This window comes from Centropristis striata, chromosome 22 (genome assembly GCF_030273125.1).
Source record: "Centropristis striata isolate RG_2023a ecotype Rhode Island chromosome 22, C.striata_1.0, whole genome shotgun sequence".
Lineage (NCBI taxonomy): Eukaryota > Metazoa > Chordata > Actinopteri > Perciformes > Serranidae > Centropristis > Centropristis striata.
The window spans coordinates 31,396,830-31,467,524 of record NC_081538.1 but is presented as its reverse complement, the minus strand read 5'-3'; the positions used below and the strand labels follow the sequence as shown (position 1 = coordinate 31,467,524).

Here is a 70,695-nt window from a genome sequence, read left to right as displayed (position 1 = left end):
AGAGAGAGAGAGAGAAGAGAGAGAGGAGACAGAAGAGAGAGATGAGAGAGAGAGAGACAGAGAGAGAGAGAGAGAGAGAGAGAGAGACAGAGAGAGAAGGGAGAGAGAAGAGAGAGAGAGAGAGAGAGAGAGAGAGAGACGTCCCACAGGAAACCAGTCGAGCAGAGAGGAAAAGTTTTAAAGACAAGTCTGAACAAACTGACAGACTGTAACTGATGTAACTGATATGAAAGCGTTCACTCGGCTGTGGCTCAGTCGGGTAGAGTTGGTTGCCCCCCAACCGAAGGGTTGGTGGTTTGATCCCTGACCGTCGCAGCCTACATGTCCAAGTATCCTTGAGCAAGATACTGAACCCCAAAATTGCTCCCGATGCTGCGTTTCATCGGTGTGTGAATGAATTCCCGATGGTGGCAGGTGGTAACCTCTGCCACCAGGATGAATGTGTGTGAGAAAGGGTGAATGAGTCAGTCTGTAGTGTAAAGCGCTTTCAGTGGTCGCAAAGCGACTAGAAAAGCGCTATATAAGTGCAGGTCCATTTACCATTTACTCAGGAATGATCAGCCTCACATGGGACTGAAAGAAAATATGACAATAAACAATGTAAAAGTGTTTCTTGCTGACAGACAGACTCTTTAATAGTATCCATAATAAATATTAACGGGGGAAAATAACAGATCATGAAAGTAAAAAATACTTTCCAGAGAATTTATTTCTCCATTTATTATAGGCCCCTAAATGAAGAAAGTTGTTTGTGGTCTCTTCAAAGCCACCAGACTCCATTAACAAAAACAGTCAGGGGGCGGGGCCACCGCTAAAAGACTTCCGCATAGGATTCTCTCGTGTATCCTCGCTTGTGCCTCCTCCGATATGCCTCCTCTATCCTCTATCCTCTATCCTCCGATCACAAATAAGAGCTTTGGGACGGTCTTAAAGATGGCGCCCGCGAAAGAACTTCCGGTTCAAGCGAGGATAGAGGATAGAGGAGGCGAACATTAAGGGCTTTGGCATGTACCCCATGCCGATTGGCCCGTCCAGGTTCAGCCCTGGAGCCGGTACATTCCTTTTCCGGTTGAAAATTGATTTGTAAAAGTGTTTCGGGACTTGTAAATTTGTTTTTTGAAATGTAAATTTGTTTTTTGAAATGTAAATTTGTTTTTTGAAATGTAAAATTTGTTTTGTCATTTGTAAAAGTGTTTTGCCACTTGTAAATTTGTTTTCAGTGTTTGTAAAAGTGTTTTGTCATTTGTAAAAGCGTTTTCTCAAATGTAAATTTGTCTCAAGCTTTGTAAAAGTGTTTTGCACTTCCAGGCCGCTGTACCTCAGAGCCTGGATTACTCTTTACAAACCAGTTATTATCACTATTTCTCCATAATAAAATCAGAGATAGTGGAATTAAAATGGATCATTTCATTCTCTATAGAGCTGACAGGCCTTAAAGAGGAGGTGGTGTGGCTACACATGCTGCTAATCTTGTTTCTGAGCGTGTGATTCCCAATAACAATGTAAAAAGGAAAGGAAAAGGTGAAGTGAAGAACACTAACGATGGCTCAGCTCAGCTCCAGTGCAGCCATCGTTAATGTGATTAAACACACCGGAGCTTTTCACAGCAGCTCAACATGTCTGAAGCTAACACAACCACAAATACACTGAAAATACCTCCAGAAATTCATTATTATCACATTAAATGTTCCATAGAACACTGAAATAATGACAAAATGTGACAAATTCATATTTAAATACATATTTCTATGTTCTTTGTTTGCATATTTATTAATTCACCTATTTATCTACTGTCCCATTTTACATTTATTTATATTAAAGTATTTATTCTTGCACTTATGTACTTAATTGTAATTTAAATTAATGTATTTTCAATGTATTTTTTTTATTAAAAATGTATGAAGAAAATAATAAATAATAAGAATATGAAGTACAAGATTAGAAGAAATAAATATTTATTTTTTCATTTATGTTTATTTGTAATTAAAACATTTAGTTATGTTTCTGAAGTGGAGCCTGATCGTTCACATATAATAATGAATAAATATGATGAATAAAATATATTTATATTCCTGCTGCTGTGAATGTTGCAGATCAAGTCAAAGAAAAAGCAGAAGATGAATGTTGTTGTTCCACAGTTTGTCCAGCAGGGAGCGCTGTGGGATCAACTCTTCACAGCTGACACACTGTCCAGCTGCATGATGGGAAATGTAGGATCCAGTGTTTCTGGAGTCAAATAATCCGACTTTTCTCCATGTTTTCTCTAATAAAATGTGTATAAATCAGACGATGAATGATTGATGAACAAAGCTCAGCTCAGAATGGAGAAAGTTTGGTCAAAGTGCTGCTCAAGTGGAGATTTCTGCCTCACAGATTGAGGGAAAACCAACAACAACAACAACAACAACAACAACGAACAATATTTTTAAGATTTTTTTTTTTTTAACTGAACACAAAAATCTAAAATTACAGATATTTTCTCTAAATTAAAAACCCAACTGTTACTTTAAGTTTTACACCAATAATAACAAATTACCCCAAAAATAATAATATTTCTACAATAATTCTTCTACTTTCTAAAATCACATACAAATAAACGTAAAATAAAAATAATTATGCGTAATTAAATATAAACAGCTCATTAAATCATTTTTATATTTATGTGTGCTTTTAAATTTAAATCTAATTTGACAGAAAATAACTTCATTTTATTAGTAACTTTTTTTAACTAAAGACAAAATTAAAACTAAATTAAAACCCAACTGTTACTTTAAGTTTTACACCAATAATAACAAATTACCCCCCCAAAATAACAATATTTCTACAATATTTCTTCTACTTTCTAAAATCACATACAATAAGTGTAAAATAACACTAAATATCATTAATTGAATATAAACAGCTCATTATTAACAACACAACTATTATTTCAAGTTAAATGTCAAAAAGAAAAAAAAATACATTTATTTCAGATTTTTGAACAATAAAGTTTCTGTATTATTTACACAGTTAACTTCTACTTTAAAATTACAATAATTATCTGTAATTAAATATGTAGCTCATGATAATAGGGTTTATATCCACAATGACGATTTAATGTTTTTTATTTGTAATTTTAATGTAAATCTTATTAGTTTTATATTTATGTTTACTTTAACATTCAAACACTGTAACACCTGATTTTACAGAAAATAACATTCTTACATTAGTTTTTAATTGATATTTATAAAAATTGTTTTGTAAATTAACATTCAAATTTTATTTGAAGTATTACGCCAATAATAATTAATATTTATTTCTCTTTTTTCAACAGTAAAGTTATTGTATTATTTTAGTTTTTTAGTTTACATCTGTTTTATGGAAAAAAGTAAAGTTATAATAATTATCTGTGATTAAATATGTATTACAAACTGATATTTTAATGTTTTTTCTAATTTAAGTATTTTAAAATTAAAACTTTAAATCTTATAGTTTTGCATGTATAGTAACTTTTAATTTTAAATGTCATTTTACAGAGTATGAAAAATTTTTTGCACTTTCAAATATATAAGTTTTTATGTATATATTTTTACAGATATTATCTAAACATTGAAAACCCAACTGTTATTTAAAGTTTTATACAAGAATAAGAACTCAGTGAAAAGTTATTGTATTATTTACATAAAGTATTTCTGTTTATTAACTAAATTAGTTATACAATTTTAAAAACTAAATTACAATAATTACCCTTAATTAAATGTGTTCCTCATTGAGGGTTGATGGTTATGAAAAACAAATTCATGTTTTCTTTGTAATTTTGTGTTAAATCAGTTTTATATTTATGTGTACTTTAAAATTTGAATCTAATTTTACAGAAAATAACTTCATTTTATAAGTAACTTGCCCGGTTGATTACTGACATGAAGACAATTATTGTTTGTGTTAAAAGTTTTCTGTTTAAATATGTAAATGAGGCCTTATCTAACGTTAACTTTTGGTGAATTTAGGAGAAATCTACAGACGCAAATAAACAAAGTGAAGTTAAAGAAACATGTTGTCTTTCCACCCGTCTGAAAGAAGAACAACATTTAAATTTAACCTGAAATCTGAAGAGTTTAACCTGCTGCTCTTTACATCACTTCTGATTATTTGAGTTTACAGAACTCAGCAGAGACTCCATAACCATAAAGCCAAACTCCAGCGTGGAGCGGCTGAGTGAACGTGGTCTGGACTCTGTGGAGGAGGGTCATGGTTTCAGAGACGCTGTAGAAGGACAGAATACCTGCACTGTGATCCAGGTACACTCCCACTCTGGAGGACCAAGGACCTGAGACGGGAGTTTGGACTTTGTTGTGCCGAAAGTTATAAATGTTATTCTTATAATGTAACGTCCAAGATTTGTCATTATATCCAAACTGACTGTCATCTGACCTCCCTGCTCTGCTGATGTTCTTGTATGAGACTGCTACAATATCTCCTCCTGTCCCGCTCCACTCCACCTCCCAGTAACAACGTCCAGTCAGACTCTCTCTACTCAGGACCTGCTCATAATGAGTGAATCTGTCTGGATTATCAGAATAAAGCTGTTGACTCGTTACTGTAACTTCCCTGTTTCCTTCAGATAATACCAGCTGTCTGTTTGCTGTGTTTGGATCCAGAGTGATTTCTCGTGAATACTGTAAGAACTCAGCTCTGGTCTTTGGCTCTGCTGCCGGCAGTAAAACATCCACTTCAGTCAGTGAGACGTCTGTCCATTTGTCTCTCAGGACGTCCTGCAGTTCGTCTCTGACTCGTGACACGGCCGCTGTCACGTGGTCAAAGAGGCGGTGAGGACGGATCTGGATGCTGGATGTAGACGGGCTGAGTGCTGACAGTGAGGGGTAGCTGTGGAGAAACTGGTTGTGGTCCTCTGTGTTTGAGAGCTTCTTCAGTCCAGTGTCTTTCCTCTTCAGCTCTCTGATCTCCTGCTGCAGCTTCTCCTCCACCTCTTTGACTCCACTCACTGCAATTTCCTGCTGGGATCTGACCTGCCGCTTCACCTCAGAGCTTCTTTTCTGCATGAGACGGATCAGCTCAGTGAACATCTTCTCACTGTCCTCCACTGCTTTATCAGCAGAGCGATTGATGGCCTCCAGCTCCTGTTGAAGCAGCTTCACATCTTTCTCTCTGTCCTGGATTCTCTGCTGGATGTTGAGTCGACTCACCTCCAGCTCTTTCTGCCTCTCGCTCCTTTCTGCTGCAGCTGAGACCGTGTCATGGTCTTTATGTTGGTCCACAGAGCAGAGATAACAGATAGACTGCCGATCGGTCCGGCAGAACATCTTCATCACCTCATCATGCTGAGAGCAGATGTTCTCCTGCAGCTTCTTGGAGGGCTCCACCAGCTTGTGCTTCTTAAATGAAGCCACATCATAATGAGGCTGGAGGTGTTGCTCACAGTACGAGGCCAGACACTGCAGACAGGACTTGAAGGCTTTCAGTTTTCTCCCGCTGCAGAAATCACAGGCCACATCTCCAGGTCCAGCATAGCAGTGGTCAGCAGGAGCAGCTTGGAGTCCAGTCTTCTTCATCTGCTCCACTAAATCTGCTAACATGGTGTTTTTCTCCAGTTTGGGCCTCGTTGGGAAGTTCTTCCTGCACTGAGGGCAGCTGTAGACCAGTTTCTGATCCTCTCCATCCCAGTGGCTGTTAATACACTTCATGCAGTAGTTGTGTCCACAGATAAGAGTCACCGGATCCTTCAGTAGATCCAGACAGATCGAACAAGAGATGCTCTCCCGGTCCAGCTGAACTCCTTTCTGCGCCATGTCACATCTGAGAGACTGATAAATGAAACTGGTCTGAGCTCTGATCTGAACAACATGTGCAGGAAGTGGAGCCTGTCAGCTCTGCAGGCTACACCCATCCTTATGACTTTAGATCTGAAGGGGAGGGAACAGGGAGTGTCTGCAGAGAGAGAGAGAGAGAGAGAGAGACAGAGAGAGAGAGAGAGGGAGAGAGAGAGAGAGAGGGAGAGGAGGGGGAGGAGCTGCTCTCTAACTTTGACTCTAGTTTCCGTGTTCAAACTAATTCTCAGTTAAAACATGCTGCTCTGTTTCTATGTTCACATTCATACATGATTCATTATGTTTCCAGGTTTCATGTTTTATTGGAGGGAAATAAATAACCTGTAGTTATTCTACTCCTGAAAACGTATTTGTCGTTACACAACACAGGGAGGAGTTATCAGTTTTTTCTACATTCCAGAACGAGGAGCGTAATCCTCAGTTAACCCTCAGAGAGCCACAGAGAACCATGTTTGTAAAAAAGACTTCTGACATTTAGTAGATTTGTGTATTTAGTGTGATTGTGTGTCAGCTCTTGTGTTGCTGCTTATTGTGAGTCTAGTGAGTCAGCATCCATCCTCCAGGTCTCTAGTCTGGATGCTCCAGGTCTCTAGTCTGAATGCTCCAGGTCTCTAGTCTGGATGCTCCAGGTCTCTAGTCTGAATGCTCCAGGTCTCTAGTCTCTGGATGCTCCAGGTCTCTAGTCTCTGGATGCTCCAGGTCTCTAGTCTCTGAATGCTCCAGGTCTCTAGTCTGGATGCTCCAGGTCTCTAGTCTGAATGCTCCAGGTCTCTAGTCTGGATGCTCCAGGTCTCTAGTCTCTGGATGCTCCAGGTTGTAGCGGTTAGACAGTGCCGGGGTGCCAGTCAGAGCTAATCTGACAATTTTCTTTGTATTTTTTTTAGTTGTCAACCTTACACAGGACCCATGCCTAACCATGCATGGACCCTACTAACAACCAGACTTAAGTCACCTTTGTCAAAGTCGACCCCTTAATCACAAAACACACCACACAAGATATAGCAATTCAACACAGTGTATTATACAATTCAGTGCCCAAAATACAACCCATACTTGACACAGCCCAAAATACCAAAATAAGTCTCTTCCTTCCAAACAAAAAATAGTCCTTTTCAGGTACCCAATAAACAAAAGAGTCAGTTTTTGAAAATAAAAGTTGGTCACACAAAACTCAACCTAAGTGGCGCCTCCGGCGGCTAATACACCAGCTTTGACCGGGGCTTTACCTCCCGGTTGCCGGCGGACTTCGGAGGAAGACCGTCGGGTAGAGGCCAGGAGTTTGGGAGCCAGGGGTAAATCCACAAGAAACGAGCACTACAAAATATATACGGACTGCAAACTCGCTGCCAGGGATTGGCAAGTTACGGAGCAGAAACACTGAACCACTAGATCTCTTCCTCCTCAGTAGCTGCGGGCCGCCATTTTGAATTATCCTACCGGCATTTCTGTGATTGGCTGCACAGAGGGCGTGCTGGAGTCCGGGGCGTTCCCGGAATTATGACAGCATCGCTACACTCTCCCCCCCTTGAAAAACTGCGCACCTGCAGGCTTAATTCTCTTGTCGTCGGCTCCATGAAGGGAACTTTCGGGCAGATGGTCACTATCCGTTATGCAGTTACTGGGGTAGATGGTGAGTAGGTTGAAAATCCAAGAAATTCCTCATCCTCACTTTCCTCCATAAAAATTTCCATGAGGTGTTTCTTTTCTGTCTCATCCATATCCCGTGCTGTAGGATAACAGGGCTTCAGCCGTGAAACATGCACAACCTTCCTGTCTTTTCCACTGTCCTCTAACACCACATCATAGTTGACGGGACCCACCTGGTCAATTATTCGGAAGGGACCCAGCCACTTTGGAGCCAGTTTTGCAGTAAATGATTTTTCTGCTTTTGAATATGGGTGTGAACGGAGCCAGACTCTGTCCTTTTCCTGGAACTGTTGGTCTCTGTGATTTTTGTCATAATTCCGTTTTTGTCTTTCTCGACTTTTTAGTAGATTGTTCTGCACAAGGTCGGTAAGATCCTGCATTTTTCCCAAGGTTTTGTAGCACAAGGAATCAGGAGTGGCAGGCCTTGGCTGGAGCAGGGTATCCGCAGGTCCTCGGAGGAGTCGGCCAAGGTTGAGTTCGGCAGGGGTGACCCCGGTGGATTCCTGGATGGCTGAATTGAGGGCAAAACGGAATTCTGGCAGGTGTTTATCCCAGAGTTTATGGTTTTCTCCTACATAGGAGGCGATCATGGTTTTTAATGTCCGGTTGATTCTCTCCGTCAGGTTGGTTTGTGGGTGGTAAGCCGAAGTCATTTTCTGTCTAAGGCTCCATTTTTCACAGGTAGCTTTGAAGATAGAAGAGACAAACTGGGGTCCCTGATCAGATAGGAGGTAATCAGGAACACCCCATCTGGTGAGGATTTCCTGTGTGAGTATCTTTGATACAGTCTCTGCAGTAGCCTTTCTCAGAGAGTAGAACTCCACCCAACGAGTGTAGTAATCCACAAAGACTAACAAGTAGATGTTTCCGTTGGAGCTCCTTGGAAAGGGGCCCATCAAGTCCACTCCCAGCATCTCCCAGGGTGCACTCACCACAGTCTGCTGCAGCTTCCCCGCTGTTTTACGGCTCTCTGGTTTGTACCGCTGACACACTTGACATTCTTGAACATACTTTTTCACGTCTAAGCCCATTCTTGGCCAATATACTAGTGCCTGCAACCTTTTGTAGGTTTTGTACCTGCCAAGATGACCGGCCAAAGGGTCCTCATGGAACATTTGTAGTAGCTGGGGACGGAGACTTCCAGGTATGAATATTTGGTAGACTGTTTTATGTGGCAGATGTAGTACTCGATAGACCTTGTCTTCCAAAATGGTGTATCTAGTGGAATCGGTTAATGTGACTTCTCCCTCCTCCATCACAGCTTGGTACAGGCGTTGACAGTCTGGGTCGTGCTGCTGAGCCTTCCATATCTGGTCATCCGAGATGGGCAGAACCTTTCCCCCGTCCCCCTTGACCGACAACAGGATGGCACAGTCAGATGGTAAGCCGTTGGTGCTGGTGAGGTCATGAGGAGCCCTGGATAAAGCATCGGGCACTGTGTTATATTTCCCTTTTCTGTACTCCACAGTGAAGGTGAATTCCTGGAGCCGCAGGGCCCAACGAGTGAGGCGTGCACTGGGTCTCTGAGTTTTAAAAACCCATAACAAGGCAGAATGGTCAGTGACTACCATGAAGGATCTCCCTTCCAGGTAATATCTCCACCTTTCCAATGCCCACACCACAGCCAAACACTCCTTTTCCGTTGCTGAGTAGTTACGCTCTGCCTCATTCAGGCTTCTGCTGCCATAGGCCAGGACTTCCTCCATCCCCAGACCTGTTTGTTGGGCAAGCACAGCTCCAAGACCAACATCACTGGCATCGGTGTAGACAACAAATGGGAGGTTGAAGTTTGGATGCCCCAGGATGGGTGGAGAGATCAGACACGTCTTCAGGGAATCAAAGGCAGACTGGCACTCGGGTGTCCACTTGAATTTGGCTCCCTTACGCTTGAGTGCGTTCAGTGGCTCTGCCAGCTGAGAAAAATTAGGGACAAACCGATGATACCAACCGGACATGCCCAGGAACCGCTGGACGGCCTTCATGTTAGTAGGTACTGGGAATTGCTCTACTGCCTTGGTCTTTTCCGGATCCACCTGAATTCCTGCTGCCGACACAATATGACCCAGGAACTTGAGGGAGGTTTGGAAAAAGTTACACTTTTTCATATTAGCAGTCAGCTGTGCCTCTCTGAGCTTCTGGAAAACAGCCTGGAGGTCATGAAAATGCTGTTCCCAAGATGGTGAATATATGATGATGTCATCCAGGTACACAAAACAGATGTTGCCCTTCAACTCTCCCAAGGTGATTTCCATCAACCTTTGAAAGGTAGCTGGTGCATTTTTTAGGCCAAAGGGCATGACCTTAAACTGATACAGGCCAAAAGGACAGGTAAAGGCGGTTTTGTCCTTGCTGTCTTCATCCATCAAGCACTGCCAGTAGCCGCTGTTGACTGGATGGATGGATGACTTTTTCCTCTGAGATATCATTTTTCCATCGGCGGCAGAGGGCTCGGTACATGTAAGCAAAGTCCCGTATGCTTTCCTCACTTCCTTGCACCCGTGACTTTATCCGCTCCTCCAGCTCATCCATGTAGTCCTCAGAGAGAAATGCTGACAGGAAATTATTTTCAAATTCCCTCCAGGTAGATGTGTTCAGCCTCCCCACATCCCACCAATCACGAGCTGTTCCAAACAGGACGTTGCGCATGGTGGCTAGGAGTTCCTCATCTGTGAGAGGGTTTAAGGCCAGATAGTCCCGACACTGTTCCAGGTAAGTGAGAGGGTCAGTACAATCTCCAACTCGGCCAAAACAAGGAAACTGTAATTTAATTGGGCTCCTCCCCATTAATCTTCCCCTCAGATCTCCCTGGATAGGAGAGTCAGCTGGCGATAGAACAGGTTCTGGACAATAACCTGGATTTATGGTGGAGTGCAATCGCAGCCGAGCTTCCCTCTCAGGTTGTACTGTGGGTTGGAAGCCCGGGACATGTGGAGGAAGAACAGCGGCAGTCTGTACTGTAGCAGATTGCAATGAAGGTTGTGGGGCTCTGAGGGTTTGTTCTTTGAGGGTACTAACTTCCTCAACTATGCTGTGTAATTGTTCATTACAGGTTGTTATTTCCTCCCTTAGGTGTGTGACCGTGGCCACCATTGGGGTCATGATGTCCCTGATGTCCTTAAGCATCTCTGTATGGTGATGATGGAGTCTCCATTTGAGTGTGTCTGCGAACTGCACCCTGAGATACTCTGTATGCTGATTTAAACACTCCCTCATTTGCTGCTGTCCTTCTTCTTGTACTTCTGAAAACGAATTTTTAAGGGCAGACAGGGTGTCCAGCATTTTCAAATCATGCAATTGTTGCTCTGTCCTCCATTGCTGAATTAGGCAATTCCTCTCTTTACTGATTTTTTCCACATCCGCCAAGGTTTGCTCGATTCTTGGTTCTGGAGGTTTTAACAGAGGAGGAGTGAGAGTTGTATTTCCTGTGAATTCCATGTCCAGTAATGATACATTTGTGTTGTTATTTTTACTCTCCTGTCCAGACATTGAATTATTTTGACCAGGAGGGGGCAGAGTTCCAAGGTCAGCAGATGGGAGGAGTTGCATGTGTTCCTCCGTGCCAGCAGAGGGCATTTTATCCTGGCCAGGGCATTCCTGAGTGGTGGAGAGGAGAGGAAGTTGCAATTGGTCCTCCTGGCCACCAGAGGGCCCTGCTTCCCAGCAGAGATCCACCAAATCCAACAGCTCAGCCATGCAAGCTTGTTGGAAAATAAAAATCTTGGTGCAAAAGTGTGTTTTTTCTGTTTTAAGGTCCTTTGTTTTGTGTAGAAGCCAGGGTGTGGTTTCGGTCCAAACTGGTTTGTTAGTAAGTGGCCTTTAGACTGGGGTGCCACTTTTTATGTAGCGGTTAGACAGTGCCGGGGTGCCAGTCAGAGCTAATCTGACAATTTTCTTTGTATTTTTTTTAGTTGTCAACCTTACACAGGACCCATGCCTAACCATGCATGGACCCTACTAACAACCAGACTTAAGTCACCTTTGTCAAAGTCGACCCCTTAATCACAAAACACACCACACAAGATATAGCAATTCAACACAGTGTATTATACAATTCAGTGCCCAAAATACAACCCATACTTGACACAGCCCAAAATACCAAAATAAGTCTCTTCCTTCCAAACAAAAAATAGTCCTTTTCAGGTACCCAATAAACAAAAGAGTCAGTTTTTGAAAATAAAAGTTGGTCACACAAAACTCAACCTAAGTGGCGCCTCCGGCGGCTAATACACCAGCTTTGACCGGGGCTTTACCTCCCGGTTGCCGGCGGACTTCGGAGGAAGACCGTCGGGTAGAGGCCAGGAGTTTGGGAGCCAGGGGTAAATCCACAAGAAACGAGCACTACAAAATATATACGGACTGCAAACTCGCTGCCAGGGATTGGCAAGTTACGGAGCAGAAACACTGAACCACTAGATCTCTTCCTCCTCAGTAGCTGCGGGCCGCCATTTTGAATTATCCTACCGGCATTTCTGTGATTGGCTGCACAGAGGGCGTGCTGGAGTCCGGGGCGTTCCCGGAATTATGACAGCATCGCTACAAGGTCTCTAGTCTGGATGCTCCAGGTCTCTAGTCTGAATGTTCCAGGTCTCTAGTCTGAATGCTCCAGGTCTCTAGCCTGGATGCTCCAGGTCTCTAGTCTGAATGCTCCAGGTCTCTAGTCTGAATGCTCCAGGTCTCTAGTCTGAATGCTCCAGGTCTCTAGCCTGGATGCTCCAGGTCTCTAGTCTGAATGCTCCAGGTCTCTAGTCTGAATGCTCCAGGTCTCTAGTCTGAAAGCTCCAGGTCTCTCGTCTGGATGCTCCAGGTCTCTAGTCTGAATGCATTTATGCAGCTCACAGACTGTTTAGGGTCCCCAGGATGCACAAAGACCCACACACAAGAGGACCCAACAACACATTTACATTTATCTCCAGATATCTGGAGGTCTTTCTAACAGACAGCGAACATACTACTCTTAATAATAATAATATAATAATAATAATAATATAATAATAATAATAATAACTAGGACTGCGCGCAGTACTGAACGGGCCCTCGCAGAGTGGAGCCGTCGGAGGAGGGCACGTCCGGGTAGGGCACGTCCGGGTAGGGCACGTCCGGGTAGCGCACGTCGGGGGAGGCCATATCGGGTACAGCACTGTGGGCTCAGTCCCTATGCGTCCCAAATGGCGTGTCTCCTACCACTGTGCTCGGGGTAGGTGTAAAACAAAATACTTGCTGTAGCCAGCAGGGGGCGCTATGACTGTGTGTCAATATTGGGTGTGGGTGTGGGTGTGTCCAGGGCTGGCCTCTCATCATGTGTGAGAAATTTGGGACAGATTGGACAATGTATGGTCAAGTTATACAGTCTCGTGTTTCATGGCGAGACGCCATATTTTGCCGCCATGCCACGCCCACATAGTGTGACCGTCGGTAAAGATTTATACAACTTTTGATCCCAAAGGCTTTGTGATGGTGCTGACCAAGTTTGAAGAGAATTGGATGAAATCTGTAGGAGGAGTTCGTTAAAGTATGTTACCTGGAAATGGCCAAAATCGATGACAAGTGCAATATTCAAACCAAGATGGCGGACTTCCTGTTGGGTTTGAGGTATGGGTCCAAGAGGCTTTTTGGTGCGTCTCCACATGAAACACGTGTGTACCAAATTTCGTGTCTCTACGTGAAACCTACTGCTGGGGCTAGGCGTAAAAGATGTTACTTGCTGTTGCCAGCAGGGGGCGCTATGACTGTGTGTCAATATTGACACGTGGGTGTGTTCCGGGCTGGACCCTAATCACGTGTGTGAAATTTGGGACAGATTGGACAATGTATGGTCAAGTTACCCAGTCTCGTGTGTTATGGCGAGATGCCATATTTTGCCGCCATGCCACGCCCACATAGTGTGACAAGTGATAAAGATTTATACAACTTTTGATCCCAAAGGCCTTGTGATGGTACTGACCACGTTTGAAGTCCATGGGGTGAAATCTGTCCGAGGAGTTATGTAAAGTATGCAACGTGGTCATTTTATGAAAGGGGGCGTGGATAAAGCATAAGGGGCGGGGCTTTATGAAATATTCTGATTTAGAAGTGTTAAGGGCTGGACTCTGATGAAGCATGAGAAGTTTGGACCAGATTGGACAAAGAATGGAAAAGTTATAACAATCTCGTGTTTTATGGCGAGACGCCATATTTTGCCGCCATGCCACGCCCACATAGTATGACCGTCGGGTAAGATTTATACAACTTTTGATCCCAAAGGCCTTGTGATGGTACTGAGCAAGTTTGAAGTAGATCGGGTAAAATCTGTAGGAGGAGTTCGTTAAAGTATGCGGCATGGAAATGGGCAAAAACAGCAGGAGACGCCATTTTCGATCCAAGATGGCCGACTTCCTGTACATTTTAGGGTATGGGTTCTTGAGACTTTTTGGTGCGTCTTGCCATGATACATGTATGTACCAAATTTCATGCCGATACGACATTCCTGTGCGAGGGGCTGAATTTTCTTGACTTTCAAGGGGGCGCTGTTGAGTCATTTTGCCACGCCCATTCCCGCGAATACCAGAATACGTAAATTTCTCGTGAGATTTATGTATATTCCAAATTTGGCGAGTTTTTGAATATGATAAAGCCCCCAAAAAGGCAATTCATTTGGGAGAAGGAGAAAAATAATAATAGACGGACCAATTACAATAGGGTCCTCGCACCGTTAGTGCTCGGTCCCTAATAATATAATAATCATCACCAGTTCTCCTCTAGCATGATTCAGCAGATTTCCCTTTAGTCAAACTTCCTCTGACACATTTCAGCCAGCATGGCAGCACAGCGTCAGTTTTTCAGCATTCCCCCCTTATTTTCTACAGAAAATTACATTTTCTGGATGTAATTAAAGTCTGACAGAGGAGCTGAAGTGGAGCCTGATCATTCACTTATAATAATGAATAAATATGATGAATAAAATATATTTATATTCCTGCTGCTGTGAATGTTGCAGATCAAGTCAAAGAAAAAGCAGCAGATGAATGTTGTTGTTCCACAGTTTGTCCAGCAGGGAGCGCTGTGGGATCAACTCTTCACAGCTGACACACTGTCCAGCTGCATGATGGGAAATGTAGGATCCAGTGTTTCTGGAGTCTGGCCCACAGAGAATAATGCTGATTATGTAAACATTTACACTTGAGATATATTTACAGCAGCAGCTTCTCATTCAATGGTTTCTCTTTATGTGGATCATTTCTAACATTGTAGATTAATATCAAGCTGATCAGAAGATTTAATCTGTGGAATTTATTTTTCTTAATGTTCGAGAACCTCAAAGCAAACGAAAGAATATAAACTTAAGACATATTCTGTTTTTTATTTATTTGAAATTTGATTTTGCATGTCTGCACTATTTAGTTATATATTGTATGTTTATAAGCGTTGCTGGTTCCATATTTAATGTTAAAGCAAAACATGTTTGGTATATATTAAAAGGTTTATTTGTTCAATGTTGGCCCGCGATTTTATTCAAGTTTTACATTTTGGCCCATTGTGTATTTGAGTTTGACACCCCTGGTCTAAAGCATGGGTCTCAAACTCGCGGCCCGCGGGCCAATTGTGGCCCTCATGATGATATTTTGTGGCCCCCACCTTGATATGAAAGTTTAATCTGAGTTTTATATGAATGGCACTTTACCGTGTTGTGTGTGGAAGGTCCCTTTAACTACTGTTTTGGTAATTTTGTGTCTTTTTAAATAATTTGTGTCTTTTTTGGTAATTCCGTATATTTCTTGGTCATTTTGTCTTTTTTGTCATTTTATGTCTTTTTTTAGTAATTTTGTGTCTTTTTAAAATAATTTTGTGTCTTTTTTGGTAATTCTGTGTATTTTTGGTCATTTTGTGTCTTTTTTGTCATTTTATGTCTTTTTTAGTAGTTTTGTTTCTTTTTTAAATATTTTTGTGTCTTTTTAAAAAAAAATTGTGTCTTTTTTTAAATGATTGTGTCTTTTTTGGTCATTTTGTTTCTTTTTTAAGTAATTTAGTTTTTTTCTGTCATTTTGTGTCTTTTTTGTCATTTTGTGTCTGTTTTGGTAATTCTGTGTCTTTTGTTGGTCATTTTGTTTTTGTGTTTTAAGTAATTTAGCGTTTTTTCAGTCATTTTGTGTCTTTTTGTCATTGTGATACTGAGTTTGAGACCCCTGGTCTAGACTGTAGGTCTGTTATTGTAACAGACATTTCTAAGTGACCCCAAACCTTTGAGCGGTGGCGTCAATAAGAAAGTTTGGTTCCACAACAAAGACACAAAGATGAGCCGGTAAAAACAAACCCAGACGCTCTGTTTGTCCACTTTATACACTTTTAATCATCAAATCCATTCTGCAAACACCAGTAGTGCAAGATTATTTTACCTGTGAACAACGCGAGTCTCACAGAGCGACAGGAAGCGAGTCAGCTGCTCCGTCACCGGACACCGCCGAGTTCATCTTCATCATCATCATCATCATCAGCTTCTCCTCCACGAACGACTCGTTCAGAGACTCGAGAGTCCGTCAGTGAAATGTGTCCGTCGTCCTTTTATTTGTCTCAGAGTTTTAACGTGTGAACAGGCGAGCTTCCATCCCACAGCAACAAACTCCAACCAGGATTTAAAGGCACTCATTTTCTCCTAGATTGTGTAGATTTCTGTGTGCCGGGAGATTATTCAGCGAGATATGATCAGTTTATTTCAGTTATCATAAAAAATATTCTATTCATTCTAAAGCTGTCAAAATCAAATTAAATAAGAAAAGGAAAGAAATATTTAAATCGAACAGTTTTGTCTGATGACAGAAGCCTGTACTCATGTTTGTTTGTCTGTAAAGACTCGAGTGTTGAGAAAACTTTTAAAATGTGCCGGTCAGATTTTTAGAGAACTTTAAAGTGTTATTTCACCTCCTTCCCAACAACAGTCACTCTTCCCCTCGTTTCCCCTTTTCAACCAAAGCAGTTCCCGGCTGGTTCGGACCATTAGCACGCTAATGTTAGCACGCTAGCAAACGCCCGGAAACGTTCGCCCGCTAACGATCGCCAGCTACTGTTCGGCCGCTAACGTTGTACGCTAACTTTCGCCCGCTAATGTTAGCACGCTGGCGATCGCCCGCTAACGTTCCCCTGCTAACTTTCGCCCCCTAATGTTAGCACGCTAGCGATCGCCCGCTAACGTTCCCCCGCCAACTTTCGCATGCTAGTGTTAGCAAGCTAATGTTTGGCCAATAACATTCACACGCTAGCAATCGCCCGCTAACTTTCGCCCGCTAAATTTCGCCCACTAACTTTAGCCCACTAATGTAATCACGCTAGTGATTGCCCGCTAACATTAGTAAGCTAGTGATTGCCCGCTAACTTTCGCCTGCTAACGTTATCACGCTAGTGATTGCCCACTAACATACGTCCGTAATGTTACCAAAAACTGGTTTTGCAACTGGGCACCGACGGGGAACTTCCACTGGTCGAAAAGGGGGTTTTGAGATTTTTAAAAACTTTTAAAGACTTGAAAATTTTGTGTTTCAAGTAACACTGAAAAATAAATAAACACTTCAGTTTTGCTGGCGTTCATTCTGACAGAATTGAATGAGTGAACATATTTAAAAAGACAAATGTTTTGAGTGTCAGATTCGTCTTTCCGGATTCAACTGGACGTGGGTCACGAAGACTTTTGTGTTTTAATAAAAAACCTCTACCGTGTTATCAGTATGATGCTACTGCTTTGTTCTTGGTGCCTTTATCTGAGAGGACAGAGAGAGAGAGTCTGATCAGAAAGGTTCTCGTGAGGAAAACACCAACATTCAATAAAACTAAAGAAAACTGACATTAACATTTTTTACCCTCACTCGAGGTGTTTTTGTTGTTTCTGAAAAATAATTAAACAGGAAACTTCTTCTGATGTAACGAACATTTAAGTCACAGACTGATCAGCTGTTTCCTCTGACATGAAACAACGACTGATCCGATCAGACGGATTCATTAGATTTTTGGGGTTGGTGTTCTCCGTCCTGGTGCTCAGACCACCCAGGTTTAGTTCCTGCAGGTTTTTCACTCCGTCTCTCTGCTGCTATCAGACCAAACTTGAAAAAAAAAAAGGATAAACATTTTTTAACTGTTACTTTTGAAGCAGGCAGTGAACGCAACAGCTCGGTGCTGTGGAGTTTTAGATCAGGACGCCGGATTTATAAGACAGAACAAGAGCGTCACTGTGAAGCAGAACTCTGGTTTCTATCTGGTGATCTGGTTGTCGGAGCAACAAGAAGCAGCTCGGACTGAAACTCTGAAGTTCACTCAAAGAGTTTTTATCTGAGAGACACCGAAGAATCGAAGCTGCTTCAGTCAGACTCGTCCTGACTGAGACCTCAGGACCAGGACTAGGACCAGGACCAGGACCAGGACCGGGACTAGGACCAGGACTAGGGTCAGGACCAGGACCAGGATCAGGACACCTCGATGATCTCCATGCTGCCGGAGAAGCTGGACTGGCTCCCGACCTTCCCGATCTCCTCCCTGGACCGGCTGTCCGTCATCCCGTCTCCGAACTCCATCTGGCAGCTTCGTCTCTTCAGCTGCTTCTCGAAGCTGCTCTCCTCGTGCCAGCTCCTCCTCGAGTCACCGCGGTCGCCCGTCCTCTGCCGGCTGCGCCTCCGCACCGCCTCCAGGCCGTGGCTGCAGCTGTACGCCGCGAAGCCGGCGGTGCCGCCCCCGCCGGCGCTCAGGATGGCGGAGGTGGAGTAGAAGCGCGTGGAGTCGGAGGAGAGGTACCAGCCGCCGGCCAGAGAGGAGGTGGAGACGGTGACGGGGCCCAGCAGGATGTCCGAGTGCCAGCCTTTCAGGGCGCCGCCGGGTCCCGGTTTGGCCAGGTGCTGCTGGCTGCGGGAGAGGCCGAACAGGAAGCTGGTGGCGTTCTCCTCCATGCTGCCGCTCCGGTGCAGCGGGTGGGAACAGCTGGGAGCGGCGGCGGCGGCGGGCGCAGGCTTGGCGAGGCTCGGCGTGCCGGCCTCCTCCTTGTCGGGGCTCTGCTCCGGGGTCGACTGCTCCGACACCTCCTCCACCGGGGAGAACTGGCACGGCTTGCTGGTCGCCTCCTTGAAGCCAGGCGGTTTGAAGAACTCGGCGGCGTCTCCCGCCCCGCCGTGAGGAACGAACACGCGGTGAGGAGCGCCGCCGCCCGGCTCGCCGTACGACTTGATGTCCAGAGAGAAGGAGCGCTTCAGCCGGGCGCTGTCCTCGGGCCCGTCGGCCAGCTGCAGGCCGCTCAGAGCCTGAGCCAGCAGCCGCTCCTCGGGGGCGTCGGCCAGCACGCAGGGCAGCGTGAGGGGCTCCAGCAGGGCCGGGCCGGGGCCCCCGGGGGCCTCCGGGCAGCCCGCGGGCTCCGGGTCGTCGGGTTGAGCGACGAACTCGCCGCCGAACGACTTGAGTTTAGTTTCGGTACCAAGAGGACATTTGATCTTCTTCTCAAAGTCCAGCAGCTGCCCCAGGAAGTTAAAGTTGGGAGAGATGGTCGGCCTCTTCTCCTTCACAAACCTGCAACACAAAGAGCGCCGTCATTAGTGGCGGCCCCCAGGGCGCCGTCATTAGCGGCGGCCCTCAGGGCGCCTTCATTAGTGGCGGCCCTCAGGGCGCCGTCATTAGTGGCGGCACCCAGGGAGCCGTGGCCCCGTGGGACACGCAGCGCCGGGCGCTAACGAGGATGCAGCTCATTAGGACAGACCGCCGCTTTGTTTCAGGAATGTGACACAGAGACAGAAAAGCTGCTGAAGCTGCACAAAGTCTGACAATAAATCAAACAAACAGAACTGCATCATGGGAAATGTAGGATTCAGTCAGAAAACTGAACTACACTTTAATTATTGGGGCTGAAAAAACATCTTCATTCACCTGATATTTCAGTTTTAAGTAGCTTTTAAAATATTTTTAATAAGCATCATATAAAAATCAAATACAGTGTTTTTAGTGAGAGAATGAATCCAAAATAATAAATAATAATTTAAATAATTGCTGTAGGGGCCAGTGCTCGGTGCGATTGCCCCGTGGCCCTAATAAACAAATAAAATAATAATAATAATGATAGGTGGGAAAAATATAAAAATGCATTAAAATAATTACAATAAAGAAAAATAAATAATAATGTCATGAAATAAGTCCTAAGAACTTAAACCTAAATAGAGGACAGGTGTCTCAGTGATGTTGTTATTGTTTCTGTGATGTTGTTGTTGTCTCTGTAATGTTGATATTGTCTCAGTGATGTTGTTATTGTTTCTGTGATGTTGTTGTTGTCTCTGTGATGTTGTTATTGTCTCAGTGATGTTGTTATTGTCTCAGTGATGTTGTTATTGTTTCTGTGATGTTGTTGTTGTCTCTGTAATGTTGATATTGTCTCAGTGATGTTGTTATTGTTTCTGTGATGTTGTTGTCTCTGCAATGTTGATATTGTCTCAGTGATGTTGTTATTGTCTCTGTGATGTTGTTGTCTCTGTAATGTTGTTGTCTCTGTGATGTTGTTATTGTCTGTGATGTTGTTGTTGTCTCTGTGATGTTGTTATTGCCTCTGTGATGTTGTTATTGTTTTTGTGATGTTGTTATTGTCTCTGTGATGTTGTTATTGTCTCTGTGATGTTATTGTCTCTGTGATGTTGTCTCTGTGATGTTGTTATTGTCTCTGTGATGTTGTTGTCTCTGTGATGTTGTTATTGTCTCTGTGATGTTGTGATTGTCTCTGTGATGTTGTTGTTGTCTCAGTGATGTTGTTATTGTTTCTGTGATGTTGTTGTTGTCTCTGTAATGTTGATATTGTCTCAGTGATGTTGTTATTGTTTCTGTGATGTTGTTGTCTCTGCAATGTTGATATTGTCTCTGTGATGTTGTTATTGTCTCTGTGATGTTGTTGTCTCTGTAATGTTGTTGTCTCTGTGATGTTGTTATTGTCTCTGTGATGTTGTTGTTGTCTCTGTGATGTTGTTATTGCCTCTGTGATGTTGTTATTGTTTTTGTGATGTTGTTATTGTCTCTGTGATGTTGTTAATGTCTCTGTGATGTTGTCTCTGTGATGTTGTTATTGTCTCTGTGATGTTGTTGTCTCTGTGATGTTGTTATTGTCTCTGTGATGTTGTGATTGTCTCTGTGATGTTGTTGTTGTCTCTGTGATGTTGTTGTTGTCTCTGTGATGTTGTTGTCTCTGTGATGTTGTTGTCTTTGTGATGTTGTTGTTGTCTCTGTGATGTTGCTGTTGTCTCTGTGATGTTGTTGTTGTCTCTGTGATGTTGTTGTTGTCTCTGTGATGTTGTTGTCTCTGTGATGTTGTTGTCTCTGTGATGTTGCTGTTGTCTCTGTGATGTTGTTGTTGTCTCTGTGATGTTGTTGTTGTCTCTGTGATGTTATTATCTCTGTGATGTTGTTGTCTCTGTGATGTTGTTGTCTCTGTGATGTTGTCTCTGTGATGTTGTTATTGTCTCTGTGATGTTGTGATTGTCTCTGTGATGTTGTTGTCTCTGTGATGTTGTTGTCGTCTCTGTGATGTTGTTGTCTCTGTGATGTTGTTGTCTCTGTGATGTTGTTATTGTCTCTGTGATGTTGTTGTTGTCTCTGTGATGTTGTTGTCTCTGTGATGTTGTTATTGTCTCTGTGATGTTGTTGTTGTCTCTGAAATGTTGATATTGTCTCTGTGATGTTGTTGTCTCTGTGATGTTGTTATTGTCTCTGTGATGTTGTTGTCTCTGTGATGTTGTTATTGTCTCTGTGATGTTGTTGTCTCTGTGATGTTGTTGTTAACTCTGTGATGCTGTTGTTGTTAACTCTGTGATGTTGTTATTGTCTCTGTGATGTTGTTATTGTCTCTGTGATGTTGTTGTTGTCTCTGTGATGTTGTTGTTGTTGTTGTCCCACCTGTACGCCTCGTCCAGAGACATGTCCATCCTCTTCATGATGTAGGCGATGGCGATGGTGGCGGAGCGAGAGATTCCAGCCAGACAGTGAACGAGGACGCGAGCGTTGGACGCCTTCGCCTTCTCTGAAACACACAGCAGCTCTCAGCACACACACTCCCATCAGAAATGCTCCTGCAACATCTACTCAATCTACTACAACACGTTCACAGACATAAAGGTATCAAAAGCAATCAACAGGGCCAGGTAGCGGGAGAGAAAAAGAGATAAAAGTTTCCCTCTAACAGAAAGCTTTTCTGTCCAATCCGTAGCTCCCATCAGTGATCCGACTTCACTTTGAGCATCCTCAGTTCTTCCTGAACGTCTACATACGTGTTTAGTGAAGAAAAACGAAGAAATAGTTTTTTCAGAGCGATCAGAAGAAACTGGTTTCTCTGCTTTCCTCCAGAAATGTTCCCTCCTTTTTACCATGGAGGTCTATGAGGCTGTGGGTGATGTTGAAATCACAATAATGAGGAAAAAAAAGTCAAAATAACGAGAAAAAAGTCAAAATAAAGTCAAAAATGAGAAGAAGAAAAAAGTCGAAGTCACAAAAAAAAGTCAGTCACGAAAAAAAAGTCTAAGTGAGAAAAAAAAGTAAAAATGAGGAAAAAAAGTCAAAGTCATGAGAAAAAAATTTAGAAAAAAAAGTAAAAATGAGAGAAAAAGTAAACAATATTTTTTTTAAAGTCAAAGTCACGAAAAAAATCAAAATGACAAAAAAAGTCAAATTGAGAAAAAAAGTCGAAGTCACAACAAAAGGTCAAAATAACATGAAAAAAAGCCTTTTTCCCATGGAGGTCTATGGGGCTGTGGGTGGTGTTGGTGGATCAAACTAGAACTCTGACAGCTTTACCACACCAATGAGAGGGACAAGACACATTTTATTACCTTTATATCTATAAATTATTTCTGTAGAGTGGAATCTGCGGCCTCAAGCGCAGTTTACAAATTTATTTTTGGACAATTTTTTCTCTCCCTCTGCACTCTAGTGATGATGTCGTCCACTCTAGCCTCTCGATATGGTAACATTGGGGGGATTTGACATGTTTTTGCCAAATAAATTTGAAAACCGTTTGTCGGAACCCTTAGAAAAGTCATAACACACTTGTCATGGCCGAGCCGGTCCATTTAATACCTTTTAGTGTGTAAAAAGGAAAAAGAGGAGTAGTCGACCCAAAAAAAACAAGGTAGAAACGGAAGAATAAAATGAGGAAATACAATAATGAAATGAAGTTAAAATTATAATGTTGATGGTAAAACATAGGAGTTTCCGACAGGACGAGCTTCTGACCTATGAACTCCACGGAGCGGTCGAGCCACGGCAGGATCTTCTCACAGAACGAGTCGTTGACGGGAACTCGGAGGAAGTGGGACTCCGGGATGAAGTCGGGTTTGGGGCACGTGTTGCTGGCGTTCAGGACGTACACGATGTCGTTCTGCTGCATCAGATCCTGAGAGAGAAACAGGTTTAACCCTCTGATGAACAACATAATGACCCCTTCTAATGCACAACATGGTCAAAACATGACCCTCATTCACCCCCATGTCATTTAATACTGCTGTGTGTTTTTGTGCTTCATCTTTTGATATCAACTTATTTTATGATTAAGTATTTTTTAAATATCTTGTTTTTGACAACAACAGATCATTCCATTTTGCTTCTCATACTTTATGAAGAAAAAAAGTTTTTGTTTTTCCCATAGCTAACTACTTGGCTAAGTAGCTTGCTAAGCTAACTACTTAGCCAAGAAGTTAGCTAAGTAGTTAGCTTAGCAAGCTACCTAGCTAAATACTTAGCCAAGAAGTTAGCTAAGTAGTTAGCTTAGCAAGCTACTTAGCTAACTACTTAGCCAAGAAGTTAGCTAAGTAGTTAGCTTAGCAAGGTACTTAGCTAAAAAAAGGATATGGGTCATTTTTGACCCATGTTGTGCATTCGAAGAGTAGTGACACAAAAAGGGATTTTATTAAAAAATGAATAAAGGAAAACATAAAATTAGGATGTATGATGATCAAAAACAAACTAATTGAGGAAAACCTGGAATACTGAATGATGAAAATAATTTATTGCAAAGATATAGAACATAAAAACTCTGGCGGTTCACTTTAGACCATGTTGTGCATCAAAGGGTTAAACAGAGACCAGAGGGACCAGGACCAAGACCAGGACCAGGACCAGGACCGGGACAAGGACCGGGACCAAGACCAGGACCGGGACCAGGATCAAGACCGGGACCAAGACCAGGACCGGGACCAGGGCCAGGGCCAGGGCCTGGACCGGGACCAGGACCAGGACCAGGACCAGGACCGGGACCGGGACCGGGACCAGGACCGGAACCAGGACCGGGACCGGGACCGGGACCAGGACCAGGACCAGGACCTGGAACGGGTACGGGACCTGGACCGGGACCAGGACCGGGGCCAGGACCTGGACCGGGACCGGGACCAGGACCAGGACGGTGCTGCGGTACCTTGTTGAGGACGTCTCTCTGGCAGCCCAGGTACAGGTGAGGCAGGATGCGGGTCGGGCCGACGTTGGTGACGGGCAGGCAGGGCTGAGACATGCAGGAGGGAACCAGAGAGGACTTCCCCTCACACAGACCAGGGAACAGGTGGGAGAACTCAGAGAACCCACCTGGGGAGGAGCAGGAACAGAATCTATATAGAAACACTATTCTGTCTCAGAAATGTTACAAAAAACAACAAAGAATCACCAAAAAATGATGTTAAATTACCAAAAGACACAAAATTACCAAAACGGATTTTCTCCACATATTCTCAGTATTCTCATCTTTCAAGCCTCTCCTGTCCTCTCCTCTCTGCTCTGTGTAAACAGCCTCTCCTGTCCTCTCCTCTCTGCTCTGTGTAAACAGCCTCTCCTGTCCTCTCCTCTCAGCTCTGTGTAAACAGCCTCTCCTGTCCTCCCCTCTCTGCTCTGTGTAAACAGCCTCTCCTGTCCTCTCCTCTCTGCTCTGTGTAAACAGCCTCTCCTGTCCTCTCCTCTCTGCTCTGTGTAAACAGCCTCTCCTGTCCTCTCCTCTCTGCTCTGTGTAAACAGCCTCTCCTGTCCTCTCCTCTCTGCTCTGTGTAAACAGCCTCTCCTGTCCTCTCCTCTCAGCTCTGTGTAAACAGCCTCTCCTGTCCTCTCCTCTCAGCTCTGTGTAAACAGCCTCTCCTGTCCTCTCCTCTCTGCTCTGTGTAAACAGCCTCTCCTGTCCTCTCCTCTCTGCTCTGTGTAAACAGATTTTCAGTGAATATTTCTGACAGAAATATCAACATTTTAACTTTTGCTCACTTTCCTTCACCTTTTCTAAACTAACTGACGATAACGTCTGTTTTTACAGTTTCTTTCTACGGTAAACACTAGATTTGTGGTGATTCTTTAAGGAAAACAAACTTTTCAAATAGCTTCAGAGGGATAAAAAAGGCTTTAATCACAGAAACTTTCATCGCAGACAGAAACTGTAAAAACAGAATTATTGTCAAATTTTACATTTCTGATGAATCGAGAAGGAATCACGTGAAAAAAACAGAAAATGATTTCAAACTGAAGTCGTGTTGTTTATAAATTCATATTAGTTTAATTGGAGTTGTTCCTACTTCGAGCCATGATTGTGCTGATTCAATCGAGCTGCAGGACTTAAAGATTTATAGAGATTTGATAGAGATTTATAGAGATTTGATAGAGATTTATAGAGATTTGATAGAGATTGTGTGATCTCTCAGCAGCAACACAAGTGCTGACAGACAATCTCACAAAATACACAAATCTACTAAATGTCAAACGTTTCTGAGAACAGGTAATACTAAACTTCTTAAACATGTAAAATAATCTACAATATATCCATAAACCATCTATATTTTCATGTTTATCAGAGTATGAGCAGACTTCCTGTCTGTGGCTCAGCTGGCTGAAGCTGCAAATATAAAACTTTAATGTGTTTTAAAAAGTCTCAGTAGTTTTTATTCTTCTGATTTAATGATTAAAGACTCGGCTCTGTTGTCCCTTTAAATCCTGTTAAAGGGTTTATTGTGCTCATTTGTCCATGTTGTTGTGTAACTGTTAAACCTTTGACCGAGTCATTTTGGGAGGCACACAAGTCTTTTTTTTTTTTTTTTACAAGTGAGGGTGGAGTCGTCTGAGCAGCATGACATCATGGTTACATAACGAAACCCTCAAGAGTCTGACGCTCAAACCACTGCTCCACCACGACCTGTGGCTCTGACTCGGACCTGGTGGTGTCTGACTCGGACCTGTTGGTGTCTGACTGGGACCTGTTGGTGTCTGACTGGGACCTGTTGGTGTCTGACTCGGACCTGGTGGTGTCTGACTCGGACCTGTCGGTGTTTGACTCGGACCTGTTGGTGTCTGACTCGGACCTGTCGGTGTTTGACTCGGACCTGTCGGTGTCTGACTGGGACCTGGTGGTGTCTGACTCGGACCTGTCGGTGTCTGACTCGGACCTGTCGGTGTCTGACTGGGACCTGGCGGTGTCTGACTGGGACCTGGTGGTGTCTGACTGGGACCTGGCGGTGTCTGACTGGGACCTGGCGGTGTCTGACTGGGACCTGGTGGTGTCTGACTGGGACCTGGTGGTGTCTGACTCGGACCTGTCGGTGTTTGACTCGGACCTGTCGGTGTCTGACTGGGACCTGGTGGTGTCTGACTCGGACCTGTCGGTGTCTGACTCGGACCTGTCGGTGTCTGACTGGGACCTGGCGGTGTCTGACTCGGACCTGTTGATGTCTGACTGGGACCTGTCGGTGTCTGACTGGGACCTGGTGGTGTCTGACTCGGACCTGTCGGTGTCTGACTCGGACCTGTCGGTGTCTGACTCGGACCTGTCGGTGTCTGACTCGGACCTGTTGGTGTCTGACTCGGACCTGTTGGTGTCTGACTCGGACTTCGTGGTGTCTGACTTGGACCTGTCGGTGTTTGACTCGGACCTGTCGGTGTCTGACTGGGACCTGGTGGTGTCTGACTCGGACCTGTCGGTGTCTGACTCGGACCTGTCGGTGTCTGACTCGGACCTGTCGGTGTCTGACTCGGACCTGTTGGTGTCTGACTCGGACCTGTTGGTGTCTGACTCGGACTTCGTGGTGTCTGACTTGGACCTGTCGGTGTTTGACTCGGACCTGTGGATGTGTCTGACTGGGACCTGTGGATGTGTCTGACTCGGACCTGTCTGTGACCTGTCTGTGACCTGTCTGTGACCTGTCTGTGACCTGTGGGTGACCTGTCTGTGACCTGTCTGTGACCTGTCTGTGACCTGTGGGTGACCTGTGGGTGACCTGTCTGTGACCTGTGGGTGACCTGTCTGTGACCTGGTTGTGACCTGTCTGTGACCTGGTTGTGACCTGTTGGTGACCTGTCTGTGACCTGGTTGTGACCTGTCTGTGACCTGGTTGTGACCTGTTGGTGACCTGTCTGTGACCTGGTTGTGACCTGTCTGTGACCTGGTTGTGACCTGTTGGTGACCTGGTTGTGACCTGTCTGTGACCTGTCTGTGACCTGTCTGTGACCTGTGGGTGACCTGTCTGTGACCTGTCTGTGACCTGTGGGTGACCTGTCTGTGACCTGTCTGTGACCTGTCGGCACTGACCTGAGAGCAGGTGTACGGAGGGGAAGCTCCTCTCCAGTTTTCCCAGCAGGACGCTGAGGAAAGACTCGGAGCTGAGAGAAGACGGATCTGAAGAACTCTGATCGTAAACCACCACGTCCTGATCGCCCTGCAGCTCCAACTACAGGAGACAGAGACAAAGAGACAGAGACACAAAGAGGCAGAGAGACAAAGAGACAAAGAGACAAAGAGACAAAGACACAAAGACACAAAGACACAAAGAGACAGAGAGACAAAGAGACAAAGAGACAAAGACACAAAGAGACAAAGACACAAAGACACAAAGAGCCAGAGAGACAAAGAGACAGAGAGACAAAGAGACAAAGAGTGACTTTAACTTTCAGACTCTGTGCAGGTGAGTTTCTGAGTCTCTGAGTTGTTCTAGTGACTCTGAGTTGTTCTAGTGACTCTGAGTTGTTCTAGTGACTCTCTGAGTTGTTCTAGTGACTCTGAGAGTTGTTCTAGTGACTCTGAGTTGTTCTAGTGACTCTGAGTTGTTCTAGTGACTCTGAGTTGTTCTAGTGACTCTGAGAGTTGTTCTACTGACTGAGTTGTTCTAGTGACTCTGAGAGTTGTTCTAGTGACTCTGAGAGTTGTTCTAGTGACTCTGAGTTGTTCTACTGACTCTGAGTTGTTCTAGTGACTCTCTGAGTTGTTCTAGTGACTCGGAGAGTTGTTCTAGTGACTCTGAGAGTTGTTCTAGTGACTCTCTGAGTTGTTCTAGTGACTCTGAGAGTTGTTCTAGTGACTCTGAGTTGTTCTAGTGACTCTGAGTTGTTCTAGTGACTCTCTGAGTTGTTCTAGTGACTCTGAGAGTTGTTCTAGTGACTCTGAGTTGTTCTAGTGACTCTGAGTTGTTCTAGTGACTCTGAGAGTTGTTCTAGTGACTCTGAGAGTTGTTCTAGTGACTCTGAGTTGTTCTAGTGACTCTCTGAGTTGTTCTAGTGACTCTGAGTTGTTCTAGTGACTCTGAGTTGTTCTAGTGACTCTGAGAGTTGTTCTAGTGACTCTCTGAGTTGTTCTAGTGACTCTGAGTTGTTCTAGTGACTCTGAGTTGTTCTAGTGACTCTGAGAGTTGTTCTAGTGACTCTGAGTTGTTCTAGTGACTCTGAGTTGTTCTAGTGACTCTGAGTTGTTCTAGTGACTCTGAGAGTTGTTCTACTGACTCTGAGTTGTTCTAGTGACTCTGAGAGTTGTTCTAGTGACTCTCTGAGTTGTTCTAGTGACTCTGAGTTGTTCTAGTGACTCTGAGAGTTGTTCTAGTGACTCTCTGAGTTGTTCTAGTGACTCTGAGAGTTGTTCTAGTGACTCTGAGTTGTTCTAGTGACTCTGAGTTGTTCTAGTGACTCTCTGAGTTGTTCTAGTGACTCTGAGAGTTGTTCTAGTGACTCTGAGTTGTTCTAGTGACTCTGAGTTGTTCTAGTGACTCTGAGTTGTTCTAGTGACTCTCTGAGTTGTTCTAGTGACTCTGAGTTGTTCTAGTGACTCTGAGAGTTGTTCTAGTGACTCTCTGAGTTGTTCTAGTGACTCTCTGAGTTGTTCTAGTGACTCTGAGTTGTTCTAGTGACTCTGAGAGTTGTTCTAGTGACTCTGAGTTGTTCTAGTGACTCTCTGAGTTGTTCTAGTGACTCTGAGTTGTTCTAGTGACTCTGAGTTGTTCTAGTGACTCTGAGAGTTGTTCTAGTGACTCTGAGTTGTTCTAGTGACTCTGAGTTGTTCTAGTGACTCTGAGAGTTGTTCTAGTGACTCTGAGTTGTTCTAGTGACTCTGAGTTGTTCTAGTGACTCTCTGAGTTGTTCTAGTGACTCTCTGAGTTGTTCTAGTGACTCTCTGAGTTGTTCTAGTGACTCTGAGTTGTTCTAGTGACTCTGAGTTGTTCTAGTCCCTGAACGTGTCTGTGCAGCGGTACCTTCTTCTTGGCCGAGTGCTGCAGCAGCTCAGCGATCTGGACCTTGTCCTGCTGCAGCCTCCTCTTCATCAGCTTGGAGCAGTTCACGTTCACCGCCTCCAGGATGTGTGACGAGTTGTAGTCGACGAAGGGCCGGCTGTCGATCAGCACCACGCGGTCCAGCCCGCCCTCCAGCAGGGACACCAGGGCCTCCGCCCCGATGGGCTGCACCGCCGCCATGGGCCCCGCCGCCGCACTGGGCCCCGCCCCCCTGACGGGCCCCGCCCCCCTGGTGGGCCCCGCCGGTCCTGCAGGATGTTCCGACATGTCAGTCTACTTCCCCCTCGCCGTCCTTGCCCCCTCCCACCCCCCCCACCCCCCTCCCCCTCCCTCCCTGGTCGTAGCCCCGCCCCCTCCCCCCCCTCCTCCTCCGGGGCGTCCCGGGCCGGCGGTCCAGCGCAGTGACGCAGCCTGGCGAGGAACCTCAGAGGATGAAGAGCTCCATTGTGTCGGTCGGGTATGATGTCATCCTGATGGTGCTTGGCAGCCCGAAATCCCGGGACGAGAGACAGAGAGCGAGAGAGAGAGAGAGAGAGAGAGAGAGAGCGAGAGAGAGAGAGAGAGAGAGAGAGAGAGAGAGAGACCTCAATCTGAACTGACAAGCTGGAAGTGAACTTTGGTGGCGGTGGCAGGGTGCAGGCCGGTGGCGGTGGTGTGCAGGCCGGTGGTGGCGGGGTGCAGGCCGGTGGCGGTGGCGTGCAGGCCGGTGGCGGTGGCGTGTAGGCTGGTGGCGGTGGCGTGCAGGCCGGTGGCGGTGGCGTGTAGGCTGGTGGCGGTGGCGTTCAGGCCGGTGGTGGCGTTCAGGCCGGTGGCGGTGGCGTGGACCTGGGCGGCGTAGTGTGTGGAGCGCCTCATTCACAGCCCAGCAGGCGTGGAAGGAGCGGCGGCGTGCCTCCTGGACTGAGCGCTGCTGACATCACTCTGCACCTTGATCCTGGTCTTCATGCTGAGTCAGACTTCAGGAGGAAAAAATGGAAACGCATGAGGAGTCATTTCTCATTAATTTATCACTTTAATGACAGAGAATAACAATTTTTCATTCCTTTTTCCTGCAAATGTACCACAATTCCATGATCATTTTTTTGGTAAATTTGTACTTTTATTTTTCATCAATTTTGCACTTTAATTCTGTGAGAATATATCTATTTATTCTTGTTAATTTATAATTTCGAGCTCAGTTTTTTGTGTGTAAATTTGTCTCACACAATTACACAAACAACAACAAATTAGTGTTTTTGTCAGTGGAGTCTGGTGTCTCTGAACAGAGTGCAGTGATTCCAATAGGTTTTCACCTTTTGGGGGGAACCACATATTTCCCAACGTGCATGCCCCCCTGGGAGAACATTTTGTAAATCTTTAAGTAAAATGCATCGATCTTGTGCACTTTGAGAGCTAAATGAAAGCAAACACCTCACATTACATTTTCAGTCAGGAGATACCGTGACATAGAATCTTTGTTATCCTACTTTTTACGGTGCTGTGTTAGCTCGCTAAGGGCCCCTCCCTCGGAGAATTTTTGTTTCCATAAAAAACCCAAATTTAGTGTCCTCCCACACATTCTAATGCCACTATTCCACCATATACACCGATCTTATCATTGCATATTTTAATTAATTATTGTAAAGGAAAATAAAGGTTCTTGTATGTTTTATTCAAGGCATCTTATTTTGACAGTCTTCTTGTAAATTCTGTGGTGGATTCTGTTAACACACTGTGCTCTTATTCTCTTATTCACAGTTTCGTTTTCTGTGATTAAAGCAGCATTAATTGTAAGTCAATGTTAGCTCACGGCTACCAAACGGCAAATTATCTCAGTAATAGGTCCCAGTGCATTAAATATGATGGTCGGAGTTCTGAATTTGTTACTGTCCACAAGGGGGTGCCACAGGGTTCTGTATTGGGGCCCCTCTTATTTATCATTTATATCAATGACTTGGGTCTAAATGTGTCCGATGCAAATGTGCATCTCTATGCTGACGACACAGTTATTTACTGCTGAGGATCAACTCTTGTTCAGGCGGTTGAATCTTTGCAGAAAGCTTTTGTAGCTGTGAATGCTGATAAAACAAAGCTTATGTTGTTTTCCAACAGCAAAAAAATGGCCTCAAATGGTTCCCTCAGTGTCCACTCATAGAGGAGGTTGATATGTATAAATACTGAGGAGTCTTAACTGATGACTCACTCAGATTCAAGCCACATATAGAAGACCTTGTGAAGAAGCTGAGGCTAAAATTGGGTTTTTATTTTCTAAATAAGTTGTGTTTTTATTTTAATGTAAACAAGCGTCTTGTCACTGCAACATTGTTATCTGTGTTGGATTACGGAGATCTTTTGTTCATGAATGCTGCTGAATGATTGATCCTGTTTATCAGCTTCTCTGAGCTTCATCACTAACTGTCAGATTGTGAATGATCCTCTGGGGGAGGATGGCCTGCTCTGGACACTCCAAGGGTCAAAGGTCATTGGTTTACTTTCATTTATAAGGCAATATTGGGACTGCTGCCTTCATATATTTGCAGCTTAATGACTGTGAGAAATGCTGGATCTTCTTCTCTTGGTTCACCAGATCAGTTGTTGCTTTCTGTCCCTTCGTTTGTTTCCTCTGAACCTTCTGCTGGAATCTGCTCCAGAAAGATGGAAACTAACTGACTTAGTTTCTTTGAGCACTTTTAAATCCAAACTGAGAGTTATTGAGGCCAATTCCACAACATGCACTTGTTTCCCATAACGCGTTTAAGGTCTGTCTGATGTAAATATGTAACAGTGTTTAGTGTTTGCTGCTTGCAGGTTCTTAATCTCAATGGGATATTTCCTGGTTAAATAAAGGTTAAATAAATAAATAGATAAAATGGTGTATGCAGTGTGTGTTTGGACCTCTGTAAACCAGCTCGGTATATTCAGTGTGTTATTGTGTGAATGTGCCTCAGAGATCGACAGGACGGAGATATGGCGCTCCATAGAAAATCACATTTTTTGTGTGTAAATTTGTATCAGAAACACTCATTTTAGGAGTTGTTTGTCTGATTGTCTGTCAGTGAGTCTGGTGTCTCTGAACAGAGTGATGTGTGCTGCTGTAGACGGAGTCACAGAGAAACTGATTTAAAAATAAAAAAATCACCATCAGATTAAGTGTTTGTTATATTTATAATATGTTCCTGTTTTCCTTCCTGTCAGTCTCTTTCTGATGAGAAACCACCAGACTGATTCACAAAAACACTGATTTAACCTCAGGAGTTCTTTGTTCATGTTAATGTGACACTTTCAGATCAGAACTAATGTAATCAAAACTAGAATTGAAAAAACATTTTTGTTAACTGAAATAAAAATAAAAACAAGAGTTTAAAAAAATAAAACAATAACTAACTGAAACTGTATTTTGTGGTTCCAAAACTAACTAAAACTAACTAAAATTATAGTGAAAATGTTTTCGTCTTTGTCGACTTTTTTCATCCGTAAACCTTTTTGGTTGATATGAAATCTATTTCATCTATCTGGTTTTATGACTTAATAAACTTATTGGGGCTGAGATGGATCAGACAAAGGAAATAAAGGAAACATTTATTGTGACCTTATTGAATCTGGACCCAACAAATACCCCATTACAAAACAACTACAACTAATAAAAACTAAACTAAAACTGATAAAAACTAAACTAAAACTAATAAAAACTTAACTAAAACTAATAAAAACTAAACTACAACTAATAAAAACTAAACTAAAACTAATAAAAACTTAACTAAAACTAATTTTAAAAAATCTCAAATTTAAAAGAAAAAAGTGACGAATTTATGAGAAAAAAGTGACAAATTTCAAGAAAAAAAATTGTCAAATTTACGAGAAAAGAAGTAACAAATTTACAAGAAAAAGTGACAAACAGAACTAATAAAAACTAAACTAAAACTAAGCATTTCCCCAAAAAATAAAAACGAATTAAAACTAGCAAACTCACTCTAACAACTCATTAAAACTAACTGGATTTGAAAACAAAAAATCACAACGAAATTAAAACTAAAACTAATGAAAAATCCAAAACTATTCTAACCTTGGTGTGTGTGTGTGTGTGTGTGTGTGTGTGTGAGTGTGTGTGTGAGTGTGTGTGTGTGTGTGTCAGAAACACTGAAACAGTCTGAGGACACGTGTCCGATTCAGCAGGAATTAAACCTTTTATTATGTTTGGAGCCGGTTGTGAATTTCTGGGCTGACTGAGTGTGTGTGTGTGTGTGTGTGTGTGTGTGTGTGTGTGTGTGTGTGTGTGTGTGTGTGGGCTGCTGGAGGAGGAACATGTTTGGGAATTTTCTTTTTGTGCCGAGTCGACTCTGTAACTGCTGGTTTTACAACACGAGGGAATTTCCTGCTGCAGCTCTGAGTCAGAGACCAGGAGGTTATTATTAATAACCTGAAACTACACCAGGAGGTTATTATTATAATAATCTGAAACTACATGAATATTTCAACAGTATTAACCCTTTCAGCTGAGCTCAGTGACGACACATTCATATTTTTGTCTCCACATCAATAAAAATCAGCTCAGCTCAGAGTTTATAGAAGTCAGTAAACTGTTAAAATGTATTAAAAATACTAAAATTGTGCCATGAATTAGAAAACGTACCAAAATTTGACACGCTTTTTTCAATATAAAATATGACAAAATTAACCCAAAAAGCATGTGTATAGAGGAGATTTATACAGAAAACATTTCTTCACACATTTCATTGGTGGAATTATTTGAATTATTTACATTTTGTTTATTTTTATGAGCGTTAATACTGCGTTGGTGTTTCTCAAATTTAAAATATTTTTACTGGATCCATTTGGAGAATCACCAGAATTAAAGTTTGTTTTTGTTTATCATTTTTTATCGTTAAATTAAAAATAAACCTATTCAACCCTCTGAGCCCCAACAAGCAGTTGGAGAATAATGCAGAGCACAATAACACACTATCAATAACATAAAAAAAGTTTAATTTCTCTGATCATTTTAAAAGAAATTGTAATAAAAAAAAAAATGTAAATATAAAAACTTTTCCAAGTGTCCTGAATGTTGTAAAACCACTTTTCTCCTAATATTGTACATGTAAACTCTCCTGTCCTATCCCCTCTGCTCTGTGTAAACAGCCTCTCCTGTCCTCTCCCCTCTGCTCTGTGTAAACAGCCTCTCCTGTCCTCTCCTCTCAGCTCTGTGTAAACAGCCTCTCCTGTCCTCTCCTCTCTGCTCTGTGTAAACAGCCTCTCCTGTCCTCTCCTCTCTGCTCTGTGTAAACAGCCTCTCCTGTCCTCTCCTCTCTGCTCTGTGTAAACAGCCTCTCCTGTCCTCTCCTCTCTGCTCTGTGTAAACAGCCTCTCCTGTCCTCTCCCCTCTGCTCTGTGTAAACAGCCTCTCCTGTCCTCTCCTCTCTGCTCTGTGTAAACAGCCTCTCCTGTCCTCTCCTCTCTGCTCTGTGTAAACAGCCTCTCCTGTCCTCTCCTCTCTGCTCTGTGTAAACAGCCTCTCCTGTCCTCTCCCCTCTGCTCTGTGTAAACAGCCTCTCCTGTCCTCTCCTCTCTGCTCTGTGTAAACAGCCTCTCCTGTCCTCTCCTCTCTGCTCTGTGTAAACAGCCTCTCCTGTCCTCTCCCCTCTGCTCTGTGTAAACAGCCTCTCCTGTCCTCTCCTCTCTACTCTGTGTAAAGAGCCTCTCCTGTCCTCTCCTCTCAGCTCTGTGTAAACAGCCTCTCCTGTCCTCTCCTCTCTGCTCTGTGTAAACAGCCTCTCCTGTCCTCTCCTCTTAGCTCTGTGTAAACAGCCTCTCCTGTCCTCTCCTCTCTGCTCTGTGTAAACAGCCTCTCCTGTCCTCTCCTCTCAGCTCTGTGTAAACAGCCTCTCCTGTCCTCTCCTCTCTGCTCTGTGTAAACAGCCTCTCCTGTCCTCTCCCCTCTGCTCTGTGTAAACAGCCTCTCCTGTCCTCTCCTCTCTACTCTGTGTAAAGAGCCTCTCCTGTCCTCTCCTCTCAGCTCTGTGTAAACAGCCTCTCCTGTCCTCTCCTCTCTGCTCTGTGTAAACAGCCTCTCCTGTCCTCTCCCCTCTGCTCTGTGTAAACAGCCTCTCCTGTCCTCTCCTCTCTACTCTGTGTAAAGAGCCTCTCCTGTCCTCTCCTCTCAGCTCTGTGTAAACAGCCTCTCCTGTCCTCTCCTCTCAGCTCTGTGTAAACAGCCTCTCCTGTCCTCTCCTCTCTGCTCTGTGTAAACAGCCTCTCCTGTCCTCTCCCCTCTGCTCTGTGTAAACAGCCTCTCCTGTCCTCTCCTCTCTACTCTGTGTAAAGAGCCTCTCCTGTCCTCTCCTCTCAGCTCTGTGTAAACAGCCTCTCCTGTCCTCTCCTCTCTGCTCTGTGTAAACAGCCTCTCCTGTCCTCTCCTCTCAGCTCTGTGTTAACAGCCAGTTTTGGTCACTTTTTATAACCGATGATGCGTTCGAGGACCGTCGGAAAGTTTAACCTCTGACGATAAATTCTGTTTTTTACAGTTTCTTCCTATAATAAAATGATTTATGGTGATTTTTGCCTGTTTGGGGTTCAGAGGGTCCATTTAAACCAGTTCTAATCTACTCCAGGTGTAAACTAGATGAGTTATTCTCCTCCAGTGACTCTGTAGCTTCTATAAAACCAGGTGAAGTAAACCTGATCTCTGAGTTTCTCCTCATGAAGTGACTGAGCTATTACAACAGCAGGATTAATCTCCACCCCTCACTTCCTGCTCCACCTGCACCAGGTGACTTCAGCCTGTCTGACCACTCCGACCAAAGGTTAATGACTCGGCTGATATCGGCCAATCAGAGGGCTCCAGCCCCGCTGACATCACAGACAGACAGACAGGTGAGGGTTGATATCAGAGCTGTTAACTGACACGTTCTCTCAGATCAGGAACAATAATCACATCGGAGCTTCAAACTGACGATTCTCGTCTAAAAAAGAAGCTGAAACCATTAAACTCTGAGCCCCGACCAGCAGGTTCAGCAGGTTTTCACCCTCCACTGCAACAAATACAATATAAAACAGCCTCAGAGCAGAATAACACAACAGAAACCAGGAGAGAAGAAAAAGTTGGATTCATCCATCCACTAAAAACTGACGTTATGTTGGAGGGAGATTAGTGGACGGATTGTGTCAGATACATTATTGTTTTTTAATTGTAATAAAACAGAATTTATATATACATATATATAGATTTATATTGAAGTATAGTCACGTTTCCAGCCTCTCCTCTCTGTCGAATCAAAACGTATGAAGTTTAAATGTGCGTTTTCTTTAAAATAATATAAATATCATAGAAAGAAACTGTAAAAACAGACATTATGGTTCCGTTTACACAGAGCAGAGAGGAGAGGACAGGAGAGGCTGTTTACACAGAGCAGAGAGGAGAGGACAGGAGAGGCTGTTTACACAGAGCAGAGAGGAGAGGACAGGAGAGGCTGTTTACACAGAGCAGAGAGGAGAGGACAGGAGAGGCTGTTTACACAGAGCAGAGGGGAGAGGACAGGAGAGGCTGTTTACACAGAGCAGAGAGGAGAGGACAGGAGAGGCTGTTTACACAGAGCAGAGAGGAGAGGACAGGAGAGGCTGTTTACACAGAGCAGAGAGGAGAGGACAGGAGAGGCTGTTTACACAGAGCAGAGGGGAGAGGACAGGAGAGGCTGTTTACACAGAGCAGAGAGGAGAGGACAGGAGAGGCTGTTTACACAGAGCAGAGAGGAGAGGACAGGAGAGGCTGTTTACACAGAGCAGAGGAGAGGACAGGAGAGGCTGTTTACACAGAGCAGAGGGGAGAGGACAGGAGAGGCTGTTTACACAGAGCAGAGGGGAGAGGACAGGAGAGGCTGTTTACACAGAGCAGAGGAGAGGACAGGAGAGGCTGTTTACACAGAGCAGAGAGGAGAGGACAGGAGAGGCTGTTTACACAGAGCAGAGGGGAGAGGACAGGAGAGGCTGTTTACACAGAGCAGAGAGGAGAGGACAGGAGAGGCTGTTTACACAGAGCAGAGGGGAGAGGACAGGAGAGGCTGTTTACACAGAGCAGAGAGGAGAGGACAGGAGAGGCTGTTTACACAGAGCAGAGAGGAGAGGACAGGAGAGGCTGTTTACACAGAGCAGAGGAGAGGACAGGAGAGGCTGTTTACACAGAGCAGAGAGGAGAGGACAGGAGAGGCTGTTTACACAGAGCAGAGAGGAGAGGACAGGAGAGGCTGTTTACACAGAGCAGAGAGGAGAGGACAGGAGAGGCTGTTTACACAGAGCAGAGAGGAGAGGACAGGAGAGGCTGTTTACACAGAGCAGAGGGGAGAGGACAGGAGAGGCTGTTTACACAGAGCAGAGAGGAGAGGACAGGAGAGGCTGTTTACACAGAGCAGAGAGGAGAGGACAGGAGAGGCTGTTTACACAGAGCAGAGAGGAGAGGACAGGAGAGGCTGTTTACACAGAGCAGAGGGGAGAGGACAGGAGAGGCTGTTTACACAGAGCAGAGAGGAGAGGACAGGAGAGGCTGTTTACACAGAGCAGAGAGGAGAGGACAGGAGAGGCTGTTTACACAGAGCAGAGGAGAGGACAGGAGAGGCTGTTTACACAGAGCAGAGGGGAGAGGACAGGAGAGGCTGTTTACACAGAGCAGAGGGGAGAGGACAGGAGAGGCTGTTTACACAGAGCAGAGGAGAGGACAGGAGAGGCTGTTTACACAGAGCAGAGAGGAGAGGACAGGAGAGGCTGTTTACACAGAGCAGAGGGGAGAGGACAGGAGAGGCTGTTTACACAGAGCAGAGAGGACAGGAGAGGCTGTTTACACAGAGCAGAGGGGAGAGGACAGGAGAGGCTGTTTACACAGAGCAGAGAGGAGAGGACAGGAGAGGCTGTTTACACAGAGCAGAGAGGAGAGGACAGGAGAGGCTGTTTACACAGAGCAGAGGAGAGGACAGGAGAGGCTGTTTACACAGAGCAGAGAGGAGAGGACAGGAGAGGCTGTTTACACAGAGCAGAGAGGAGAGGACAGGAGAGGCTGTTTACACAGAGCAGAGGGGAGAGGACAGGAGAGGCTGTTTACACAGAGCAGAGAGGAGAGGACAGGAGAGGCTGTTTACACAGAGCAGAGGGGAGAGGACAGGAGAGGCTGTTTACACAGAGCAGAGAGGAGAGGACAGGAGAGGCTGTTTACACAGAGCAGAGAGGAGAGGACAGGAGAGGCTGTTTACACAGAGCAGAGGAGAGGACAGGAGAGGCTGTTTACACAGAGCAGAGGGGAGAGGACAGGAGAGGCTGTTTACACAGAGCAGAGGGGAGAGGACAGGAGAGGCTGTTTACACAGAGCAGAGGAGAGGACAGGAGAGGCTGTTTACACAGAGCAGAGGGGAGAGGACAGGAGAGGCTGTTTACACAGAGCAGAGGGGAGAGGACAGGAGAGGCTGTTTACACAGAGCAGAGGGGAGAGGACAGGAGAGGCTGTTTACACAGAGCAGAGGGGAGAGGACAGGAGAGGCTGTTCACACAGAGCAGAGAGGAGAGGACAGGAGAGGCTGTTTACACAGAGCAGAGGGGAGAGGACAGGAGAGGCTGTTTACACAGAGCAGAGAGGAGAGGACAGGAGAGGCTGGAAACATGACGATACTTCAATATGTTGAGAAAACTGATTTTGGTAATTTTGTGTGGGTTTTAATAATATTTTGCCTTTTTGGGTAATTTTGTGTCTTTTTTGGGAGATTTTACGTCTTTTGGGTTAATTTTGTGTTTTTTTTATAATATTCAGGACACTTGGAAAAGTGATAATTTCAGTTTTATTCATATTTTTTCATCTTGTGCTTTTTCTTGTTTCTGGTTTCTGTCATTCTAACTATTTTATTCTGCACAAAGACTGTTTGAGTTGTTCTGGTTGAGCTGCAGGACTTTAATATAGATGATATAGTTTATATATATTAATATGTTGCAGTGTGACTGACGGCTGCTGAAGCCTGAAGCAGAAACGTGTTCGACTTCAGCTTCTTGTTTTGAGTCCGAACAGACGATCAGACTCCATGTTCTCACCAGAGCTGTGACATCACCCGCCTGGACCTCAACTGGACCTCAGCTGGACCTCAACTGGACCTCAACTGGACCTCAACTGGACCTCAACTGGAACTAGACTGGAACTAGACTGGAACTAGACTGGACCTTAACTGGACCTAGACTGGACCTCGACTGAACCTCGACTGAACCTTAACTGGACCTCAACTGAACCTCAACTGGAACTAGACTGGAACTAGACTGGAACTAGACTGGACCTTAACTGGACCTAGACTGGACCTCGACTGAACCTCGACTGAACCTTAACTGGACCTCAACTGAACCTCAACTGGACCTCGACTGGAACTAGACTGGACCTTAACTGGACCTAGACTAGACCTAGACTGGACCTCAACTGGACCTTTACTGAACCTTAACTGGACCTCAACTGGACCTCAACTGAACCTTAACTGAACATTAACTGGACCTTAACTGGACCTAGACTAGACCTAGACTGGACCTCAACTGGACCTAGACTGGACCTCAACTGGACCTCAGCTGGACCTCAACTGAACCTTAACTGAACATTAACTGGACCTCAACTGGACCTTAACTGAACCTCAACTGGACCTTAACTGGACCTCGACTGGACCTGGACTGGACCTCAACTGGACCTCAACTGGACCTCAACTGGACTTGGACTGGACCTGGACTGGACCTCTAGTCGCGGCCGTGTCGGGTTCCCTCATAGAACAGGACGGATATTTAACCTCTGAACCCCAACGAGCAGCTCAGGAGGTTTCCACTCCGTGTCCACTGGAACACATAAACTCACTGCAGCTCTGTGGAACCAGAACGACTCCAACAAGTCTTTGTAGAGAATAACAGAATGACAGAAATCAGAAAAACTACGTTGAATATCTCCATCTAGTAAAAACGGCTGTTATTGAAAGGAGGTTTGCTATTGGTGGTGATTAGTGGAATGATTTCACTTTAATGTCAGCTAATATAAAGTTGTGCATGCAGTATTTAATATGTAAATATGATGTGTAATAAAAAAAATGATTGGGGTCAACTTTTCTTCAAACGTATTATTTATCACAGTGTTAATAATTAAGGGGCATCACAAAGTAACAAACATATCCTGCATCTAGTAAAATCTGCTGTTATTTAAAGGAGGTTTGGTAAAGGAGGGAGTCAGTGGAGATGTAGGATTTAACTTTAATATCAGCTCATATAAAGTTGTTTACACACTATTTAATAGGTAAATATCAGTAGAATAACAATCAAAAAGAATGAAGAAACATGAAGATAATAAATCATAAATATAAGCTGATTTAAAGTGGACTTATAGACTAATTACCGTATACTACATCTAGTAAAATCTGCTGTTATTTAAAGGAGGTTTGGCTTTAGAGGGAGTCAGTGGAGATGTAGGATTTAAATTAACAACTCATATAAAGTTGTTTAAGCAGTATTTAATGAGTAAATATCAGTATAATAAGAAAAATTATGATAATAAATTATTAAAGGGTTGATTTTAAGTGGTATTATAGCTTAACATAAAGTAACTTAAGACTACATCTAGTAAAACCTGCTGTTATTTAAAGGAGGTTTGGTATTAGAGGGAGATGTAGGATTTAACTTTAATATCAACTAATAAAAACTAGTTTACACAGTATTTAATAGGTAAATATCAGTATAATAAGAAAAATATGATAATAAATAATTAGGGGGTTGATTTTAAGTGGTATTATAGCTTAACGTAAAGTAACTGTATACTATATCTTCTAAAATCTGCTGTTTTATAAAGGAGGTTTGGTATTAACTTTAATATCAGCTAATATAAAGTTGTTTACACAGTATTTAACAGTATAATAACAAACAAAAAGAATGAAGAACAAGTATGATAATAAATAATTAATATAAGCTGATTTAAAGTGGACTCAGACTAATGTAAAAGTAACTAAATACTACATCTAGTAAAACCTGCTGTTATTTAAAGGAGGTTTGGTTTTAGAGGGAGACGTAGGATTTAACTTTAATATCAACTAATAAAAACTAGTTTAATCAGTATTTAATGACTAAATGTGTGTGTGGGAGAGTTTAATGTAATGTTTAGGGAACTTCTGGAAGTATTTATTTATATTATTTATATTTAGTGACATCTCTTATTATTCTTTTTATTATTATTATTATTATTATTATTCTATATCGATGTTTGATTTTGACATTTTGTCGATGTTAGCGACCAACCGAGCACCTTAAAAACAAGCTAACAACAAACAACAACAACAACAACAACACACACACATTCTTGTACTTCTATCTTTGTGAGGACCCTCATTATAATAGTGAATTCCCTATCAAGGTTATAATAGTTCTGGATTTTTCATTAGTTTCAGTTTTAATTTTGTTGTGAATTTTTGTTAGTTTTAATGAGTTTTTAGAGTTTTAGTCTATGTTTTATTAGTTGTAGTGTTTTGTAATGGGGTATTTGTTGGGTGGGAGATTAAAAGAGGTCACAGTAAATTCTGCCTCTTCATTACGTATGAAAAAAGTTGACAAAGAGGAAAACGAAGGACATTTTCACTATAGTTCTAGTTAGTTTTGTAACCACACAATACAGTTTCAGTTAATTATCATTATCATGTAACCTTTAACCATTAAAACACAGTCTGGAATCTAAAAAAAGCCTTTAGAGAAGTGAGTGAAATGTCCTCACTATGCAAAAATGTCCTCACTCTGTTGGTTAAAAACTTGTTCCGGTCCTCACTATGTAGGAAGTACAAGAACACACACACACACACACACACACACACACACACACACACACACACACACACACACACACACTGGTTAACTTCAGGCCCCGTTAACGGAACTTTACCGGATTCAGAGAGCAGAAACCAGGAATGTCGGTTAACTCACCGTCTGAAACACTCGACGTCAGAGTCCGAGCGGCGGGAAGAGACGGCGGGAGATTATCGAGGAGAAGTTAGAGGAGTTAGAGGAGTTAAAGGAGTTAGAGGAGTTAGAGGAGTCAGAGAGCGGAGCAGAGGAGAAGAGGAGACTCCGCCATGAGAGATGAGGTCACCGCGATAAAAATAAAACCATGGCGTCATCCGCAACCAGCCGCTTAAAGGGGCAGGCACCGCCGCGCTGGGCCGACAGAAACCCACTGTCTTAAAGGGACAGGACAGAAAACCACTGTCTTAAAGGGACAGGACACTAAACCACTGTCTTAAAGGGACAGGACAGAAAACCACTGTCTTAAAGGGACAGGACTGTCTTAAAGGGACAGGACAGAAAACCACTGTCTTAAAGGGACAGGACACTGTCTTAAAGGGACAGGACAGAAAACCACTGTCTTAAAGGGACAGGACACTAAACCACTGTCTTAAAGGGACAGGACAGAAAACCACTGTCTTAAAGGGACAGGACTGTCTTAAAGGGACAGGACAGAAAACCACTGTCTTAAAGGGACAGGACTGTCTTAAAGGGACAGGACAGAAAACCACTGTCTTAAAGGGACAGGACAGAAAACCACTGTCTTAAAGGGACAGGGCTGTCTTAAAGGGACAGGACACTAAACCACTGTCTTAAAGGGACAGGACAGAAAACCACTGTCTTAAAGGGACAGGACAGCAAACCACTGTCTTAAAGGGACAGGACAGAAAACCACTGTCTTAAAGGGACAGGACAGCAAACCACTGTCTTAAAGGGACAGGACAGAAAACCACTGTCTTAAAGGGACAGGACAGCAAACCACTGTCTTAAAGGGACAGGACTGTCTTAAAGAGACAGTACAGCAAACCACTGTCTTAAAGGGACAGGACAGCAAACCACTGTCTTAAAGGGACAGGACTGTCTTAAAGAGACAGTACAGCAAACCACTGTCTTAAAGGGACAGGACAGAAAACCACTGTCTTAAAGGGACAGGACACTAAACCACTGTCTTAAAGGGGCAGGACACTAAACCACTGTCTTAAAGGGACAGGACAGAAAACCACTGTCTTAAAGGGACAGGACTGTCTTAAAGGGACAGGACAGAAAACCACTGTCTTAAAGGGACAGGACAGAAAACCACTGTCTTAAAGAGATAGGACAGAAAACCACTGTCTTAAAGGGACAGGACAGCAAACCACTGTCTTAAAGGGACAGGACAGCAAACCACTGTCTTAAAGGGACAGGACACTAAACCACTGTCTTAAAGGGACAGGACACTAAACCACTGTCTTAAAGGGACAGGATAGCAAACCACTGTCTTAAAGGGACAGGACAGAAAACCACTGTCTTAAAGGGACAGGACAGAAAACCACTGTCTTAAAGAGACAGGACAGAAAACCACTGTCTTAAAGGGAGAGGACAGAAAACTACTGTCTTAAAGGGAGAGGACAGAAAACCACTGTCTTAAAGGGACAGGACAGCAAACCACTGTCTTAAAGGGACAGGACTGTCTTAAAGAGACAGTACAGCAAACCACTGTCTTAAAGGGACAGGGCAGAAAACCACTGTCTTAAAGGGACAGGACACTAAACCACTGTCTTAAAGGGACAGGACAGAAAACCACTGTCTTAAAGGGACAGGACAGAAAACCACTGTCTTAAAGGGACAGGACAGCAAACCACTGTCTTAAAGGGACAGGACAGAAAACCACTGTCTTAAAGGGACAGGACACTAAACCACTGTCTTAAAGGGACAGGACAGAAAACCACTGTCTTAAAGGGACAGGACATTAAACCACTGTCTTAAAGGGACAGGACAGAAAACCACTGTCTTAAAGGGACAGGACAGAAAACCAGTCTTAAAGGGACAGGACAGAAAACCAGTCTTAAAGGGACAGGACAGAAAACCACTGTCTTAAAGGGACAAGACACTAAACCACTGTCTTAAAGGGACAGGACAGAAACCCACTGTCTTAAAGGGACAGGACAGAAAACCACTGTCTTAAAGGGACAGGACACTGTCTTAAAGGGACAGGACAGAAACCCACTGTCTTAAAGGGACAGGACACTAAACCACTGTCTTAAAGGGACAGGACAGAAAACCACTGTCTTAAAGGGACAGGACACTAAACCACTGTCTTAAAGGGACAGGACAGAAAACCACAGTCTTAAAGGGACAGGACAGAAAACCACTGTCTTAAAGGGACAGGACAGATAACCACTGTCTTAAAGAGCCAGGACAGAAAACCACTGTCTTAAAGAGACAGGACAGAAAACCACTGTCTTAAAGGGACAGGACTGTCTTAAAGGGACAGGACAGAAACCCACTGTCTTAAAGGGACAGGACAGAAAACCACTGTCTTAAAGAGCCAGGACAGAAAACCACTGTCTTAAAGAGACAGGACAGAAAACCGCTGTCTTAAAGGGACAGGACTGTCTTAAAGGGACAGGACAGAAACCCACTGTCTTAAAGGGACAGGACAGAAAACCACTGTCTTAAAGGGACAGGACTGTCTTAAAGGGACAGGACAGAAACCCACTGTCTTAAAGGGACAGGACAGAAAACCACTGTCTTAAAGGGACAGGACAGAAAACCACTGTCTTAAAGAGACAGGACAGAAAACCACTGTCTTAAAGGGACAGGACAGAAAACCACTGTCTTAAAGGGACAGGACTGTCTTAAAGGGACAGGACAGAAAACCACTGTCTTAAAGGGACAGGACAGAAAACCACTGTCTTAAAGAGATAGGACAGAAAACCACTGTCTTAAAGGGACAGGACAGCAAACCACTGTCTTAAAGGGACAGGACAGCAAACCACTGTCTTAAAGGGACAGGACACTAAACCACTGTCTTAAAGGGACAGGACACTAAACCACTGTCTTAAAGGGACAGGATAGCAAACCACTGTCTTAAAGGGACAGGACAGAAAACCACTGTCTTAAAGGGACAGGACAGAAAACCACTGTCTTAAAGAGACAGGACAGAAAACCACTGTCTTAAAGGGAGAGGACAGAAAACTACTGTCTTAAAGGGAGAGGACAGAAAACCACTGTCTTAAAGGGACAGGACAGCAAACCACTGTCTTAAAGGGACAGGACTGTCTTAAAGAGACAGTACAGCAAACCACTGTCTTAAAGGGACAGGGCAGAAAACCACTGTCTTAAAGGGACAGGACACTAAACCACTGTCTTAAAGGGACAGGACAGAAAACCACTGTCTTAAAGGGACAGGACAGAAAACCACTGTCTTAAAGGGACAGGACAGCAAACCACTGTCTTAAAGGGACAGGACAGAAAACCACTGTCTTAAAGGGACAGGACACTAAACCACTGTCTTAAAGGGACAGGACAGAAAACCACTGTCTTAAAGGGACAGGACATTAAACCACTGTCTTAAAGGGACAGGACAGAAAACCACTGTCTTAAAGGGACAGGACAGAAAACCAGTCTTAAAGGGACAGGACAGAAAACCAGTCTTAAAGGGACAGGACAGAAAACCACTGTCTTAAAGGGACAAGACACTAAACCACTGTCTTAAAGGGACAGGACAGAAACCCACTGTCTTAAAGGGACAGGACAGAAAACCACTGTCTTAAAGGGACAGGACACTGTCTTAAAGGGACAGGACAGAAACCCACTGTCTTAAAGGGACAGGACACTAAACCACTGTCTTAAAGGGACAGGACAGAAAACCACTGTCTTAAAGGGACAGGACACTAAACCACTGTCTTAAAGGGACAGGACAGAAAACCACAGTCTTAAAGGGACAGGACAGAAAACCACTGTCTTAAAGGGACAGGACAGATAACCACTGTCTTAAAGAGCCAGGACAGAAAACCACTGTCTTAAAGAGACAGGACAGAAAACCACTGTCTTAAAGGGACAGGACTGTCTTAAAGGGACAGGACAGAAACCCACTGTCTTAAAGGGACAGGACAGAAAACCACTGTCTTAAAGAGCCAGGACAGAAAACCACTGTCTTAAAGAGACAGGACAGAAAACCGCTGTCTTAAAGGGACAGGACTGTCTTAAAGGGACAGGACAGAAACCCACTGTCTTAAAGGGACAGGACAGAAAACCACTGTCTTAAAGGGACAGGACTGTCTTAAAGGGACAGGACAGAAACCCACTGTCTTAAAGGGACAGGACAGAAAACCACTGTCTTAAAGGGACAGGACAGAAAACCACTGTCTTAAAGAGACAGGACAGAAAACCACTGTCTTAAAGGGACAGGACAGAAAACCACTGTCTTAAAGGGACAGGACAGCAAACCACTGTCTTAAAGGGACAGGACAGAAAACCACTGTCTTAAAGAGATAGGACAGAAAACCACTGTCTTAAAGGGACAGGACTGTCTTAAAGGGACAGGACAGAAAACCACTGTCTTAAAGGGACAGGACTGTCTTAAAGGGACAGGACAGAAAACCACTGTCTTAAAGAGACAGGACAGAAAACCACTGTCTTAAAGGGACAGGACTGTCTTAAAGGGACAGGACAGAAACCCACTGTCTTAAAGGGACAGGACAGAAAACCACTGTCTTAAAGGGACAGGACTGTCTTAAAGGGACAGGACAGAAACCCACTGTCTTAAAGGGACAGGACAGAAAACCACTGTCTTAAAGGGACAGGACAGAAAACCACTGTCTTAAAGAGACAGGACAGAAAACCACTGTCTTAAAGGGACAGGACAGAAAACCACTGTCTTAAAGGGACAGGACAGCAAACCACTGTCTTAAAGGGACAGGACAGAAAACCACTGTCTTAAAGAGATAGGACAGAAAACCACTGTCTTAAAGGGACAGGACTGTCTTAAAGGGACAGGACAGAAAACCACTGTCTTAAAGGGACAGGACTGTCTTAAAGGGACAGGACAGAAAACCACTGTCTTAAAGAGACAGGACAGAAAACCACTGTCTTAAAGGGACAGGACTGTCTTAAAGGGACAGGACAGAAAACCACTGTCTTAAAGGGACAGGACAGAAAACCACTGTCTTAAAGGGACAGGACTGTCTTAAAGGGACAGGACAGAAAACCACTGTCTTAAAGAGACAGGACAGAAAACCACTGTCTTAAAGAGACAGGACAGAAAACCACTGTCTTAAAGGGACAGCACAGCAAACCACTGTCTTAAAGGGAGAGGACAGCAAACCACTGTCTTAAAGGGAGAGGACAGAAAACCACTGTCTTAAAGGGACAGGACACTAAACCACTGTCTTAAAGGGACAGGACAGCAAACCACTGTCTTAAAGGGAGAGGACAGAAAACCACTGTCTTAAAGGGACAGGACAGCAAACCACTGTCTTCAAGGGACAGGACAGCAAACCACTGTCTTAAAGGGACAGGACACTAAACCACTGTCTTAAAGGGAGAGGACAGAAAACCACTGTCTTAAAGGGACAGGACACTAAACCACTGTCTTAAAGGGACAGGACACTAAACCACTGTCTTAAAGGGACAGGACACTAAACCACTGTCTTAAAGGGACAGGACAGAAAACCAGTCTTAAATGGACAGGACAGCCCAAGTCACTGCCTTAACCTAGTCGATGCCTAAAAGGGACAGTACAGCAAGTTATTCTCTTTAAGAGACAGGTCATCAAGTGACTGTCTTAAAGGGACAGTACAGCAAATCACTGTCTTAAAGAGACAGGACACGAAATCATTCTCCTTTTATATTCTCGTTTATTTTTATGAATAATAATGAATATAATTAAATGAATTCCCCATTGAGGGACTAATTAAGCATTATCCCATCTTTATATTCTGTATATATATATATATATATATATATATATGTACACTTTGTTTGTTCAGGTGCTGTAAATGAATTTGTTTTGTGTTGGTTTATGGAACGTTTGTCACGTCTTTTTGCTGCAGAATGAAACGAGGTTGAATCTGATTTCAAACACTTTTATTTCCTTTAACAAACAAAAAGAGAAACAGATTCGCTGCAAAGCTTCAAACTACAATCTCCTAACAAAGTGCTTCTGCCAGATAGAAAACAAAGTGCACAAAGTTTCACAAACATGAAACAAACTGAAGTTCATCGTCACATCGTCCGTCCGTCCGTCCGACAGAACGACATGCTGCTTCCTGCCGGACGCTGAGAAAATACAATACAAAAATATATCCGTCGTCACTTCATTTACAGGAACGCTGAGTCAGCACGCCGCCGCTCCCAACACCTGCACACACACACAATAATAATAATAATAATAAATATACATATACATTTCATTTATATTATACGGTGCAGCATTATTATGTTATTTCAACAGCAGCTTTGTCTAAAATGTGACTGAATTATATTATTAATTATAAATGAATAATAATAAATAGAATAAAAAATAATGCATTTTCTATATAACGCACTTAGGATAATTAAAAACATGAAAAAATAATAAACATAAATAAAAAGGGATTTTCTGATTATTACTGTTGTTAAATGTTTCCAGCTAACTGTGGATTGGTTTAATGACAAAATTATTGAATTATGATCATTTTAATAATAATAATAGTATAAAAAGTCCATTTAAAAAAAAAGAAACAGACTGCATTACATGGAAAATACAAAAAAACTATATAGAAACCATTAAAAAGGATTATTTTTTGTTGTTCACTGTAGATTTTTTTAAATGAAGACATATCTTTTTTTTAATACTTTTCAACATACTCAAAATCACGTTCTGTCTAAAATACATCTAAAAAACATTATATATATATATAATATATAAAAAATTACAAATATATCTAAAATACATTATATATAATAAATAAAAAAATACATCTAAAATACATAATGCATTAAAAAATACAAGAATATACCCAAAAAACATTATATACAATATATAAAAAATTACAAATATATCTAAAATACATTATATGTAATACGTAAAAATTGAAAAAAAAAATCTAAAATACATAATACATAAAAAAAAAAAAAAAAAAAAAAAAATATATATATATATATATATATATATATATATATATATATATATATGTAAAAACATTATATATAATACATAAAAAAAAAAAAAAAAACCTTCTAAACTACATAAACAATTAAAAATATATCTAAAATACATGATATTAACCCCCTGCTGTGTGTGTGTGTGTGTGTGACCTCTGACCTCAGGCCTGCCCGTTGCTGCTGCTGATGCTGCTCTTGCTGCTCTTGGTCTTGTTGCTGCTCTGAGGCGTCTTCTGTTCGTCTCCAGTCAGCAGAGCTTTGATCTCTGACGGGATCTTCCCCTGGTCCATCGCTGAGCACCACTGTTTATACTGCACACACACGCACACACACACACACACACACACACACACACACACACACACACACATATTTATCACGTCATTGTCAGTACACAAACTGTATGCAAACTGTATACAAACTGTAAATAAATGTATATAAATGGTATACAAACTGTATATAAACTACAAACTGCATATAAACTGTATTCAAACTGTAGACAAACTGTATATAAACTGTATACAAACTATATAAACTGTAGACAAACTGTATATAAACTGCATATAAACTGTAAATAAACTATATATAAACTGTACTATAGGTAAACTGTATATAATTATGATATAAACTGTATATTTATGTATACAAACTGTATATACACTGTATACAAACTATACAAACTACAAACTGTATACAAACTGTATATAAATTGTATATAAACTGTATTCAAACTGTAGACAAACTGTATATAAACTGTACTATAGATAAACTGTATATAATTATGATATAAACGGTAACATGTTATACAGTTAATGTATTAACTGTATACAAACTGTATACAAACTACAAACTGTATACAACTGTATATAAACTGTATACAAACTGTATATAAATTGTATGCAAACTGTATATAAACTGTATACAAACTGTATATAAACTGTATATAAACTGTATATAAACTGTATTCAAACTGTGTACAAACTGTATACAAACTGTACTATAGATAAACTGTATATAATTATGATAAACTGTATATAATTATGATAAACTGTATATTAACTGTAAACAAACTGTATATACACTGTATACAAACTGTATAAAACTGTAAATAAACGGAATATAAACTGTAAATAAACTATATATAAACTGTATTATAAATACTGTATATAATTATGATATAAACTGTATATTAAATGTATACAAACTGTATATACACTGTATACAAACTATACAAACTACAAACTGTATACAAACTGTAGATAAACTGTATGCAAACTGTATATAAACTGTATACAAACTGTATACAAACTGTATATAAATTGTATATAAACTGTATTCAAACTGTAGACAAACTGTATATAAACTGTACTATAGATAAACTGTATATAATTATGATATAAACGGTAACATGTTATACAGTTAATGTATTAACTGTATACAAACTGTATACAAACTACAAACTGTATACAACTGTATATAAACTGTATACAAACTGTATATAAATTGTATGCAAACTGTATATAAACTGTATACAAACTGTATATAAACTGTATATAAACTGTATATAAACTGTATTCAAACTGTGTACAAACTGTATACAAACTGTACTATAGATAAACTGTATATAATTATGATAAACTGTATATTAACTGTAAACAAACTGTATATACACTGTATACAAACTGTATAAAACTGTAAATAAACGGAATATAAACTGTAAATAAACTATATATAAACTGTATTATAAATACTGTATATAATTATGATATAAACTGTATATTAAATGTATACAAACTGTATATACACTGTATACAAACTATACAAACTACAAACTGTATACAAACTGTAGATAAACTGTATACAAACTGTATGCAAACTGTATATAAACTGTATACAAACTGTATACAAACTGTATATAAATTGTATATAAACTGTATTCAAACTGTAGACAAACTGTATATAAACTGTACTATAGATAAACTGTATATAATTATGATATAAACGGTAACATGTTATACAGTTAATGTATTAACTGTATACAAACTGTATACAAACTACAAACTGTATACAACTGTATATAAACTGTATACAAACTGTATATAAATTGTATGCAAACTGTATATAAACTGTATACAAACTGTATATAAACTGTATATAAACTGTATATAAACTGTATTCAAACTGTGTACAAACTGTATACAAACTGTACTATAGATAAACTGTATATAATTATGATAAACTGTATATAATTATGATAAACTGTATATTAACTGTAAACAAACTGTATATACACTGTATACAAACTGTATAAAACTGTAAATAAACGGAATATAAACTGTAAATAAACTATATATAAACTGTATTATAAATACTGTATATAATTATGATATAAACTGTATATTAAATGTATACAAACTGTATATACACTGTATACAAACTATACAAACTACAAACTGTATACAAACTGTAGATAAACTGTATACAAACTGTATGCAAACTGTATATAAACTGTATACAAACTGTATACAAACTGTATATAAATTGTATATAAACTGTATTCAAACTGTAGACAAACTGTATATAAACTGTACTATAGATAAACTGTATATAATTATGATATAAACGGTAACATGTTATACAGTTAATGTATTAACTGTATACAAACTGTATACAAACTACAAACTGTATACAACTGTATATAAACTGTATACAAACTGTATATAAATTGTATGCAAACTGTATATAAACTGTATACAAACTGTATATAAACTGTATATAAACTGTATATAAACTGTATTCAAACTGTGTACAAACTGTATACAAACTGTACTATAGATAAACTGTATATAATTATGATAAACTGTATATTAACTGTAAACAAACTGTATATACACTGTATACAAACTGTATAAAACTGTAAATAAACGGAATATAAACTGTAAATAAACTATATATAAACTGTATTATAAATACTGTATATAATTATGATATAAACTGTATATTAAATGTATACAAACTGTATATACACTGTATACAAACTATACAAACTACAAACTGTATACAAACTGTAGATAAACTGTATACAAACTGTATGCAAACTGTATATAAACTGTATACAAACTGTATATAAACTGTATACAAACTGTACATAAACTGTATATAAACTGTATTCAAACTGTATATAATTATGATATAAACTGTATATTAACTGTATACAAACTACAAACTGTATATAAACTGTATATAAACTGTATGCAAACTGTATATAAACTGTATGCAAACTGTATATAAACTGTATATAAACGGTATACAAACGGTGTACAAACTGTAAATAAACTGAATATAAACTGTAAATAAACTATATATAAACTGTATATAAACTGTACTATAGATAAACTGTATATAATTATGATATAAACTGTATATTAACTGTATATAAACTACAAACTGTATACAAACTGTATATAAACTGTATACAAACTGTATACAAACGGTATACAAACTGTATACAAACTGTAAATTAACTGAATATAAACTGGAAATAAACTATATATATAAACTGTATATAAACTGTACTATAGATAAACTGTATATAATTATGACATAAACTGTATATTAACTGTATACAAACTGTATACAAAATAAAAACTGGATATAAACTGTATGCAAACTGTATGCAAACTGTATTCAAACTGTAGACAAACTGTAGACAAACTGTATATAAACGATATACAAACGGTATACAAACTGTATATAAAATAGAAACTGTATATAAACTGTACACAAACTGTATATAAACTGTATACAAACTGTATATAAACTGTACACAAACTGTCCACAGACTGTATATAAACTGTAAATAAAATATATATAAACTGTATATAAACTGTACTATAGATAAACTGTATATAATTATGGTATAAACTGTATATTAGCTGTGTATAACCTGTATATAACCTATATGTGTGGAGCGTACCATCTCCAGCTCCTCCCGCAGGGCGCAGATGGCCCTCTCCTTGCTGGACACCAGCTCCTCCAGGTACTGGTACCTCAGCTTCTTCCGGGCGCGGCACTCTCTGGCGCTCTGCCGGCTCCGCTCCAGTTTGGCCTTCAGGTCGATCTTTGCTGGTTTACGTCCGCGTTTTCCTGGTTTCTTCACTTTACCAGCCACCATCTGACAAAACACACATCCTAAACATTAGGAGAGGCTGTTTACACAGAGCAGAGGGGAGAGGACAGGAGAGGCTGTTTACACAGAGCAGAGAGGAGAGGACAGGAGAGGCTGTTTACACAGAGCAGAGGGGAGAGGACAGGAGAGGCTGTTTACACAGAGCTGAGAGGAGAGGACAGGAGAGGCTGTTTACACAGAGCAGAGGGGAGAGGACAGGAGAGGCTGTTTACACAGAGCAGAGGGGAGAGGACAGGAGAGGCTGTTTACACAGAGCAGAGGGGAGAGGACAGGAGAGGCTGTTTACACAGAGCAGAGAGGAGAGGACAGGAGAGGCTGTTTACACAGAGATGAGAGGAGAGGACAGGAGAGGCTGTTTACACAGAGCAGAGGGGAGAGGACAGGAGAGGCTGTTTACACAGAGCAGAGAGGAGAGGACAGGAGAGGCTGTTTACACAGAGATGAGAGGAGAGGACAGGAGAGGCTGTTTACACAGAGCAGAGAGGAGAGGACAGGAGAGGCTGTTTACACAGAGCTGAGAGGAGAGGACAGGAGAGGCTGTTTACACAGAGCAGAGAGGAGAGGACAGGAGAGGCTGTTTACACAGAGCTGAGAGGAGAGGACAGGAGAGGCTGTTTACACAGAGCAGAGAGGAGAGGACAGGAGAGGCTGTTTACACAGAGCAGAGAGGAGAGGACAGGAGAGGCTGTTTACACAGAGCAGAGGGGAGAGGACAGGAGAGGCTGTTTACACAGAGCAGAGGGGAGAGGACAGGAGAGGCTGTTTACACAGAGCAGAGGGGAGAGGACAGGAGAGGCTGTTTACACAGAGCAGAGAGGAGAGGACAGGAGAGGCTGTTTACACAGAGCAGAGGGGAGAGGACAGGAGAGGCTGTTTACACAGAGCAGAGGGGAGAGGACAGGAGAGGCTGTTTACACAGAGCAGAGAGGAGAGGACAGGAGAGGCTGTTTACACAGAGCTGAGAGGAGAGGACAGGAGAGGCTGTTTACACAGAGCAGAGAGGAGAGGACAGGAGAGGCTGTTTACACAGAGCTGAGAGGAGAGGACAGGAGAGGATGTAAACATGACGATACTTTTGGTAATTTAGACATTTTGTGTCTTTTTTTAGTCATTTAGTGTCTTGATTTGGTCGTTTTGTGTCTTTTGAAGTCATTTTAAATTGTTTTTGGTCATTTAGTCTTTTTACATCATATGTTTGTTCCTTGTTTGTTGTTTGTTGTAACATCGGTGGTGCTTGTGGGCTCTTGGACAAGTGTTTATATATAAATTATGTTTTATTCACTTTTTAAAAAAAAAATGATCAGAGAAATGAAACTCTGTTCCTGGTTTCTGTCATTCTAACTGTGTTCTTCTGCACTAACACTGTTTGAGATGTTCTGACTGAGCTGCAGGACTTTATTTATTATTAGATTATATATATAGATTATATATATTTGATCTGTTTCAGTGAGAAGAATGTTCGTTGTGAGAGTTATACATAAACATAATCATATCTGACTCTAAGGCGGAGGGTTTATTTTGATGTTGATAGTTTTATTTTAATGTTTTAATGGAGAATTATTAAAATAAAACATAAAACACGTCAGTTAGCAGTTAGCTCGTTTTATAACCTGCGTCATTAACGGACACACTGGAGCCGGACATGCGCACTAACGACCCGCTAAACACTTATTATTATTATTATTATAAATGTTATTATTATGATTATTGTTATTATGAAGCTGTTGGTGTGTGTGTGTGTGTGTGTGTGTGTGTGTGTGTGCTAGCCACCGTTAGCCGTTAGCTCTTACCTTGTTATCATCCATGTTGGTGAATGTAACGCAGCTAGCTCCTGTTAGCTTCAGGCAGCTAACGGCTCAGCAGGAGAAACAGCAGCAACAGATCATAAACAGTCACTGAGTCACAGACACGGAGCTAACGGAGCTAACGGGGCTAACGGGGCTAACGCTGAGGCTAGTGTTGTTGTTTACATCGCGTCTCCGGGTCACGTAACGTGATTACGTCATGTTTCTTGTTCTTCTTCTTCTTCGTCTATTTATTTGCGGGTCGCAGCAGCAGCTGTGAGGTGAACAGCGCCTCCTGCCGCCCCGCAGAGCAGCACCACGACAAAACAACTCAAGAATAAAGAAGTATTAAATCAATAAAGTAATAATAAATAAACAGACATGTACAGTCATGAAGAAAAACAAGGGTCTAATCGTTTTTTCATGACAGCATTATATATATATATATATATATACATATATATATGTATACATATATATATAAATGTATACATATATATATGTATATATACATACACATATAATTATTTATATATATATAAATAATTATATATGTATATATATATATATGTATACATTTATATATATGTGTATACATATATATATGTGTATATATATATATATACACACATATATATCTATATATATACATATATATGTATATCTATATATATATATGTGTATATATATATACATATATATATATATGTATACATATATATATATGTATACATATATATATATACATATATAATTATTTATATATATAAATAATTATATATGTATATATATATGTATACATTTATATATATATATGTATACATATATATAGATATATATGTGTATGTATATATATATATATATATATATAAATAATTATATATGTATATATCATATAATATGTAACATTCTATCATTTCTTGATATTTTTCATTTTTCATTCAAACTACTATTTTTTTTCTTCCTGTAATTTATATTCACATCTTTTGCTTCTGTTTTTGCATGTATGTATCTCTCTCTCTCTCTCTCTCTCTCTCTCTCTCTCTCTCTATATATATATATATATATATAAATATATAAAATAACGTTGTTTTTTTTTTTAAATGTAATATGACTGTGTTCGGAAACAGAGTTTAATTTAAGAGCTGATATCTAGATATTTAACATGGTTTTATTGATCATGATTTTGGTTATTATCAAGAATGTTGGTGTGTTGATGTAAAACTGACTAAAAAAAAAGACACAGAATGACCAAAAAATAGATGTAAAACTGACTAAAAAAGGCCCTGGGAGCTAAAAGGAGTGTATTTGTCAGAGGAGCGTGGAGGCTGTGAGGCGAGTGGAGATCAGGTGTGATGTCATAAAGGACCGACACGCAGCAGGTAAACATTGTAAACACAGCCAACACCTGATGAGATACTTACGTTGTTAGCTGGTGGAGGGACGTTGAGACGTGGAGAAGCTCACGACGTCCTCAGAGGACAAGAAGACCTGATGGTTCATTACTCAAATAAAGAAACTCACTGATCCTCATCATGTCCAGGTCCTGGTTCTGGTTCTGGTTCTGGCTGTGTTCCATCACTTACTGGGCTGTTTTAGGAAACTTTCCCCCAGAACTGTTTGTTCCTCTCTGAATCAACTTTTGTCTTCTTTTTTTGTCATTTTGTGTCTTTCTGGTCATTTTGTGTCTTTTTTTTTGTTGCCTTTTTTGGTCATTTTGTGTCTTTTCTTTGGTCATTTTGTGTCTTTTTTTGGTCATTTTGTGTCTTTTTTGGTCATTTTATGTCTTTTAGGTCATTTTTTTGTCATTTTGTGGTCAATTTGAGTCCTTTTTTTGCTTAATTTTATGTAATTTTTTGGTCATTTTGTGTCTTTCTGGTCATTTTGTGTCTTTTTTTGTCATTTTGTGTCTTTCTGGTCATTTTGTGTCTTTTTTTGTCATTTTGTGTCTTTCTGGTCATTTTGTGTCTTTTTTGGTCATTTTGTGTCTTTTTTTTGTCATTTTGTGTCTTTCTGGTCATTTTGTGTCTTTTTTTGTCATTTTGTGTCTTTTTTGATCATTTTGTGGTCAATTTGATTCTTTTTTGGGTAATTTTGTGTCTTTTTGTGGTAATTTTGTGTCTTTTGTGGTCAATTTGAGTCCTTTCTTGCTTAATTTTATGTATTTTTTTGGTCATTTTGTCTTTTTTTTAAATCATTTTGTGGTCAATTTGATTCTTTTTTGGGTCATTTTGTGTCTTTTCCGACAAATCCCAAAAGTATCAAGTTGTTACTTCCCAAGGAGTCTCTGGCTTGAAGCTGACTGTTACACACTCAGGAGGTCAGAATGGACCTTTAGACTGATAGCAAAGCACTTAGATTAAAAGTAACAACAAAATATAAATATATATATATAAATGCACAGACAGAGAGATGTTTTAGTTGTTGTCTGCTTCATTATTTGTCCAAAATTCATCGTAACAACTGAGTTTGTCTGATCTGAAGTGTGAGATTGTGTTCAGTGAGACAACATGCTGTTAGATTGGGGGTCGAGACTCAGAAAGGTTGAGAACTGCTGGTTTAAACAATGAGGCTCCGGGTTGTCAGACATGCCCACTTTATGCAGAACCTTGGAGTCTGAATGTGGGATTCTGGAGGAATTTGTACATTTTTTCAATGAATATTTGGTTAATAAAATGGTGCAATTTAGCACCAAATGTGTGTGAGACCCAACATTGATGCATTAACTTCTGAGACACAATAGAGAACAGACTTTATATACTCATGATGATGTTTTCAGCCCTTAAACACTCAACAACGAACCGAAAACAGAACTGAACAAAGTCTAGAACCGCCACTCGTTAAAAGTCGCGTATTAAATGCAAAAAAACATTTTGTAAATTGTATTTTCAAACCTTGAATGCACTTGTGTCTCTTCTCCATCACTATTTATTAAACAACATGGTAGATTGTCCTGTGAGTCGGCTCAGCGAACCTGAACAAACTCTAGTTTAAGGTTTTGATTGGCGAGCCAACTCACCGTTACTCTGAACGCAGCCAAGCGGGCGAAGTCAATGCTAACAAACGGCGAGTAGCCACCACTCACGTTAGCTTCTACCACATATATCACTGCAGCCAAACAATAGGTCACTGGTCGATGGTTAGCTAGCTGACAGACACACGTTATCAAAACACAAAATATGATGCATCAAAGGCAAAAACAATCCATCAAAACACAGCACGGAAATAAATTATGACTAAATCTGAAGTATAAAAACAGAGAACCTCCAATATGGCTGCCAGAAGCTGTGAGACAGGAGAGAAAGCCCTTCATACAGACCGACCTCATTCTGTCTAGTGTTCATCATTGTCCATTAAAGGCCTAGCATGTTAGCATGCTAGCATGTTAGCATGTTAGCCTCCAGCCGGCTCGCCTCCCAACACCGACGTTGTGCTGTTGAGGAATAAAGTCTCGTGAGTTCACGTCTCTCAGACGAAAGTGTTGGGAGGGTTGGCGTTGGTGGTCCAGGCGACCTTCTTCTCCTTCGCCTCCCGGTCAAACGTGTCGTAGACCGCGTCCGTGGCGACCGTCTTTGCTTGCACGGGGATCTCCACCACCCCGATGTAGTTCTTTTTGGCCATCCGCGAGCTGGCCGTGATGGTGTACGCGTTGCTGCGGTAACACTTCATGGACGACATGCAGAAGGTCTCCCGCATCCCCCTCCTGAAGTTGGCGTTGTACACGGAGTAGAGCGTGGGCTTGGACGCCGCGGAGCTGAAGGAGATCCAGGCGATGGCCGTGAAGAACAGCAGCCCCCGCCGCCCCGGCCCGTCGGACTCCCTCGGGTGCCACAGCTGGGCGATGTAGAACGGCGTCCAGGTGAGGAAGAAGACTGAATTCAGCATGAGGAACATCTTGATGGTCTTGACTTTAGTCCTCGGGACGATGTTCATCGTCCGGCGCACCGAGTGGCCGTCGGCGCTGATCCTCCAGATGTAGCGGACCACCCGCTGGTAGAACGCCACGATCAGCGCCGCCGGGACCAGGAACCCAAACAGGAGGTGGACGGCGGCGTAGGCGACGGCGCCCCAGCTGTCCGGGAGGAAGAAGTCACAGTGGGCGGCGCCGGGCGGCGTGGAGCCGTAGAAGAAGAGGCACGGCAGCACGAAGGCGGCGTCGAACAGCCACGAGGCGGCGATCATCTTCTTGGCTTTCTCCCTGGACACCTTGAAGCTGAGCGGGTACACGATGGTGTAGAAGCGGTCCACGGAGATGGACAGCAGCACGTAGACCTGCACGCCCGGACACAGGTGCTGCAGGTAGCGCACGGCCTTGCAGGCGGCGGCGCTCAGCGGCCATCGCCCCGAGGCGACCTGCAGGAGGACGAACGGCGCCCAGCCCACGCTCATCAGCAGGTCGGCGCACGCCATCGACACCACGAAGTAGTTGGTGGTGGACTGAGTCCGGCGGCTGCGGTGGATGACCAGGCAGACCAGGGCGTTGCCCAGGACGGACACCAGCCAGAGGAGCCCCAGCACCAGGCCCAGGGCCGCCGCCTCGCCGGACGCCAGCTCGTCGGGGGCGGAGGTGGCGTTGGGCGCGCCCTGCAGGCTGCAGAGCGGAGAGGTGGCGGCGGTTGCCAGGACAGTCGAGTTCTCCCTCTCAGACAAGTTAAAGGACATCTGGTAGGTGAAGGACGGAGAGTAGAGCGACGGGTTCACGCCGACCGTGTTGGACGACCGGGCGTACACCATCGCTACGCCGCCGCAGAGACGAGCTGCAGAGACACAGAGACACTCGGTCATGGATATGGACCAAATGTATATAGAGAGGAGCAAACGGCGGTTTGTCTCAACTACATATTTCTTTCTAAAATATATCGGTATGATACGGATATACCGCCAGCCCTGCTGGGAGCCTTCTCATGTGTTTTACCTTTTACCTGTCTGATGCACGATTAAAACACAATGAGATGCAAAAACATTAGAAAAATGTGCAAAATGACTAAAATCAGAACAAACCAAACTGACGAACTACATCAGCTGATTAGTGATTCCATGAACAGTGATAAAACTCGGCTGGTTGGAGGAAACGATGACTGACGTGGTTACGTTCTGTTTTTATTTAGACTCCACTCAGTCGCAAAATGAAAACTAGACGACTAAAAAAAAAGATGCAAAACAACTAAAAATAGGTGCAAAACGTAAAAAAAAATAAAAAAAGCAAAACGACTAATAATTGGTGCACAATTGCCACAAAGATGCAAAACGATTACAAACAGGTGCAAAACCACATAAAGATGCAAAATGACTAAAAATAGATGTAAAACATCTAAATAAAGGTGCAAAACCACCACAAATAGATGCAAAATGACTTAAATTAGGTGCGAAACCACAAAAAGATGTGAAACAGCTACAAATGAATGCAAAACCACCAGCGCTGACTGAAGTGGATACCTTCTGTTTTTATTCATGTTTCACTCACAAAAATCATTGCAAAACCACAAAAAAAAGCGCAAAACGACGACGAAGCAGCTACAATTGGATGAAAAAAAACAAACAGAAAAAAAGATGCAAAACGACTAAAAACTGATGAAAATGACAAAAAATAGGTGCACAAACAAGCACAAAGATGTAAAACGACTAAAGATAGGTGCGAAATGATGAAAAACCACCACAAAAAGATCCAAAATCACAAAAAGATCTGAAACAGCTACAAATGGACGCGAAACCACCAGGGGGAAAAAAAGCGAAATTACTGAAAAAAATTGCAAAATATTTGGTATACAATCGCCACAAAGATGCAAAACGACTAAAAACAGGTGCAAATCCACCAAAACTGATGCAAAATAGCAAAAAAAATTGGTGCAAAACCACAAAAAGATGCAAAAGAAATAGAAATGGAGGCAAAGCCTTGAAGTGAAGTTGGGCTGGCCGGCCTGCTGGAAGCCGTCAGCAGCAGCTGATTTGATTAAAGGCTCCAGAGACTCGGAGCTCCGCTGAGCGCCACATTAACATGAGATGTGATGTTTGTTTACTCTGCTGCTTCACCAGAGCAACCAACACACTCACCGCTGCTGCAGCGCCATGGAAATTATCTCATTAATTATTTGTCTTTATATGAATTAAAGTCCAAGTGGAACATTTTGTCATAATTCCTGAATGTTGGCCGCATGAAACGAGTACAGAGACACAAAACCACAACATGACCTCAAAAATAGACGTAAAACAACCACAGAGAGAGAAAACGTCTTAAAATAGACACAAAACGTCTTAAAATAGACACAAAACAACAATATAAGGACGCAAAATGATCAAATAGATGCAAAATCATCCTAAAAACAAGTAATATGAGTAGACAAGAGGTGCAAATACAACACACAAAAACAATCAAAAATGGCAAAAAAAAAAGATGCAAAATGACTATAAAAGGACGCCGAATGACAAAATAGATGCAAAATCATCACAAAAATGTGCAAAATTACTCAAAATAGACACAAAATAATCACAGAGACACATAAAATTATAAAAAGATGCAAATCCATAACAGAAAGATGTAAAATGACTAAATACATTTAAAATCATTACAAAAAAATTATAAAATTACTAAAAATAAATGCATAATGACTATAAAAGGATGCCAAATGATAAAAAAAAAAGATGCAAAATCATCACAAAACTGTGGGACAAAATACTAAAAAAATAGATGAAAATGATTCAAATTGATGCAAAATGATTAAAAATGACAAAAATAGATGCAACAGCATCACTAAAACTTACAGAACGACTAAAAATAGACACAAAACAATCAGAGACACAAAGAGCCACAATGCAAAAGATGCAAAATGACTCAAATCAGACACAGAAGGACAGAAATCGACGTGAAATCATCAAAAGAAAAAGTGCAGAATGACAATAAAAGGATGAAAAACGACAAAACAAAATGCAAAATCATCAGAAAAACAATCACAGAGACAAAAAAAACATTAAAAAATAGATGAAGAGGTGCTGAGCCTGGTACAGATATATAATAAAGACATCATAATAATACAGATATATAATAAAGACATCATAATAATAAAGATGTCTGATAATAAAGGTGATGGAGGCTCTGGCTCCTTTAACTGAGCAGCTGATGGAAAAACACCAGCAGCTGCTTCAGCTCCATCACACATCAAACATGTTTCTGTCACAGTCAAACACAGCAAACATCATCATCATTAATAATAATAATAATAATAATTATTGTTATTATAACATATTAACGACATGCGGTCCATAAATAAACAGGCCCAGATCACATTTCGGCCTTCAGAGCTTCTTGGATTCACCTGAAGCTTTAAAATATGAAATCTGTCTCCAGAAATATGAGAATAAAACAGATGAAGAAGCGGAGAAAAACATCAAATCTGAGAAAAACAGGAGCAGCAGCAGGAGGAGCAGCAGGAGGAGGAGAATGTCCCCGGAGCTGCCGGTGATTCATCCGGAGCTCCGACACCGACTCACGGACTCAGCGGCTCGGTTCTCCGTCAGATGATGTTCAGACTCACCGGATCACAGAGCCGCATCCCGGAGCCGCAGGAGGAGCAGGTCCGTGAAGGCAGCACGCATCATGGAGGGCTGCTCGATCTGTCTGTCCACCTGCCTGCCTGTCTGTCCGTCCACCTCTGTGTGTGTGTGTGTGTGTGTGTGTGTGTGTGTGTGTGTGTGTGTGTGTGTGTGTGTGCAGCAGGGGCGGACTAACTGTTTCTGGCGTCACACTGAGAGCTGCCAGGAGGATTTATCTTCATGTAGATGCAAAATAATCACAGAGACACATGAAACAACCACGAAGAAGATTCAAAACGACAAAAAAATACGCTCAAAACTACCATAGAAAGATGCAAAATGACAAAAAAAAAATGCAAAAATGACTGAAATTAGGTGCACGATCACCACAAAGAGGCAAAACCACAAAAATGGGCAAAATGACTTAAAAAAAAGGTTTCATAACGACTAAAACTCTATGCAAAACGACTAAAAATAGGTGCAAAACCACGAAAAGGCTCAAAACGATACACAACCACCACAAAGAGGCAAAACGACTAAAACAGGTGCAAAACCACCACAAAAAGATGCAAAATGACAAAAAAAGGATTCATAAAGACAAAAAACTGATGCAAAACTACTAAAATAGGTGCAAAACCATAAAAAGGCGTAGACGTGCAAAAGTGACTAAAATTAGGTGCAAAACCGCCACAAATAGATGGAAAACCACTGAAAAGGAAGGATTCAAAAAGACTAAAAATTGATGCAAAATGTCTAAAAGTAGGTGCAAAAAACACAAAAAGGCGCAAAACGACCAAAGAAAATTTCCAAAAATGACTAAAATTAGGTGCGCAATCGCCACAAAGATGGAAAACGACTAAAAACTGGTGCAAAACCACCACACAAGATGTGACTCAACTAAAAATGGGTGCAAACCACAAAAAGATGCGCAACAGCTACAAAGGGAAACAAAACCACCATAAAAAGACACAAAACGACTAAAAAAAGATGCAAAATGACTAAAATGTGGTTCACAGATGCACAAAGATGCAAAAAAAAACATCAAAAAGTGAAAAAAATAACAAAAAGATACAAAATAATCAGAGAGACACATAAAACAACCACGAAGAAGATTCAAAACGACTAAAAAATACGTACAAAACTACCATAGAAAGATGCAAAATGACAAAAAAAAAATGCAAAAATGACTGAAATTAGGTGCACAATCACCACAAAGAGGCAAAACCACAAAAATGCGCAAAATGACTTAAAAAAAAGGTTTCACAACGACTAAAAATTGATGCAAAACTACTAAAAATAGGTGCACAACCATAAAAATGCGCAAAAATGACTAAAATAAGTTGCACAATTGCCAGATAGATGCAAAATGATTAAAATTAGACCAAAACCACATAAGGATGCAAAGTGATTAAAATAGATGCGGAACTACAAAAAAAACGGGTGCAAAACCACAAATGACTTAAATTAGGTTCAAAACAACAAAAAGATGGAAACAAATACAAATGGATGCAAACCCTCCAGCGCTGACTGAAGTGGATACGTTCTGTTTTTATTTACATTTCACTGTCACAAAACGACCAAAAATTGATGCAAAACGACTAAAAATAGGTGCAAAACCACGAAAAGGCTCAAAACGATACACAACCACCACAAAGAGGCAAAACGACTAAAACAGGTGCAAAACCACCACAAAAAGATGCAAAATGACAAAAAAAGGATTCATAAAGACTAAAAACTGATGCAAAACTACTAAAATAGGTGCAAAACCATAAAAAGGCGTAGACGTGCAAAAGTGACTAAAATTAGGTGCACAATTGCCACAAAGGTGCAAAACGACTAAAAATAGGTGCAAAACCGCCACAAATAGATGGAAAATCACTGAAAAGGAAGGATTCAAAACGACTAAAAATTGATGCAAAACGTCTAAAAGTAGGTGCAAAAAACACAAAAAGGCGCAAAACGACCAAAGAAAATGTCCAAAAATGACTAAAATTAGGTGCACAATTGCCACAAAGATGCAAAACGACTAAAAACTGGTGCAAAACCACCACACAAGATGTGACTCAACTAAAAATGGGTGCAAACCACAAAAAGATGCGCAACAGCTACAAAGGGAATCAAAACCACCATAAAAAGACACAAAACGACTAAAAAAAGATGCAAAATGACTAAAATGTGGTTCACAGATGCACAAAGATGCAAAAAAAAAAAAAAAAGTGAAAAAAATAACAAAAAGATGCAAAACAACTAAAAACGGGTGCAAAATGAAAATGGGTGCAATCATTCAAGTAAAAGTAGAATTATTATGACAAATTACTCAAAGTATAAAAATATTAAAATAAGTAAAGGAACAATCTTAACACATCAAACTGTAAAGGAAACATTCTTTGATTTTCAGAATAAAACACAATCAGACGACTTCGATAAGATATTTTTTTATTTATTTACATGTTTTTCAAACAAACAATCATTGAGCATTTTAAATGCTAATTATTGACAAAAGAAATAAAACATGAAGATCCTCAGAGGAGAAAACGAAGATGATGGAGAGATGAACTTATTGATATCAGAACTGAGCTCGATTGATTATTGATCGGCTGCTAACAACAATAAATAAACAGCATTTATTTTATACGTGAATCTGTTTATATTTTCACTCTGAAATGCCCCAAAGTTCCCCGACGACAGAGACGGGAATAAAGAGATTAAAATGATAATTCATGTTTGTCTTTTATGTGATTTATGGATTATGTAAGGAAGCCTTAAATTTATAATTAATTCAATTAAATTTTAATTAAAATTCAGGGCTTTTAAAATATATTTTAATATAATATTAATTATTATGATTATTTATATTATAATAATAATTTAATATTTTTTACTGTTTTATTATTGTACAATATAATTCTAATTTATTTAATTTGTTTGTTATTTAATTGAAAGTTTGTAGTATTTTTAGGCAGAATTTAACGTGTCGTGATCCTTTAAATTACATTTAATTAATTCAGATGAATTTGATCTAATTTATCCATAAAAACAGACAAAACCTGTTCAATATAAATCAACTGTTTAGTGGGAAAAAATCCTTCATTTCTCCATTAATTAATTAATTAATTAATTAATAAAAAATAATATTTTTTACACAGTTTTAAATATTTGAGAATGAATCCATTAATAATAACTAAGTTTTTATACATTTTGATGGTTCAGCTGCGGATTAATAATTACATTTTAATTGATTTTTAATTAGAAATTCTGATTTTCTGTCACATTAATAGACTGGAATATATAATTTTATTAAAGGGGAATAAACCTAAGTATTTATAAAATAATACTTTGATCACCCTTCATATGACCAGGATTTATTAATTATAGTTTAATTTATTTAATTCAGGGACTTTAAATGATTTAAGAGTTTTTTTAAAGGCGTCTTTTTATTTCCAGTTAACGTTAAACTTGATGTTTTGATGGTAAATGGTCAATTTTAGAAATGTCCAAACCTTTAAAATCCCTTAAAACATAAAAAAACTGTAATAAATGAATAAAAACATAAAGTTTCATTAAACCAAAACCCGTAATAACCTGAAAGTGAAAACTTACAGCACAGAAAGGTTTTAATGTTTCAATAAACAGTTTTATTTTATATTAATATTTCTCCTTCCTCAGTGTGACTCAGGTATTTTATTTTGAAGGATTTATTGTTTCCAGATGAACATTCAGGATCCGTTTAGTTTTAACAGTTAATTAAAGTTAATTAAAGTTCACCAGAGTGAATTAAAGTGTGTTTCAGGGTTTTTTATAATGCGGAGTGTCGGAACGTGACTTCGTACAAAAATCTTCATCATCGTCCAGTTTCACATTATTTACAACATAAACAACAGAGTATTTACAAAACCGCAGAAGAAGAACGACGACGCAGCGACTTCCTGAACCTTCAACCTCTCAGAGCGCCGTCCAGCGTCAGCGTCCCGAACCTGAGGACACACACCGTTAGCCTAGCTTAGCATCAGGCTGGAGGCAGGGGAAACTGTTAGCCTAGCCTAGCTTAGCACAAGGCTGCAGGCAAGCTTAGCTTAGCACAAACACTGAAAACAGGGGGAAACTGATAGCCTAGCATAGCTTAGCACAAATACTAGAAACAGGTGGAAACTGTTAGCCTAGTCTAGCTTAGCACAAACACTGGAATCAGCGGGAAACTGTTAGCCTAGCTTAGCACCAAGGCTGGAGGCAGGGGGAAAATCTTAGCCTAACCTAGCTTAGCATAAGGCTGGGGGCAGTGGGAACTGTTAGCCTATCTTAGCAAAAGGCAGGGGGAAACTGTTAGCCTAGCTTAGCTTAGCACAAACAGTAGGAACAGGGGTAAACGGTTAGCTTAGCACAAATGCTGGAAACAGAAACTTTTAGCTTAACTTAGCACAAACACTGGAAATGGGGAAATTTTTAGCGTAGCTTAGCAAAAATGCTAGAAACAGGGTTAACTGTTAGCCTAGCTTAGCACTAAGACTGGAGGGAAGCTTAGCTTAACACAAACATTGGAAACGGGGAAACTGTTAGCTTAGCACAAAGGCTGGAGGCAGGGGGGACTTTTAGACTAGCCTAGCTTAGCACAAATAGTAGGGACAGGGGGAAACTGTTAGCTTAGCACAAACATTGGATATGGGAACATTTTTAGCCTAGCTTAGCACAAATCCTAGAATATATATGTATGCATGTGATTGTGCTAAGCTAGGCTAACTATCCGTTTGAATGGAACATGTTTGTTGTTTGTTGTTTATTGTTTACCTCTCTAGGAAGTGGTTGTTCTCTGCCAGCTCTTTGACGACTCCCTCCATCTCCTCCTTCAGCTTCTTCATCCTGAAACACGTCAACATAAACAACTATCAATAAACTATCAATCAGTTATCTATCAATCAATCAACTAAAGGTCAATAACAACAAGAGAAAATCATGACACAATCCACATGAAAATGTATTTCAATAAAAATAATAATATAAAAAAAAAAAAATAGTTACAATAAAAAATTGATTTACGAAAAACAGATTAAACTAATAATATCTATATATATATATATATATATATATATATATATATATATATCAATATATATACACATATATATTGATATATATATGACATAAAGGATGAAGGCTTGACTTAAAACTAGAGAAAATAGATAAAAAGACAAATAGAATCAATAATACAATAATTATAATATAAAAATACTGGATAAAATATAAACTAAATATAAATCTGTTATATTATTTAAAAAAAATAACATTAAACTAAATAAAATAATAATATATATATAATAAAATAAAGCTAGGGTACATATCACACTGTGTTTTATTATTATCATTGTTATTATTATTATTGTTGTTGTTATTGTTGTTGTGAGGTCTCACCCCAGAGTCATCTCCACCAGCGTGTTCTGGCTCAGGTAGGCCTGAGGCTTCATCCCACTGGACACCAGAGGAAGAACCTTCTGAGGAAGCTGTTCCTGCAGCTACACACACACACACACACACACACACACACAAAATAAATACAAAAATATATAAGAAATTAATAAAATACAGCGAGAATCAATAATACTGTAATAATAATAATAAAATATAAGTTCACACCAGGCTAGTTTTTAAACAAAAAGACAAAAATTAAGATATAAATAATAAAATAAAGAATAAAATAAGTATTATAAAATAGTATTAATATTAATATAAAAATAACAGATAAAACAATATAAAATATGTGTGTGATGACTGCTGCAGCACAAACACATCAAAACAAAGTGATTGATTGAGAATAAACGGATCTAAACGAAACTGTTAGCCTAAACTAGCTTAGCATAAGGCTGGGGGCTGTGGAAACTGTTAGCCTAGCCTAGCTTAGTACAAGGCTGGAAGCAGGGGGAAATTGTTAGCCTATCTTAGCAAAAGGCAGGGGGAAGCTGTTAGCCTAGCTTAGCATAAGGCAGGGGGAAACTGTTAGCCTAGCTTTGCACACATAATAGGAACAGGGGTAAACTGTTAGCTTAGCACAAATGCTGGAAACACAGAAACTTTTAGCTTAACTTGGCACAAACACTGTAAATGGGGAAATTTTTAGCCTAGCTTAGCACAAATGCCAGAAACATGGGTAACTGTTAGCCTAGCTTAGCACAAAGACTTGAGGCAAGCTTAGTTTAACACACACATTGGAAACAGGGGGAAAGTGTTAGCTTAGCACAAAGGCTGGAGTCCCATTCAGAGTCCCAGCAGCTGCTCTGAATGGGACGCGGCCCTCGGAGCCGTTTACCTTGATGGCTCTCTCCATCAGCATCGTCACCTCCTTCTCGGTGCTGATCAGCTGACCGGACAGGCTGAGCAGCTGCTTCTTCACGTGATGAACCTTCCTGGAAACACACGGAGACACAAACCGATGACTCAGCACGCCGCCGCCACGGGCAGCGAGGGGTTAACTTCCTGTGAGGTCATCACTCACCTCAGCCACTCCTCGCTCTTAGAGATGAACAGGCGGTATTTCATGGCGCACTCCTCCGTGAACAGAGAGCGAGCTTTACTGGCGTGAAGCACCAACTTCTGTCTGTCAGAGGAAACACATAATAAAAAACAAAAATAAAAGCTGAGAGCTGGAAGCCCTCTACAGGCCGAGAGCAGAAATATTGTTATGTCATCGCCATAAAATCTGTTTTTAATCCTAATCTAATTCTACAAATAATACAATATATATATGTAATATCTACTGATCTATAGCTGTAAACAAACAAACACGATGAATGTACACGCAAAAAATAAAATACAGCTGAGCAGCATTTACACGTTCATTTGGAAATTAAATGTCGAAGTTCTGAAGGAAACTTTGAACTCTTCGTTAAAGCCTCGTCACTCTTCAGTTTCTAGTGTTTCAACTTGTTAGTTGAAGAAAATCAACTTTAGCTTCATTATTTTTACAGGCCACAACTTAAAAGAAGAAAGAAGTGTTTCTGTTTATACTTAGAGAGCTACCATGATGCTAGGAGAGCTACCATGATGCTTACCTAGCTACCATGATGCTAGGAGAGCTACCATGATGCTTGGAGAGCTACCATGATGCTAGGAGAGCTACCATGATGCTTGGAGAGCTACCATGATGCTAGGAGAGCTACCATGATGCTTGGAGAGCTACCATGATGCTTAGCTAGCTACCATGATGCTAGGAGAGCTACCATGATGCTTGGAGAGCTACCATGATGCTTAGAGATCTACCATGATGCTTAGAGATCTACCATGATGCTTAGAGATCTACCATGATGCTTGGAGAGCTACCATGATGCTTGGCTAGCTACCATGATGCTTGGTGAGCTACCATGATGCTTGGTGAGCTACCATGATGCTTAGAGAGCTACCATGATGTTTGGAGAGCTACCATGATGCTTGGTGAGCTACCATGATGCTTGGAGAGCTACCATGATGCTAGGAGAGCTACCATGACGCTTAGAGAGCTACCATGACGCTTGGAGAGCTACCATGATGCTTGGAGAGCTACCATGATGCTAGGAGAGCTACCATGATGCTTGGAGAGCTACCATGATGCTAGGAGAGCTACCATGATGCTAGGAGAGCTACCATGATGCTTGGAGAGCTACCATGATGCTTAGCGAGCTACCATGATGCTTGGAGAGCTACCATGATGCTTAGCTAGCTACCATGATGCTTGGAGAGCTACCATGATGCTTGGCGAGCCACTTTGATGCTTGACAAGCTAAATTTATACGTGGCGAGCTAATTTTATGCTAGGCGAACTACCATGATGCTTGGCGAGCCAAATTTATACTTGGCGAGCCACATTGATGCATCATAATAACGACATTCTCAGTAAATGAAATTGTTTAAATCTGTAAATGTTCTTTTACAGTGAAGGGAAAATAACTGGACTTAGCTTTAGCTAATGCTAACCGCAGCTATCTATCAGGCTACAGATATTCTGTTTTAGTTTCATTTCAGGTCTGTTTTGTTACTGCAAATTAAAAAAAATGTTTCCTCAGAAGAGAAACATTTCCATGATAATATCAGTTTATCAGTGAACAGCAGAAGAAGGTTCATTTAGTGAACTTACTTGTCAAACTTGTGGATCTGTTCCTCGTTGTAGGGGAGACCTGAACACAGAAGGAGAGATGAATGAATGAATCCTCAGGTGTGTGTGTGTGTGTGTGTGTGTGTGTGTTGGACTCACGTCTCTCTGCTTTGTCCTTCTTGAACTGTTGGTAGATGGCGGTGATGGCGTCCAGCAGCACTTTGATCTTCTCCACACTGAGCAGACAAACTCACCGTCACAAACAAACCAAACAACAACAACA

At 41.3% G+C, this 70,695-nt stretch overlaps 6 protein-coding genes and 1 long non-coding RNA gene across 10 annotated transcripts in view; 1 reads left to right on the top strand and 6 right to left on the bottom strand.

The window, feature by feature from the left end:
- Positions 1–3,786: 3,786 nt before the first annotated feature.
- Positions 3,787–5,786, bottom strand: LOC131960703 (tripartite motif-containing protein 16-like). Its single transcript, XM_059325968.1, has one exon. The coding sequence runs from the start codon at positions 5,784–5,786 to the stop codon at positions 4,125–4,127; it is 1,662 nt and encodes a 553-aa protein (XP_059181951.1). The 3' UTR covers positions 3,787–4,124.
- A 4,302-nt stretch (positions 5,787–10,088) lies between these two features.
- LOC131960758 (uncharacterized) lies at positions 10,089–11,604 on the top strand. The gene is made up of 3 exons (XR_009389744.1): positions 10,089–10,181; positions 10,272–10,447; positions 10,522–11,604. It is a non-coding gene; the product is annotated as an uncharacterized LOC131960758 (long non-coding RNA).
- A 4,176-nt stretch (positions 11,605–15,780) lies between these two features.
- dusp16 (dual specificity phosphatase 16) lies at positions 15,781–29,244 on the bottom strand. The gene is made up of 6 exons (XM_059325955.1): positions 28,910–29,244; positions 26,983–27,121; positions 23,851–24,014; positions 22,674–22,833; positions 21,342–21,465; positions 15,781–18,983 (listed from the first exon to the last, which is right to left on the bottom strand). Exons 1-6 carry the CDS (start codon positions 29,213–29,215, stop codon positions 17,897–17,899), a joined length of 1,980 nt encoding a protein of 659 aa, XP_059181938.1. The 5' UTR covers positions 29,216–29,244; the 3' UTR covers positions 15,781–17,896.
- A 44-nt stretch (positions 29,245–29,288) lies between these two features.
- Positions 29,289–42,056, bottom strand: LOC131960743 (splicing factor 3A subunit 2-like). The gene is made up of 2 exons (XM_059326017.1): positions 41,873–42,056; positions 29,289–29,904 (listed from the first exon to the last, which is right to left on the bottom strand). The coding sequence occupies exon 2, from the start codon at positions 29,801–29,803 to the stop codon at positions 29,534–29,536; it is 270 nt and encodes an 89-aa protein (XP_059182000.1). The 5' UTR covers positions 29,804–29,904; positions 41,873–42,056; the 3' UTR covers positions 29,289–29,533.
- A 5,727-nt stretch (positions 42,057–47,783) lies between these two features.
- crebl2 (cAMP responsive element binding protein-like 2) lies at positions 47,784–55,075 on the bottom strand. The gene is made up of 4 exons (XM_059326013.1): positions 54,839–55,075; positions 52,836–53,033; positions 49,020–49,170; positions 47,784–48,074 (listed from the first exon to the last, which is right to left on the bottom strand). The coding sequence occupies exons 1-3, from the start codon at positions 54,851–54,853 to the stop codon at positions 49,021–49,023; spliced, it is 363 nt and encodes a 120-aa protein (XP_059181996.1). The 5' UTR covers positions 54,854–55,075; the 3' UTR covers positions 47,784–48,074; position 49,020.
- A 2,484-nt stretch (positions 55,076–57,559) lies between these two features.
- gpr19 (G protein-coupled receptor 19) lies at positions 57,560–62,459 on the bottom strand. 2 transcript variants are annotated; one of them, XM_059325981.1, is made up of 2 exons: positions 62,362–62,459; positions 57,560–59,589 (listed from the first exon to the last, which is right to left on the bottom strand). In XM_059325981.1, exon 2 carries the CDS (start codon positions 59,564–59,566, stop codon positions 58,301–58,303), a length of 1,266 nt encoding a protein of 421 aa, XP_059181964.1. In that variant the 5' UTR covers positions 59,567–59,589; positions 62,362–62,459; the 3' UTR covers positions 57,560–58,300. The 2 variants fall into 2 exon arrangements, with proteins under 2 accessions (XP_059181964.1, XP_059181963.1); XM_059325980.1 differs by lacking the exon at positions 62,362–62,459 and adding an exon at positions 62,143–62,239.
- Positions 62,460–64,778: 2,319 nt separating this feature from the next.
- The window catches only part of tbk1 (TANK-binding kinase 1), a 22,300-nt gene continuing 16,383 nt past the window's right edge, over positions 64,779–70,695 (bottom strand). For all 3 annotated transcript variants that reach the window (XM_059325952.1, XM_059325953.1, XM_059325954.1), the window contains exons 15-21: positions 70,572–70,648; positions 70,455–70,494; positions 68,841–68,942; positions 68,655–68,751; positions 67,763–67,863; positions 67,142–67,213; positions 64,779–66,333 (exon numbers count right to left, since the gene is read on the bottom strand). In XM_059325952.1, the coding sequence (XP_059181935.1) occupies positions 66,294–66,333; positions 67,142–67,213; positions 67,763–67,863; positions 68,655–68,751; positions 68,841–68,942; positions 70,455–70,494; positions 70,572–70,648 (529 nt within the window). In that variant the 3' untranslated portion in view covers positions 64,779–66,293. The remainder of the gene's footprint in view (positions 66,334–67,141; positions 67,214–67,762; positions 67,864–68,654; positions 68,752–68,840; positions 68,943–70,454; positions 70,495–70,571; positions 70,649–70,695) is intronic.

What these genes read in the sequence shown, in the direction of transcription:
- LOC131960703 (XM_059325968.1), bottom strand. Translation starts at nt 5,786, where the DNA reads ATGGCGCAGAAAGGAGTTCAGCTGGACCGGGAGAGCATCTCTTGTTCG.
- dusp16 (XM_059325955.1), bottom strand. Translation starts at nt 29,215, where the DNA reads ATGTCGGAACATCCTGCAGGACCGGCGGGGCCCACCAGGGGGGCGGGG. An exon ending in AGCACTCGGCCAAGAAGAAG is followed by an intron (nt 27,122 to 28,909) that starts GTACCGCTGCAC and finishes TGTCTCCTGTAG; the next exon opens with TTGGAGCTGCAGGGCGATCA. An exon ending in AGAGAGACGTCCTCAACAAG is followed by an intron (nt 22,834 to 23,850) that starts GTACCGCAGCAC and finishes TTTCTCTCTCAG; the next exon opens with GATCTGATGCAGCAGAACGA.
- LOC131960743 (XM_059326017.1), bottom strand. Translation starts at nt 29,803, where the DNA reads ATGAGGCGCTCCACACACTACGCCGCCCAGGTCCACGCCACCGCCACC.
- crebl2 (XM_059326013.1), bottom strand. An exon ending in TGCGGGAGGAGCTGGAGATG is followed by an intron (nt 49,171 to 52,835) that starts GTACGCTCCACA and finishes GTGTGTGTGCAG; the next exon opens with TATAAACAGTGGTGCTCAGC.
- gpr19 (XM_059325980.1), bottom strand. Translation starts at nt 62,215, where the DNA reads ATGTTTTTCTCCGCTTCTTCATCTGTTTTATTCTCATATTTCTGGAGA. An exon ending in TTCATATTTTAAAGCTTCAG is followed by an intron (nt 59,590 to 62,142) that starts GTGAATCCAAGA and finishes GTGTCTCTGCAG; the next exon opens with CTCGTCTCTGCGGCGGCGTA.